The following is a 72089-nucleotide window of genomic DNA, read 5'->3' as shown; positions in this document are numbered from 1 at the left end:
TTAAATTCATTGGCTAAGCATATTGACTTTTAAACCTGTTGGTTAGTGAGCACATGCATCAGGACCCTGTCTGGGACCAGAGTCAGATGGCTATCAGTCAGCACATTCTATGATTCTCCTGAGAATTATTTACTCAAGGAAGTCCCTTAGGCTGAGGCAGGGTGGGCCACTGAGCCATTGGTTCCTCACTGAGAAGGGGAATTTAAGTCCTGTGTAGAGCAGGAAAGCCAAGGGTAGAGAGTTTCCCAGTATGACTTCTTCAACAGATGTGCAAGGCATGCCCAATTTGCTATATAGTTTTGGGACTCAAACTTGGATTCTCATGATTGTACATCAAGGGCCCTTGGCTGATAAACTGTCTCTTCAGCCTCTGGGGCACGCCTTCTAAGGATCCATAGATCTTTTAATAGCATTATCTTGTGACTGAGCTTTCACAGACCATCGGGAAACTGACCTAAACTATCACAGTGCATCGATCTTTTTCCTTCTTTTATTCACAGTGAAAACACAGTGGGGGCTCTACAGGGTCCTCCTCTTAGAATTACAGATGGTTGAAATGAAGGTGTTTCGGGATGGGCTCCATTGTGGAGACTGAATCTGCTCCTGAGCCCATCTGAGTTGCATCTTTGTGGTTTTAGGACTAAGAGCCCCACTTCCTGGCTTCCAGTCATCCAGGGCTCGCTATCATGGCCATGCTTTCCCTGTGCCCCTCTAGCAATGGGAGACAGCCTCTCTCATGCTTACCTGATCACGTCTGCTGAATCTTTCCTCAGCCCAGATAGACAAGGTTCTGTGCTTTCCTGTGCTCATGTGATTGGATCTCATGGACCCATCTGCATGACCCAAGAGCCTCAAGATCTGTCACCTTAACGTTTGCAAAGTCTCTTGGTGACACTGTGTAATCTGCTTCCCCAGATCCAGAGGACTAGAGCCTGAATATCTCTGAGGAGCCTTTGACCTGCCTGCTATGTATGAGGGGATTACATCTGCTGAGTCATGACAAAGGGATCTTTGGGAAAGGAGTGGGAATGACAAATAAAACCATGGAGCACGAAGTCACCTCTGAGTCTTCTAGATACAAACCAGTCAGTCCTTTAAACAATGAGCTGTGTGTATGAGCTCTTGAACAGAGACCTTCCAAAGAAGACATGAGCGGCCACAGGCTAAGTGGACACTGGGGTCAGTTCTGCGTGGGGATTGCTGCCATAGTACCTCACCCTCCCTGTGCATGCTCTTCCCTCACTCTGACACGAGGGTCAAGCTGGGCGCTGTCAGGAGAGAGCTTTCATTTCATCGTGCTCACCCTCACACAAAGCCACAGCCTATCATATGAATGATGATGTCCGGCAATACTGACCTTCAGTGGAAACCTGTTAGCATTGTATGTTTTGCAAGATGACTTTAAAACTTGGCAGTACGCAGTATATCTCCCTGGCTTTCCATGCCTATTTATATGCTTCCTTGATGTTATTTTTAATGAGTATGTAATTTTTCCATTGTATAGATTGAACCATAGTTTATTTAATGAACTCTCCCAGTGTTGACATTTGGCCTGCTCCCAAGTTGTTTTAGTATCATCAACAAGACCGAGGTGAGCATAACAAAGTTGTTTTTTACAGACCTGTGAGGCAGGATGTTATCAGACCCTCAGCAGGAATGTGGGAGAGGTGTTTGGATGTAGTAGTAGCTGGGAAGAATATTGCCTCCTCATGCCTTCACAGGGAAGAGGGCTTTTGGTAGAACCACCATGTTCTGTTCTTAACTCAGTGGTTTCTGAAGGCTTCAGGTGGGACCCTGGGCATACAAAGAAAAGGAGGAGGTGCTGAGGCTGTGGCATTAGTGGAGGGCTCCTCGGAGGAAGTGGCATCATTGTACCAGATGCTGAGCACAGTGGACTCAGGTTGGGGGTGGACGAAGGGGTGAGACTGACAGGCTGCCAGAGAGACATTGCTAGAAAGCCATTTCCTTTGGGATGAAAGGATGTGGCAACAGGCATGTCACAGGGCTGGGAGTGTAGCTCAGTAGTGAAGCACTTGTTTAAGATGTGCCTGGATATGGTTTTGATCTTCAGACTCACAAAATAAATAATAACTTTTTTTGGTTTTCTGTTATTTGCTTCCATGTTGTAGAGGAGGACACAGTATCTCTCCTGCTTTATCCTGGCTCCTGCCTCTGTTCCCTCCATCCAGCTTCATGAACAAACTGAAACACCTGAGAACCGAATCTTTTCCTTGGGGCTCTCCTTTGGCAGATGGGGAGTGAGTGGGAAGGAGACGGGGTGACAGAAACATCTGCATGTTGGTTAGGCTACAGGTTCTGCACCGACCAGAAATCATGGTGCCCTTAAGAGGCAGCCATATGTTTGGCTACATGTGAATAACCTTTTATGTTTAAAAATGTAGAAATTTTCCTGTAGGCTTGCAAGTCAAGATCTTGCAAACTATCAAGATCTTGATGTGTTTGTGTGTGTTTACATGGAGTAAAGCAGAGAAAAACCAAACGCCAGGATGGGATACTCAGAGGCCCAGCACCTGTGTGGATTGGGGTTGTACAGTGAGTTCTGGAAGCAGGCTCAGGTGTGAGGTGGTGGGAATGGATGGACACGACACTGTTCCTCTCTGCAGCATCCTCATCTGAGAAAATCCTGCCAGGCGGGTCTGAGTCATGCCTGGGTTAGGATCCCAGTGTGGTACCTGGTAAGAGACTGGGAATCCACATGTGGCAGCTATTCAAGACCTGAAGAAATGTTCCAGGAGCTTTGCAGCCAGTGGCTGGCTGCCTCTGTGCTCTGTGGTTTCCCCAGTGGGAATCAGTGAGTCAACCGGCCCCTGGCAAGAAGGGAACAGAGACAGGGGCTGGGGATGCTACTGACAGCTTGTTTCTGAGGACCAGGGAAACCTCAACAGTGGGCTGTGTCTGTCCAGTGAGGTGCCTGAGGGTAGAGCTGATAGAACACTCTGAGAGACAGGACAGGGTGGAGGAGTTGGCTGCCCTGAAGGAAGAGGTTTGGCCTAAAGTACTAAGGGAGGTGCTTTTGTTTTTTTCTCCCCAGGACAGTAAAAGAAAGGAGTGACAATGACTATACTCAGAACCAGACTCAGGGCCACTTAAACGTCTTTATCTACTTCCTACATTTATACTTCCCCTTGGAAAATGGGCCGATTCCTTTATTGCGCTCTGGATACTAAGCCCAATTTGGAATGATTGTGTGCATACTCATTTCCTCTAGCTTTGATATTATTTGCATTTGAGATTTCAGTGTGATGGCTAGTTTTATGTCAACTTGATAGAATCCAGTCACTAGAAAAGAGAAATGCCTCCATAAGATCAGGCTGTAGGTGAGCCTGTAGGTCATTTTCTTAATTAGTAATTGATGCAGGAAAGTCCAGTCCTTGGGCTAGTGGTCCTGAGTTCTATAAGAAAGCAGGCCGAGCAGGTCATAAGGAGCAAGCCAGTAAGCAGCACCCCAACCCCAGCCCCAATGGTCTCTGCATTAGCTCCTGGCTTCCAGTAAGCGGAACTTCTTCATGGCTTGTGCATTAGCTCCTGCCTCCATGTTCCTGCCCTGCTTGAGTTCCTAGCCTGACTTCCTTCAGCGATGGACTATGGTATGGAAGTGTATTCCTTTCCTTCTCTAACTTGCTTTTGGTCATGATGTTTCATCGTAGCAATAGAGACCCTAATTAAGACAAGAAGTAAACTGTCTCTCTTCAAGTCTGCCTACCGTATTTGTGTTAGTGTTACGTCTTATCTCTGCACTGTGAATTTGCCGTGGATGATCAGAATCCATCCCGAGAAAGCAGCGATGTGAAGGGATGAGGGTCCAGGACAGTGTAAACAGGGACTTGCAGTGACTCTCGTAGATGCAGGCCTCCATGAACGCTCACAGAATGCTCTCTGCATGGCTGTCCTCTCTTTTACCAGTAAGCTCAAGTCTGCTACAAACCTGGCTGAATTCCCATGTGGATTGTTGTTACTGTCCGTTGTTGGGACAAAACAGCTGAGGTTCTTAAGTAAGGGTGAAGAGTTAATTTTGGCTCTTAATTTCAGTACATAGTAGCTCTGGGCCTGTGGCTCTAAAGTGCCTGTGTATGTATTGGGGGCATCAGGTAGAGGAAGTCTCCTCACCAGGATCTCAATTTCCCCTTCCAGGATAAAGACCAGCTTTCTTCACCTAGGCTCTGGGACTAGCCTACTCACATCAGGAACTCAGGCAGTCAGCTCTGGGACTTCCTTAAAAGATTCAACATCTTCCCATAATGCCACAGCTTCAGGGTCAAACCTTTGGAGGGTGTTTGAGATGCTGCTACACACTGCATGTGAGCTTGTGATTCTCAATAACTGAATAAACTTGGAAATCCACTAGAGAGCTTTTGCAAATGATATTGTAATGAAAATTAAGAAAGGATCAGTAGTTTATTGAAGGAATCTTCACAGTGTTCCATGGGACTACACAGAGTCTGGGAAGCTTCGATAAGAGCACTTGAGTCATTGGAACATATAGTTAAAAGCACAGCTACGGGTTCCTGTGACAGAGATTCTAATCCAATGCGTCTACAGGGGCCAGAGAGTTTGCATTTTGTGGAACACTGGGGGAGCGGGAGATGCTGATGCCGGAGGTTCACAAGTACAAACTGCCTAAGGAGAATGGGGCCAGGGGTGCAGGCATTGGCTATTCCAAGAACAAGCGTATAGCTGAAGTTTGCCTCTGCCTCATCTGAGTGTGGTAACAGGGTAGGCCAGTTCCTAGACAGACAGGGAGAACACAGAATAAGGGTCTAGACAGAGTGAGCGAGCTGTCTGCATTGGGGATATTTTTGGTTTGATCTTTCAGTTCTAGCAACTTAAAAGGAAGTGATGATCTCTTATAGGTGAACAGGTATGAAGAAGATTTAGGAGTCAGGGATAGTGAGGCAGAGAGAATGAAAAGGATTTTGAGGAAGGACAGAATGGTATAGGAAACATAACCAAGGCATGAGATGGGCTGCTGGTGGTGGGTGGGTAATGCACATACCTGTGTCACTGACTCCATGCCCCAGGATAGATGTACACCATCCCATCCATGCCCACACAGCACTCTGGGATAGGCAGGGACACTCTCTCTTCACAGAAGGAGGTGCTGGCTCCTGAAGGCTAACTGGCAAACGTGCAGATCAGAGTTGCATTCCAGGAGCACATGGCCCCCACACTTTTACTGCTTAATCAAGTCACTGGTGTAATCACTCATCCATATGTACAAGTATTCATTATCCCACGTATCTGCCACATTGTCAGCTCTTACTAAATGCACTGAGGCCGGGGCTGGGCCTGATGGGCAGGGAAGGATTATGATCTGGACGTAGACAGAAAATGATCAGAGGCTCAGCCATCACTTGGCAAACAGTTGTAAGATCTCTAGAAGAAAATTGCCGGCTGTGTGAGAAAGAGAGCAGGGAACTTAATTTAGACTGGAGGGTCAGAGAAGGACTCTGTGGAATGTGATGTTTAAGCTGAGACTTGACGGATGGATAAGAAATCAGGGGAAGAATGTTTCAGAACTTTGCCGTCCATAAGAATTTTCTGTGATGATGGAAACAGCCTGTATTTAACCCTATGGTCATGGCACTTCAACTCCGTCTAGTGTGAACACGATGAATCTTCAACCTTACTGGACAGCAGTTTATTTTAATGTATGTATACACCTACATATATTTATATTGTCCTTGGGAATGTTCATGGGGGAGCACCTATGCACAGTGCAAGTGTGACGGTCAGAGGGCAACCTTAAATATTGGTCCACAGGGATTCCTACCCTTTGCTTAACGAAGTATCTCTCATTGGCTTGGAACTTGGCCACAGAGGCTGAGGTTCCTGGCCCACAAACTTCTATGGACCTTCCTGTCTCTTCCAGCTATCACTGTGGTTACAGGTATGCCTGTTTTTGCATGCCTGTGAGCTTCAGTTATGGGACATGGCTTTATATCATATGATTAAATGATGGAAGACTAGGAGATGCATCCTTGGAAGGAGAACAGACAGCAGGAGGAAGCATATGCTTAGGGGCACAGCAGTACCCTGTCTGGCTGAACCTCAGACACAGTGGCGGATGACACTGGGCTTATCTCCACCCCCACCCCCAGGTCAGGTCTGGAAGTGACACCTGAGTGTACCTTTGGGGACCCACGGCCTCTTACAGCACTTTCTATTGCCCTGCACTGCCTTGTGTGTAGACAGATGAGCTGTGACTGTGATATCTCATATATTACAAACACTAGTCAATACTCTCGTTTATTGCTCTTGCATTTAATGTGTTACTACTCTTGAATAGGATGACAAAGACACCTACCCCTAGCTGAAGGCTGTTCAGCTGCTTCTTCACAGTCACACCATCATAGCTTTCTACTAACATTTTTAAACCTCACAAATACTTTTGTTTTTAAAGGAGCACCTGTACCTCCTAGTAAGCTGGTGATCTGAGCATCAGTCCTGCTGCTCTGTTTGGTAAAGTCACGAGCAGTGAGAAGCACATTCCTTTCACGCAGGAATCCAGGCTGCCTAAGTGCGAGGCTCTGTGTGAAAAGCTTCACCTGCATTACCCAAGGAAACTTCAAACTGTCCTATAGAGTTACCATCATTCCTGAATACAGAGGTCAGGAGAGGCATAGTAAATGTACAATAGAATGTGTGCTGTTTGCTGTTTGACCAATCGAGGAGATGTGGGGTCCACAGAGGCCTGCAGTAGGCTATTTAGAGAAGCATCACCACACTTGGCAGCAAATCAAGTTGTCATTCAGTAAGTAAAAGGATAAAGAAACCATGGTACATGTAGACCACTGGTTCTCAACTTTCTTAATGCTACAGTTCCTCATGCTGTGCTGAGCCTCCAGCACTTCTGCTTCACAACTATAATATTGCTACTGCTATAAACTAGTGTAAACATCTGACATTCAGGATATTGCACAAAACGGATCAGGACCCACAGGTTGAGAACCACTGATCTAGGCAATGGAATATTATATAGCACTGTAAAGAAGGGAGCGATGAGTTCATTAAAGACTCAGAGAAACCTTAAATAAATGTCAATAAATGAACAAAACTCACCTGGAAAGGCTACATATGGTGTGAGCCCAGTTGCATGGCGTTCTAGAAAAAGGAAAAGGCAAAGTTGTAAGACAACAAGAAGACTGGCAATTAGCAGAGACCTTGGGACAGCAAAAGACAAACAAGTTAAGAGGGTTGAGGTGCATGGAGTTTAGGATGGAAAAACCCTATGTGATTCTGTAATGTTGTACATGTGTCATTAGACACTTAACTAAACTCATGGACGCCGAGAACTGTAGTGTAAACTTTGGACTTTGGCCAATAATAAAGCGCAGCTTTAAGCACATCAGTTGTGAAAAGAAAGAAAGAAACAAACAAAATGCTGTGCCAGACTGGTCTGAACTATTGACAGAGGGGGAAGCTGAGACAGTGGGGCTGGACGGCTGAATTATCTGCCTGAGTTCAGGGTACCAGGTCTAGGGTTTCCCCTGTGCCACCAGTCGTAGCATGGAGCTTGCTCAGGAAGTGGCTGTGGCTTTAGGGGAGGAGGCAGCTTTCTTCTATCAAAGCTGTTCTGCAGGGGCTCTCAGCAGCCGCACTTGCAGAGGCCTGGGGGAGTTAGTCCTTCAGTACTAGGGGTTAGGGTGGATCTGGGCATCTCGATTTTGTGTCTCTAGTGCCACTCAGAGCCACTGCTTCTTAGAGGTTCTTCGAGAGGCTCTGCTGCATGACTGCTTCATTTGTCACTGTTGGAAACCGACACAAGACTGTGGAGAGACGCACACATGACTTAACCCACATGACTTCCAAATGTACTTTCTCCCCCTTGCCTAGTAGCAGCTCTGCTCACTCCTTCCAGTCCCTACCAATGACCTCGGCGAAGATCCAAGTATCAATCATCAATTCGTTCAACAAATAGATCCCCCAATAGTAGCTTTCTTTTGAGAAACAGGGGTGTATAATTCATAGATCCCAGAGCTCTAGAGATGAGAAAACAGCACTGGGGTAGAACATCTTCCCTTTGCTTCCCCAGGCATCTTACATGAGGGATACAGAGCCTCAAAGGGACACCTAGGAGAAAAGATCAGACACAACTCAAACTGACACAGTGAGGGCTTCAACCAGTGCCAAGTCACATTTACCCAGACATTTTTGGAGAAGGCTACACTGGGAGAGGAAAAGTTTGTTTGAAATAAAACTCTGAAGGCAGCTTAGATTTAAGAGAGGAGCCCAGGGATCCTCTTAGTGGACATTCAGCTGTAAGGTTGTCTGTGGGGAAACCCCATCTCCTTTCACCTTAGGTCTGAAATCCTCCCTCAGCCTCAGCTCTATTCCAGAGGTTTATCCACACTAAACTAGCCCAGGCCATTCCTTGGGATGTTGATAGGTCCGAAAGAACCCAGGGGTTTGGTGGGTACAGTTCTAGGGGAATCTTCAGAGAAGATAGCACAGCTTGGTCCTTCTTGGTGATAGCACTGGGCCTTTCTCTCTGAATGTTTTGATTTCATGTCTCAGCTACAAGGAGAAATAGCAAACAGGCCTTGGTTGGGTTTAATTATAGATAGGCATTGCTAGGCCTTGGTTATAATTTTCTTCCAGAATTTCCAGGTTGTGGAGGCACCTCTGCTTTCAGAATCTTCTACCCAGCCTGATGGCAGGCCCTTTAAGGCTGACTATGACCTCAGTGGGCTTCTCTTACCTGTCTTAGACTAGGCTCCAGTGATTAAGCTGTTCTCAAGGAAGACCCAAAACATAGTGAGAATTGTGGGAGCACAGTGGGAGGTTGGGTTGTGGGGGTCTCTATGGTTATTGTTTCTTTTCCTGACAGCCATCTGGGCAGGAATTCCAAGCTATGTGTATTTACAGAAAGCTGCATGGGGTCTTGTGAAAGGAAAGTGACCCACTGACCTCCATTCTGAAGAGCCAGGGAAAGTAACACACTGACCTCCTTTCTGAGGAGCCAGGGAAACTTCCTCCTGCCTCTTTCCAGTGAATTACCTAAGGCAGATTGCTGAAGAGATGGCCAGTCTGCACCAGGAAGAGGAGACCTCAGCATCAGATCCTCTCAGGAGCTTTGAGCTGTTACCCTCACTCCTACAAGACTTTCAGAATGTCTTTTGAGAGCACCACTGCTATGCTCTCCTCAACCTACGGACTTCTAAAGTTTCAGACGTGTTCAAATCAATGTGCAAAGGCTGTGTACTCCAGGACAGCTATGAATGCAACCCAAAAAGAAGTCATAAACTGACTTAAAACACTGGAGGTGGAGTGGAGGTGACTGGAGAGATGGTCCAGAGGTTAAGAGTACTTGCTGCTCTTGTGGATGACCTAAGTTCAGATCCCAGCACCCACATTAGACCACTCACAATTGCCTATAACTTTAATTTCAGGGAATCTAACTCCCTCTTCTACTCCTTCTTCTGGCCCCCTTGCATCCTGAATATCCATGGTATACACAGAGACAAGCAGGTACATACATATATACATACATACATATTAAAATAAAAAATAAATAAGTAAATAAAAGATAACACTATGAGAGGCTTATTTTTTAAGAATTATTACTTATTTTTGTAATGACTGAAGAGTCCTTGAATGAGAACTTGTTTCTTTCTTTGTGTAGTCTTGGATGTCTTGGGACCCACTCTCTAGACCAGATTGGGCTCAGACTCACAACAGCAAGCCTGCCTCTGCCTCTGCTTAGAAGAAGATTATGTGCCACCATTACACCAGCCAGAATTTTATAGATGACAATGTTGAGTCAGGGTGTCGAAAGGCTGGACATGCTACCCATGTGAAGGCCTGGGACAATGAGTAAAGTCTCTGTCATGGAGGTGTGCCTAACAGACACTGAGTAAATGGTACTCAGAGCTACGTGTCTATTACTTATGGTGTGCATTGCTTTCCTTGCAGTCTAACTGCACCCCAATATCTTCCCGTTCTCAGTGTCCATTCCCTCAGCACATGACAGCCATGAAGAAATATCGGCAAGCTGCTGTGTGGTTCTTAGAAGGAGGCCCACGTGACTGACCACCACCTACCTTCTCACTGGCAGACCTGGATGTTTTTCTAGGATGCTTACCAGTCCTGGCACAGATGGGAGTTCTTCTTCTGCAGTAATTCTGCCCTTGGCTAGCAGGTGTGAAATTCTGCTGACTTAATTACTGCTCCTTGGAGCAGCTGGTTTGGGTCTGGAAAGCTCTTAATGGAGGGTCTGTCTGTGGAACTAGAGCAGGCATCTTGAGCTTTAAATAGGGAGATGTCAGACCACATCCAGTTGTAGCTAGTCAAGGCAGAGAGTGCTCATACTTGGGCTCCATTCTCCTCCAAAACGGAGGAGCTCTGTGGCTGACAAGGAAGAATCTGATGCTAGAGTTGGGTAGGGTATGTCAGGGGTGCCCCTCAGAGGAAATGAAGCCAAGCATGAATTTGTCCATAAGGTATGTGTCTTTTACATCTATTTCACTCACAAATGTTGAGTAAGGATTAACATTGTTCACCAAAAATCTTTCATTCTTGAAGACACAATGGTGAATTAGTCTAATACACCATCTTTTGTGGGTCTTTTCTGTTTCTCTTAGTTGTTTCTTGGGGCTTGCCTTGTATTTATGAAGCTTAAAAAAGCTTCATAGACACAGTGTCTCCATGAGCAGCATACATAATTTGAAGCGAGGTCTAAGACAGTTCTGAGGATGCTTGGAGAATTCAGTGAAGATGTGCATCTCCTGCCATCTGTAGCTCATCTTGACTGCCCAAGATGGCTTTTCTTGGCAGTTTAACCATGGACAGTTACTTTAGATAGTGTCAGGAGTGTGTGGGAGAGGGGGAACTCCAGGCAACTAGTCATTCCCTGCGAATTCGTTCAGAAAGAAGTCTTCTTCAACAGTGCATATCTTTGCTTATTGCCTTATCTGATTAATAGAGGGATTTCTATAGGTGTCTTTGTCCTGGGGAAGGAAATGTTTAAGAACCATCTCAGTTCCTGGTTACAGTCACGGGTGATAACCTCACTGTTGCCTTTTGTCCTGTGTCTTGCTAGACCAAACTGGAACAGAGGAAGCAGAACAGTTGTGCTGCCTCAAGAAATCTGTGTTGTTGGTAGAGATTTAAGAAATACAAACTTCGTAATAGTGGCGCTCCCCAGGGCAGAAGCATTGAAATCCAGGAGACTATGAGTGCCTCAGCTATTCAAAGCACCATAACTATGAAGGCAGGCCCATGAGAATAACGCCTGATTTATCAACAGAGACCCAGAGAGCCACAAGTGCCTGGGCATAAGTTCTATACACTCTTAAGGGATAGATGTTGGCGGTATCTAGTATCTTGTTTGGTTTAAGTTTGTCTTATTTATTGACTTAAATTTCACACATAATTTGAAGTGAAATTCACAGAACATAAAATCAATCCTTTTGACGTGAACAATTCAATGCCGGTTAGTGTTTCCACAGTATTGGGTGACTATCACTGCTATCTAGTTCCCAAACATCTCCATACAGTAAAGATTCTGTCCTTACACACTTTCTCTCTAATTGTACCTCCCTCCAGACTCTGGGGGGTACCGACTTCCATGCTTTGGCCCCATACTAGAGTTTTCCAGAGGATACAAGGCTCCTGAGTCCTTATCTGCTGGCCCCCATTGATTATGGACTCTGCCTGTGTGGTGGGAATCACGAATGGCTTTGTTGTTTTCTGAGTCCCACTGTATGTTCTCTCCCCTTGCTCGTGGGGCACAATAGACACAGTTTGACCATACATGTCTTTATGTACTGTCATGGTGACATCTTAAAAATGAATTTAAATGTTGTCACAAGTCTTTGTATGTTCCCTCCTTGGATGCTATGGCAAGCCAAACTTTCTGAAATATGTGTGAGAGATCGGGATCCCACTTTAAGTTACCAGTGACTCACAGGTCTCCATGAGCAGCACAGGATGATCACTGCAGAGCCTGGAAGCCAGCGGATTCCACTCCAAGTTCTAGTAGCCTGAAAGACAGTGTGGCTGGAGGTGAGCCTTCTGGTTTGGACTCAGTAAGTTCCCTAGAGTTGAGGGGATGTTACAGCTCTCGGGCTGCAGAATTGGTCTCTAGACCTCAGATATTTCTTTCCTCTGATGAGGCTGAATGCTTGCCTTTCTCACGGAGCTGTAAAGGAGGAAAGGTGAAGTCACATGTGTGGGTGTTTCTCGAGTGGCCATAAGATCACACTTTTGGCTGCAGCTATTAATCCCATTAGGAGTGACACAGGTGGCACTTTGACTCTGACTCATGGCAACAGTCTGTTTTGTTAGTGACCTAGTGCTCGTAAATGGGGATCTGTTAGAAGGCCATGGAGCCATAGGAATTAGTGGGGCTATGAGAAATCAATTGCTGGGGTGGATGAGCTGTGGGGTTATTTTGTTTATAATTATAATTTGAGGTGAGGGATGATGGTCAGGCTTATCTAAGGAAAGGTTGAAAAGCCTTGACTGACAGTCTCATCAAGCTATATATGGAGGAAGAGAGGACAGGCTTAACTGAAACCAGGGTACTATGCTTGAGAAGGAACAGATGCTGGAGGCTCCCAAAGCCTCAGTGACCCACTGAAGACTCATTCTTTGAAGCCCCTTACACAAAAACCAACACAGGCTCAGTGTAAGTCATGGGCACTAACTAATCAGAAGAGAAGAGCCCAAGTTGGAGTGACCAGAGCTTGGAAGTCTGAAGCCAGCTATACCTAGCATCTAAAAATATCCAGGCGCCAGGGAACCAGCAGTGGAGTGAGCTTTTCTGAAACCAGCAGAGCTCTCAGTGTAATGCATGTAGGAAATTATTCATCACACCCTGTGCAATGAGCTGTCTTAGCACTTCAAAAATAAACAAATGTGAACCAGGGCCCACCGGGCCTCTGCTGTTGTTAACGCTGCATCTCGGAAATAGTTGGTAACCCCCCTGTCCGTGCTTGCCAACCGAAGTTGCCCTGCTCCCTGGAAAAACAGGAATTTCTTATCTGATCAACAGGAAATTCTATTTTTTGCTTGATGTTCAAATTAAAAATATCACACACGAAGAGACGGTCTCCTCTTATTGAAGACACGCGCTAAATTTGTCCCTCACTAGAGATGTTCTTTATTCGAACTACAGTTACGAGGGTCTCCTCCCTCTGCGCCTGGCCACCGATGGAGCAGGGGACAAAGCATTTTGATACTTCACCTTCGTTCTTTCCTAGCTCCAGGTAGCAGTGCTGCTGAGTTTAGGAAGGTAATCAAAGGTGATGACACCTGGGAGTTAGGCAGATTGGGCTTGGAAAGTGAGTCCAGAATTACCCTCTTGCAGCACTTAGATTCTTACTACTTCCCTGGCCAAAGTTGGCCCTCCTGCCGAACCATCAGAAGAAAGTGAAGGCAGAATTTACTGAGCCATGACAGTGTGTCAAGTACTGGCTAGCTTGGGCTAAGGCACTGTATCTTTATTGCAGACACCCAGGAGAATTTATGACTGATGACTTTGGCATCTTCCTTATTCTGCAGAATTAGATGCAGAGGCTTCTCACCAAGGCTGGAAACCAGGATGACCTTGAACTTCTGATCCTCAGACCTTCTGAGTGTTCAGATTATGCTACTTCCTGCTAGTGCTCAGTATTGAACCCAGGACTTTGTTTATGCTCTGCTTCCCCATTCTTCACCTGCCCCTCCCCTCCCTCTCTTCTCTGTCTTTCTTCTTTCCTTGTTTTTCTAGTTCCCATACCTCTTTTTTCTTTTTTCTTTCTTTCTTTCCTTTTTTACTTTCTCCTTTCTTTCCTTTTTATCTCTCTCTCCCTCTCTCTCCTTTTCTTCTTCTTTCCTTCTCTCCTTCCTTCCTTTCTCCTTCCTTTCTTTTTTTACCCTTTCTCTCATTTCTTTACCCCTTTTCTTCCTCCTCCTTTCATCCCTCCCCTCCCCAACCCTTGCATCTTGCAGGTCAAATAAAGCTAATGGGTCCAGAATCTTTTAGTGTGGACACTACCAATTTAACATCTGGCAGTCTGCTATGAACCATTTTTCTTACAAAGAGCACCCATGTGCTTACAAGTTCAGCTGCTTTTGCAAGACTTTAGGCACAACACAAAGAACTACTGCATTTAGCCAATAGTTAAGAAATTCCCTCACTGCACAGCTGGCTTCAACTTGTAAGTCACTTGACTTCTTGCAAATCTACTAATGTATTCTCAAGCTTTGGTCTTAAGATTTGAATAAATCAATGCCTTACTTGCTGAGTGTTCTGCCTATTTGTGTTTCATGGTGAAACAAACATCAACTGTAGGGGTTGGAGAGATGACGCTTTAGAAGAGTTAGAGGATGTAGGTAAACAAAAACAGGAAAAGTGGGTTCCCTGACATGGGGTCATCTTGTTTTCAGGAGACATTGCAAGGAGAAATGGTGGGAAGGCAGGGGTATAGATTTCTAAATTGGACCGAGAAGGGGAAGGGAGGACCCACAAGCCCCATAAAACACCCAAGCAGCCAGTGTCTGCTTTTAGTAGACTACCAGCCGTAATACCTGCTCTGTCTGCCCAGTGTCTGCTTTTAGTAGACTACCAGCCGTAATACCTGCTCTGTCTGCCCAGTGTCTCCAAACCTGTTTCGCTCTGTTCTGTGTCCTTTTGTTTCTGCTCACTCATGTCCTGGGCACCTGCTTCTCTTTTCACTTTTCAGTTTCTATGACAAAGACAGGCAAAGAACAGAGGGCACCCCGTATTCTCTAAATTACCGACAAGTCACCCACTCTAACGCCATTAAAAAAGAGTCAAAGGAAATGTTTACCCCAGAAGATTATTTTTTCTTTTTGGAATGGTAATAAAATATGACTATCACCACGTATTAAAGAATCACACTGATAAGAATAGGTTACCCCTTCTTTCATGGTCACTAATGAGGAATGAGAGGATACAGGTACCCATACCCACATCAATAAATCTCCAGAGGATGCTCAGGAGAGAGAGAGAGAGAGAAAAAGAAAGAAAGAAAAGTCTGGAAAACACCACAAAATGTGTTACTTTGTCTTACAGATGAGTAGTCATTAGCCAAAGGTCCCCATGGCCAGAGCATCAACTTGGTTCAGAGGATTCTATCATCCTAGTGGCCAAGAGTATCTTTGCTCAGGCCTACTAATTTTGGACCCTTTCTCTTCTGACTGAGACCTTACCCATTGGGACCTCTTTAATCTATGAGCCTTAAGAAGTGCTTGATATTGTTTTTCTGGCCTGGCTTAAAAATGGTCATTAGTGGAAAATATCTTCCAGATTATGTGAAAAACAACAGGGTAGAAAAGTCTCGATGACTATGAGCAGACTAACATGGGCTGAGAGCTGGATGAATAAGCTTCTCACTGGGTGATGATGGGCTGTTCTAGGAGCACCTTCAGAAAACCATCATAGGGAGGGGAACGAGAAGGAGTTGAGCTCAGGGGTTCTCATGAATCTCCTAGACTCTGGTGTTCCACAGCTAAGACAGTCACCTGGGTTTGAGTTCCGAGGCCTGTGTGGTGGAAGGAGAGAGTACTGTCTGCTGCTGTCCTCTATGCTCCACAATGTGCTATGGGGAAAATATATAACACCAATTAACACCAAGCTTTGCATATACTTCTTAATAAAAATACCCCCATTGTCTTTCTCTGGAAAAAAATAATGGGGGTTGTCTAGATTCACTGCTCCTGTTGCTACTTTTTTGTCTTGGCCTGACCCGGAGCATGGTTGCTATGGCCAGGGCATCTTTATAGGTCAGAGGATACTATTATCCTCATGGCCAAGGGTGTCCTTGCTAAGGCCCACTAGTGGTTCCATGGACCCTTTCTATTCTGCTGATCCTTAGGACTGTGGCTATTTAATTTCTCTCAACTAGCCAAACTCTCTGTGATTAACTTATATGATATAGGTTTGTCTAGTTTTGTGTCAACATACAACAAGCTAGAGTCATCTGGAATGAGAAAACCTCTACTGAGAAAATGCTTTCATAACATCCAACTGTAAGGCATTTTTTAAAAATCAGTGATTGGTAGGATAAGGGGCCCTGCCCATTGTGGGTGGTGCCATCCCTGGGATGGTGTTCCTAGTTCTATAAGAAAACAGACTGAGCAAGCCAAGAGGAGAAAGCTAGTAAGCAGTCTCTTCTATGACCTCTGCATCAGCCCCTGCTTCTGCATTCCTGCCCGTAGATTTATGTTAAGCCAAAATATGATTGGACAGGGAGAGGAGGTAGGAAGAAGGAGAGGAAATAGAAGGAGAGGAGTCAGGGAGTAAAACGGAAGAGGAGGAGTCAGAGGAGGAGAAGAAGGAGCAAAAAGAACAGGAACAGGATGGAGGACGGTTAACGGCAAGTGAGACGGGCTCTCCTAGGAGGGGAATAAAGAACGTAGTGGTAAATCTGCCCAAAATGGATGTGCAGCTTGTGTTCCTAATTAAATGAGTTGTGTTTTCATTGAATGGGTTTATTTGGGTTGAAGAGGAAAATGCAACAAATTGGCGATTTGGTTGAAAAGGGTATCCCAGCACTGCCCTGTTTGAATTCCTGCCCTGACTTCCATCAGCAACGAACTGTTGCTACCTGGGAGAATAAGCTGAAATAAACCCTTTATTCCTCAAATTGCTTTGATCACAGTGTTTCCTCATAGCAGTAGCAACTTTAACTAGGACAGGATTCCATTTGTTGCAACCTGGAACCTTAGGTCCCATAGTGGTACACCGAGATGTGATAGGAGAGGTGGGTGTGAATAGCCAGTTCCTATCTGGAAATGGGCAGAGTAGCGGTGACCTTAGTGGAGGCCCAGCATATTTTCTGAAACCTGAAGAACCTGTGAGCTGCATGTAACCTGTTTTAGTTGGGTGACACTAGGCTCAGAGCCAAGTCACAGGTCCCCACAGAGAACATGAAAACAGCCAACGAGTAAAGGCACCATGACTATTAGTTATCATATGATCTAGAGTTCTGTCTATATCTGCTACTTACATTCACTCAAAACCCAAAGTCTGGTTATGGTAGATCACACTATGTACAGACTGAAGACTGTCTTGTACTCTACAAGGCTTCCCAGGCCCCAGAGTTTAGCAGTATCTACACAGGTAACCATAATTTATCTTGTATGCAGTAATGGATTCAACTTTCTTTTATTAAGGTGGTGTTAAGTACAGTTATTTTTCAAGTTATACAATGGCCATGATATCAGCTGTATGGACTTGCACAAGATCACAGTAGTTAAACTTGTTGATTTATTAGTGTTACTATATTCAATCAAACTTTGTTCATTTGGTTTTTATCCAAGCTTTATCTACATAATGCACAGTAGTTATTCAATAACTATTCTTGTAGGTTATATGAATGTGGTCAGACAAACTACCTTATTTTGTCCTTTGCCCTCCAAAGCCTAGCTGCCAGGGGAACTGTAGGAGCCTCTCTCAATGATCTGTAACTGTGGGGAGTCACCTGTTTTCTGGTCAAAGGAGGCTATAAAAACCCCACCTGGTGATCTGTAACCAGAGTCACATCTACAAAGGGAAGGATCAATACAGAAGAAAACTTTCCTCTATGCTTCCAAAGGAAAGCCGTTGACTTACTCTGATACAGAGGGAACACCTGGGGAAAAAGAAGAAAGGAACCAGAGTTTCCTTCCAAGCCAAGTGACCCTCAGAGACCAGATCTTCAAATGGCCTTCATAGTGAGGGAAAAGTGGTTAATTTTGTCCATCTGCATGGCCTTAAATATCTAACAGGGAAGTATAACCATAGAATAAAATGATTGGCATTTCTCTAACAGTTTAAAGTATCACACTCCTTAGATATGAGGCTCAAACGCACACGAGATGTTACTTAGACAACTGTTTCTCATTAATGGTAATTCTTCTTAATAAGTAAAACACTGTTCAGATATTTCACATCATGACCTTGGCTCAATTCAAGGCTTTAGCACCTATACACAGCCAAGAGAGACAAGCCCCCTATTAGTTTAACCTTAAAATCAAATTATGGTTAAACTTCTTTCTCTAAAAGCCATATGGGAGTGGTCTCGCACTGTGAAATCTGACCACTATAAAGTAACTCAAAGCAAAATCCTTGGGTCATTACTCTTTAAGACTAGCCTGTACTGATTGCTACCATGTGGTCCTTTCTTAGGAATGGTGACCCTACTGTGGGTTTTGCTGTGGTGGCTGGGGACATTCTTGTCTGCATTTCTTCAGGCCCTCTGCTTCTGTGGATATTTCTGCAGATGGAGCACTAAATGCAATGCCCACATGAAATCCCACAGAAGATTTCAACACAAATCCCCTGAACTGGTCCCATGAGCCTGCCTCATAAAAATCCTTGTCCCCCTTCTTGGATGTAAGCAGCTAGAATGGCCATGCTTCCCTCCCCTAAGAGTTGGGGTCCATCTCTGACACAGGGTAATGAAGGAGAGTCATAGGGCCATAGGGAAGTCATAGTGAGTCCCCAAGATCACAGATTCTTGTTCTCTGGACATATTGTAAAGAAAAAGAAACAGTGGGGAAGTATGAGGGTTAGTTTCAAAAACAGGAACAGGAGCAAAGGGGGGAGGACCCAGGGCCTATAAAACACCCAAATCAGTATCCATTTGGTAGACTCTAAACCTTAGGTCCCTCCCTTCCCAAAAGGATGAAGCTGTTACTTTTCTTTCTCTCTGGGCTGGTCCTTACACTTTCTTGGACATTCAATTCTTTAATTGTACCAGGAGATAAACTCACATATCCTAGACAACCAACAGCAGACCATTATATTTCATCAAGAAAAGACCTTTCTGTCAAGCCTGATGACCTGGGCTCAATCCTCAGGCTAGGTGGAAGTGGAGAATCGACTCCTGGAAGCTTTCTTCTGACTTTTACATGTATACCATAGTGTAGGTGTGTCACAAAACAAGTGTAATTTTAGTGTTTTTAAAAGAGAAAATAAGCAATGCAGGGAGCCTGAAGCTGGTGTCTTTATAAAATTATATATGTATATGTATATATATATATATATATATATATATATATATATATATATTAATATGGTCAGATGAAGCACATTATTTTGTCCTTTGTCCTCCAAAGCCAACTAGCTTCCAGGGGAAAAGTGGACAGAGGACTAGAGAGCCCTCACGGTCCTTTTAACCAGCCCTGTTCATAAAGACCATCCCCTCGTGATCCAGTTCCTATGGGAGGCTCCATCTTTGGCTTAGGATGTGAATGTATAAATTTTGCAAGCATTTCATAAGAGCCTCATCTCAAAATTTCATAAGCGCCTCTCTTCTCTTCTACAAGTATAAAGGTGGAATCACTCATGCTCTGAGGTTATCTCTGCTGTGGGGTTGACCATCTTTAAAAGAAGTCAGGCTCTTGGCTACCTGTTGACTGTAATTTTCAACTTTGAGTACTTTGCCAAGATTGAGAGATTGTCCGCCACATTTTGCTACCTTAACAAATACATTTCTTAACTTCAGTTCATTTCATTCACACAGAAGCACACTAGGGAAAGAACAAAAGAAAGGAATTAGACATGATTGTCCTAGGTAGAAACTCAGTAACAAGTCAAAAATCTAGCCGATCTTTATATACTCAAGAATTGGGGCATGGCATAAGACACAGCTTTACAGCTGTCATTGTGAGGGAAGGTATGCATCACTGCCAAAGACAAGGTGCTCAAAGAGTCAGCTAAGGGTCCTGTATGCTAATTGAACAGGTGACAGTCAAATCCAGGCCCGAGGGTCAAAAGCTGGCTCAGGAGGTGTCAGTCTGGACTTTGTCTCACTCGGGCAAATTGAGTTTGGTTACTCCCATGAAAACAGGAGACATCTACTTGACTGCTAAAGGGTTTTTGGCTCAGAGTATGTTCCTGCTCTCTGAGAGCATCATGGAATTTACTGTGGGGAGGGTGAGGCACGGAGGGGTATGGAGCAAGATTTTGTCCAAGACTGACTTCATATTCTCATTTTAGAAGTGGGAAACTGAGAGATGAGACAGGAGTGATCTACCCACATAAGCCAAGGAATAGAGGGCAACCTCAGAGCCCTGTCAGACTCTTACCTTCAAGCAACCTACAGGATGGAATCATGGACGATGCCTTAGCCTGGCAATTGGAAAAAGATAGTTGTAATGACTAACTAGGTGAGATTGAAGAGTCACCATACCTCCTCTGTGCCTCATTTTCCCATTGGGAAAACACAAGGTGGGACTGGGTGATCTTTTAGTTCCTGTATTTTTGTAGTCAGGGTCAGCTGGATTTAGTGCTGCTAACAATGTGTAAATCCCAGTGGCTTAAGGCACAGTGTTATTCTCACTCACATAATGAATTCATGGGAGCTTAATAGAGACTCAGGCTGATCATGGCAAAGTGACTTTTAGAGATGTGGCCAAAAATGATGTTCCATTTTTTACTTGTATTTTATTTGCCTCCAAAGAATCACAAATCATTGATCATGTGCTCAGAAGGAGAGGAGAATGGAGATATTAGATGACAGCCCTGTCACATGACTACACGGGGCCTAGTGCAACAGAAACGGTGCCAAGAGCTGAGGAAATCAGTGGGCTGGGACTCCTGCCCTGAATAGACTTCATAAACTGTTAGGCTGCACTCAGAGGCAGGTATCCTCAGGCTGGGGAACACGAGCAAGGCATGAGAAAGGACGAGGTATGATGGTTTAATGGCAGACACCTATATGGATTGGCACATAGAAAACCAGGAAATTAGGCAGAAAGAAATGGGAAAGCAGTCCTTGCAGGGCCTTACAGATGAGTCAGACAAGGGTCCTTGTAGACTTTGAAGAAATAAGGGTCCAGTCCTTCCTTCTTGTTCTCTTGGCCCTGAAATTTCCAGGCAGGTTTGAGGGCTTATTAGCCATTGCTTGAACAGTTTTATCAGCTCTATAGAAGGTCCCCACTCTCATTTTGGCAAATAGAATGAGGTCCTGAGGAGTAGGCACTTTATTCTAGAACACAGCAGAAATAAATTGGACAAATGCAGAGGTTTCCTATGAAAAGGCTTTGGCATCATTCCATGCTTTGGATCAGCTCATAAATGGGCACCATGTGAGGAAGGAGACCTGAGGATAAGAGAATGAGCTGAGTTCTGATGCTTTGTGAAAAGGTGTGCAACCCACAGAACAATGGAGTTCATGTGCCACAGCAGCAAGATGGACCAGATGACTGGTCCAGAGTGAGGTGACAAGGGAGAGCACCTGTCCTCGAATCCAGGAGTTAGTCTCTTCGCTGCCTTCACCAAGCATGGGGCTCTAGGGAGAGCTAAGCCACGGCTAGAGTGTTCCATGGGTCTGAAGTGCCCTTTCTAAGTATGAAATTTCAAGTCAGCAGTTCTCCCAGGAAATCTAGGAGAAAACATCATCCAACATTTCCCAAAAAATATGTGCCTCACACCCAGTGATCTTGTTATCCCAAAAGGGTATGGTCTTAAGTTGCCCTGAGAGATGAATTTTTCAGAGGCATAAAATGTAAAGGGGACAACTCTGTTCACTATATTGGCTCTGGGAGCTCCTTCCTGAATCCTTAGTGCAAACTAGGACGAGAGACATGGAGAACACTCTAGCCAGTATCAATCCATGGCCAAAGGCACAGGCAACATCTAGCATCAAAACGGGAACCAGAGCTGTCAGTCATTCATGTGTTTAAGAACTGTGTGTGGACGGTCTACCTTCCACAGTGAGACACTGAGTGCTCCTCAAAGTCAAAAGAAAAGGAGTCAATGAATTAATCTACTAAGTCTCACCGTGAAAGGCTGTCCAAAGTATCTGTTAGCGTTGGGCAAAATGGGAATACCCACAAATCATGTTCTGAGAGCTTGTAGGTCAGCTGCATCAATACCAGATCATCACCACAGCCAGGGCTTGTGTCCCAGCTGGGACATTTTGTGCATTTTGGTCATTTCTAAAACTACTGCCATCAGTCTGAGTTAATCTAGAAAAGATGCTGACGTGCCCTTAGCCCTTGCTGCTTATGTTTTTCCTTTAGGGCTCAGAATATGATTATTTAAAGTAATAATGAAAAGCAAAACAGGAAATTCTTATCCTTTCTGGCCGGAAATTCTTCAGCTGCATGGAAGGTACTGCCCTGAGGGTTTGCACCCTCCCAGAACTGTTTAGAAATGATTTATGGTTCAAAATGGCGCCAGTTCTTCCTCAAGCCCTTGGCACAGGAGAGGGGGACAGAGAGATCCTGGGAATCAGAGTCTGCATCGTCTTGGAATGTACATTTCTGTTGTTAGCATGCTCACTGGCTCCATGAGTAACATATGAGCTTGTTTTTGTCTTGTTCTGGGGTAGGAAGTGCTAAATACAGAAGCAAAGATGTTCCACTTGAGACTGAAAATTTTCCCTCTCGAATATCTACTTTTGTATGTGAAATCCCATGTAACTTGTGTGAGGGGGATTTATATTTTTTCAAGATATGAATTCCATCTAGTGTGACCCTGCATTTATACTGAGTTCTCTCCTTGCATGTATTATTATTTTTCATCTTACAGTTATGGAAACTCAGGCTCACTGGAGTTAAGCACACTGATCAAAGTCACGGGAGTAGTAATAGAACCAGGAGAAGCATGATTTCAGGGACTCTGCTGATGATGTCTGAGATGTTGGTGGCTGCTTGCTCATCTCTGCACCCTCCAGAGTCAGCCATCTGCTTGGACTGCAGGAGGAATTGTACTGGAATGGTGAGTTGTGGAAGTGGAGGAGGGCAGGCAGATACTCTGCTACTCATTGAGATACCTCTGAGATATATCAGGTTCATGAAGATGTTGAATAATTTCTAGGATTATGAAAGCAAAGATGACTTGTCTACAGAAAGGACTGAGGGAAGATGGCATTTCAAGTGCCAATAGTCCTTGAGCATGGGGTTTGAGCACTGTGCCTACCATGTACTCACCTGGACCAGCGTTCTTATTTCAGGGATTTCTAGCCAACACTGGACTTTCCTCCACAGCAAGGCTTCGTCGAGTGGCTCTTTATACCTGAGGTCCTGGCACCTGCCTGTCTTTGTGCACACACTCTTTACATTTGTACATCTAGGGTTTCCTAAACTAGTATCTGGGGGTCTGGGTTTCAGACCTAAATTAGTTAATATTGATTAGCTTTTAAGTTTATCATAAGGCTGATTAATCTAAGCCACCTCCATTCATCCATTCATCCATTCATTCATTCATTCAACTAATATTTATTGATTACATTCTGTTCATTCCATTACATCTTTCTTTGGTGCACCTGAGAATTAATGGACTTTTTTGTTTTCCCTTCTAGCCTAACTTTTGGGCTAGTGTTTTGTAATAGTCATTATCTTAGTATGTCTGGGTTGCTATAACAAAACATCAAAGACTATCTGGTTTGAATACAATGCAAATGTATTTATTTATTATAGTTCTGGAGGCTGGAAGGCCAAGAATATGATCCTGACATAGCCAGTGCCTGGTAAAGATGTTTCCAGGTTCAGAGTCCTTACATTATGGACCAGGGAAAGCAGGTCTCTGCAGGCCCTTTTGCAGAATTTGTTTGGCACAAACTCTATTCATATAGGCTTTGCCCTAGTGACTTACTTTTCTTAATGATACATCTCCTAACACTATAGTTTGGGGCTTAGATCTTAGCATGTGACTTTTGGAAGGACACCAACACTCTGACCACTGCATGGGAAGAATTCTCAAGGGCTTCAGTTCTCTGCCTGGAGTCATGTGGTAACCAGAAAATACAGCCGGAGGCGACTGACTCCCTGGTCATTTGGTTCTACTTTTCTGGCCTTATGTTTGCTTCTGAGTCTTGATAGAAGGGAACAGTCTTGGTAGCTTTGTGGAATTTCTAAACTCTAAGGAAAGAAACTGTGTACCTCAACTTCCATGAAGCATCATGGATAGTGGGCATGGGATGGAAAAGGATAGTAGAGATGAAATATCAGGGGTTTGAGGGTGTGGCTCTAAGAGGATGTAGCTGGCGTGTGACCCTCAGATCCAAGGGCTTCCTCCTGTGAAGCTTGTGGGCACCTGGTGAAAACTCAAGGTTCACAAAAGGGCTGTGAATATAAGGACCCCTTTGGGAGGGCAAGAAATACATTTAGAAGACAAGGCAAAATCTGAAAGTTTTGGGCCTTAGGCTTTGGGGGCAAGGGATCTGCTTTGATATGAGTTAAGGAGGCAGTCAATGGCTTTGGTTTTAGAAGCATTTATTTTTGTAAGCTTTTGGGACAGCTTACAGTGATAGTTTGACCTTTTTTTCAAATACAAGAGTACTTAAGGTCAGTGACCAGAAGGTTCTGGACAACTAGAATAAGCCAACCATGAATATGAAATATGCACTAGTAGAGCCTGGTCCCTGAGCCAAGCTAATGGAGCAACTGAGAGTGTTTCTATAATTTATCAACCCATCTGTCATTCTCAGACTAATGAAAACTGCTGTAGAACAGTTTGTCTTTCTTGCCTGGGTTAACCTTTCTACCTTCTCCAGGATCCAGTAGTTTATTGTGTTCTATCCCTGCCTTGTTCTCTTTGTATTTGGTAGATGCCTTGTTCATTCCTGTTTGCCTGGGATTGTACTAGTTTTAGCACTGAAAGTCTTACGTCCCAAGACACTCCTAGGTCATGAACAAACAAGGATATTGGGTCATCCCAGAGGTCTTTTCCTTTCTTAGCCCTCAACCGTGTCCTTGTCAGCTAATTGTTTATTAAACAATTCTGTTTCCCCTGAGCTCTTATCCATTTTTTAAAGAAAATGTATGGATCACTAAACTTCTGGAAATAGGCCATGCTGTCACTGTGTCCCCTTGCTTTCCGGATGGCTTCTGACCCTTTCCCTATCACACATCCCCTCTTGGAAATTGCCCAGACACATTTAGCACTGCTGATTTCTGAGATCACATTTTTTCCTTTCAGGTTAGCTCTGGAGAGTGAACTGTCCTGTTGCTTATGTGGCCTATTTGGGAACCCATTAAAGACTCAGATCTTTGTCCCATGTTTTCACTGATGGCCACAAAAGCCTTTAAAAGTTGGTGTAGGAAATGCAGTCTGTTGGGCAGAGACTGTGCTTCATCTAAAGAACTTTTGATATCTACTGGCTTTGAATGTACTTCTGAATTGCAAACTTAAGTAAGCATGCAGCATGTCACATCACATGATCCTTACAGGGAGTGATGTATTTCCATCCAAAGCTGTGATGGCAAATTTGGATCTTAAGAAAAACAAACAAAGAAGGGGATCAAGGGGATACAAATCGGAAAGGAAGAGATAAAAACATCACTCTTTGCCGATGACATGATAGTGTAATTGAGTGACCCCAAAAATTCCACCAGAGAACTCCTACAGCTGATAAACAAGTTCAGCAAAGTGGCTGGATACAAAATTAACTCAAACAAATCAGTAGCCTTCCTATACTCAAAGGACAAACATGTGGAGAAAGAAATTAGGGAAAAGGTACCCTTCACAATCGTCAAAAAACTATGAAATACCTTGGTGTGACTCTAACTAAGCAAGTGAAGGACCTGTAGGACAAGAACTTCAAACCTCTAAAAAAAGAAATTGAGGAGGATCTCAGAAAAATGGAAAGATCTCCCATGCTCATGGATTGGAAAAATCAACATCTTAAAAATGGCCATCCTACCAAAAGCAATCTACAGATTCAATGCAATCCCCATCAAAATTCCAACCCAGTTCTTCATGGAATTGTAAAGATCAATGTGCAATTTCATATGGAATAACAAAAGACCTAGAATAGCGAAATCCATCCTCAACAACAAAAAAAACATCTGCGGGAATCACTATCCCTGACCTCAAGCTATATTACAAGGCAATTGTGCTGAAAACTGCATGGTACTGGTACAGAAATAGGCATGTGGATCAATGGAATAGAATAGAAGATCCAGAAATGAGCCCTCATGTATATGGTCACCTGATTTTTGACAAAGGAGCAGTAAACATTCAATGGAAAAAGGACAGCCTATTCAACAAATGGTGCTGGTCCAACTGGCACTCAGCATGCAAAAGAATGAAAATAGACCCTTTCTTATCTCCTTGTACAAAGCTCAAGTGTAAGTGGATCAAAGATCTCCACATTAAATCAGATACACTGAAACTATCAGATGAGAAAGTAGGGAAAACCTTAGAACACAAAGGCACAGGAGAAAATTTCCTGAACAAAACACCAATGGCTCAAGCTCTAAGGTCAAAGATTAACAAATGGGACTTAATGAGATTGAAAAGTTTCTGTAAGGCTAAGGACATCGTCAAGAAAACAAAACGGCAACCAACAGAATGGGAAAAGATCTTTACCAACACCACATCAGATAGAGGCCTAATATCCAAGGTATACAAGGAACTCAAAAAGCTAGACACCAGAGAATCAAATAACCCTATTAAAAAATGGGGTACAGAGCTAAACAAAACGTTTTCAGTTGAGGAACATCGAATGGCTGAGAAACATCTGAGGAAGTGCTAGACATCCTTAGCCATCAGGGAAATGCAAATCAAAACAACCCTGAGATTCCACTTCACACCAGTCAGATTGGCCAAGATCTAAAACTCAGATGACAGCAGATGCTGGCGAGACTGCGGAGAAAGAGGAACACTTCTCCACTGTTGGTGGGGTTGCAAGCTAATACAACCACTCTGGAAATCTGTCTGGCGATACCTCAGAAAATTGGATATAGTACTACCTGAAGACCCAGCTATTCCACTTCTGGGCATATACCCCAGAGACACTTTAATACACAACAAAGATATATGCACCACAATGTTCATAGCGGCTCTATTTATAATAGCCAGAAGCTGGAAGGAACCCAGATGCCCCTCAGAAGATGAATGGATACAAAAATTGTGGTACATATACACAATGGAATACTACTCAGCCACCAGAAACAATGACTTAACCAAATTCTTAAGAAAATGGCTGCATCTAGAGAATATCATCCTGAGTGAGATAACCCAGTCACAAAAGAACAGACATAATATGCAGTCACTGATAGTGGGATGCTAACCCCAGAGGCTTGCACTCCCCCAGAAACAACTCACAGACTGTATGAAGTACAAGAAATAAAGAAAACAAAACAAAACAAAAAAATATTTACAAAACAAGAAAACTTTAACTATTTCCATGTTACATTTTGTTTTACATGTACTTTAGCTCATTGTAACTATTAAGGTTTCAAGGCATACAATCAAACCTTGAAAAAAATCAAGTACTGACTAAAAAATATATTCATATAGTTTTATGTAAAAATTATGTTAAAATCTGAAGAAAAAGTACTGACAAAAATGTATAATTTTAAGCAAAAAATGTTTAAAATCTGTACATTTATCCTTGTTTTGTAAAATAAAGTTGTTTTATAAAAAAAAAAGAAAAACAAACAAACAAAAAAATCACTTCTCAGAGCTTTGGGGAATATCACATCTATTACTTGGGAGAAGAGTTCTAAGTTTCACATTGGAAGAAGAAAGTTCTTTCCTTCCCCTGACTTTGTTTGCTTCGTTCCACAATTTTTAGCAAATAATTATCAAGTTCCTATTACATAGGTCATCTTTGAGCAATCATGACCTTGATGGAAATATGTAGGTATCAGCAGGTCAGGTTTTGGAAGTATTTTAATCTGGAAAAAAGAAACTCCTCAAAGGCAGTGGAGGTTACATCATTCAGCACAGGTTCATTCATCTTCCATTGTAATTAACGGTCAGAGCATAAGCACTCACTGAGCCATGATCAACAGCTTATGCACAGATAGGTAACAAGTAGTTTTAGACTCCAACAAGGCCAGCAACTCTAATCTCTTAGCTATTCTTAGTATTAACCATCACAAGCTTAAAAGAGAGTTATAAAGAGCAGTTTCTTCTTCTGGTTTTGCATATGTAAACATCATATTCCTCATACTTCAGTTTTTATTATTTCCCTAAAGACTATGCCCTTAGCTCTTTGAAAAAAGTTCTTCATTCTTTCTTTACCACTTACGTGTGTGTGTGTGTGTGTGTGTGTGTGTTCAAGCTTATATAGCTTGGTATAAAGGCAGTAGCAGTGTGTCTTTGATACGTCTTTGTTAGAGCCTGGAAGACAAGATATATCTAAGAACAATAGAAATGTCTTCCTATTGTTAACCCCAAATCTATGCTTAGCAGATAACAACCTCAGGCAAGTAATTTATTTCTCTTATCTCATCTAAGTCCACTTTTTAAGGTTTCAGTTGCACCATGGGAACATAATGACAGTACTTGCCTTAGAGGATTGTTCAAAGGTTTGGATAAGTGTACCTAGGAAGGTGAACTGCTCACATCTGGCAAACTCTTGCCTTCTACTTACTGGCCTCATTGTCAGAGAGCAGATGCTTAGGAATGGGAAGGTTTTGAGTCACTGCTCCTGTTGCAAAGCCAAGTCTTAGGTTCACCAGCACTCCACAGGAACTACCCAGGCATGAGTCCAGAAGTATCTCTGACTGTTGCCTTATGAGCTATTGCTCACTGGATCCACACAGGCTTGGCCATCACCAAGCTGTAGGTCACTGGTGATGAGTCTAAGTGATTGGGAGAAAATACCAGCAACAGGAAACACTAGCCTGACTTCACTAGCAAGTGATTCAGTCATACATCTTGGGTGTTAAATTTGTAGGAGCTACCAAGTTCAGAAAATGGGTTGCTCTCTGAACACTTTTGCATAGGACTGAGAGAGTAAAAAGGTAGTAGTTCATCACCTGTCTGCTATTGGCAGGTGACATTAGAAGGACAGAAGGTAGAGGCAGGCCTTTGCACCTTGAAGAAGGGAGGGGGAGGAGGACAAGAACTCTCCTACTCTGGTTCCATTATAGGCATTGTCTCATTGTGTTCCCATTGGAACCTTGTAATGGTGAGTTTAATTACCTGCATGTCACAGACAGGGCTCCAAGAAGGGCACAGCAGTGTGCTCAGGTGACAGGCTGCAGTTGTACTAGAGATGGGCTCTGTGACCTTGAGAAAGAGCTGTTCAATGACATTGGAACAGCACAGTATTCTGGTTCTGTGAGTTCATTCAAATGCTTTTCTCAATGCCCCCTCCAAAACCTGGATTACACACTAAAGACAGGGTGGGAAGTTTGTGGTGAGATTCTTTTCAAAGTTGTTCACAGAGACTGTCTCAAATTAGTACATCTCTAAAGAAAATCAACAAGCACATAAGCATGCACACAGCCATGGGTATGCTCAAGAGAGAAGAGAGAGAAGTTCTGCAGACACTGCAGTGTTCTCAGTATTATTCTTCTCAACATTGGTGTAAGGCCAAAAACTGTCATAACAGAATAACTCTGTGTGAAGCCATGGCAGGCAGCAGGAAGGCAGAGGAAGGACATGAAGATTTATTTCACTTTTTATTTAATCCATGTTTAATTAATGTTCACAGAGAAGGGAGTGGACTGAAACTGGTTATCTTTCCCCCATTGCAAAGAAGCCTTTTTCTTTTTTCCAAGTTTCTGGCTTGGAAAACACAAACAAGCAGCAGCAGCAGCAGCAGCAGCAGTAACAACACAACAACAATAGCAGCAACAAAACCCCAGTGATGTATAGTTTGGGATTCGTGGTTGGGATACAATGCATTGAATTTCAAGGAAAATTTCATTTTTGCATTGGAAGAGAATTAAACAGTTTGCTATTTAAAAACTTATCTGCAAAAGAAAAAAAAAAAAAAAACCTCTTTCCCCTTTTGTGACTTATCTCCTGCTGCTTCAACAATAAGTTGCCCTGAGTTATGTTTTTTCCACACATGGACTGAATGAGACCAACAACAGAAGGAGATAGATGTTAGGACATCTCAGGACTATGAGAGAAGGCACGGTCTCAACAGGAACTGGGGGGGGGGGGTTGTGCAGAGAAGAGGGACTGGGCATATAGAAATCAAATTAGCTACAGTTGTATAGATGAATCCATTACAGGTAATTAGCTGATCAGGCCTCAGAGCCCAACTCACAGCAGAAACAATGCTCACTGTTCAGCACTGACCCATTTGTTCTTTTTTCTTTTCTGAGATTGAGAAGAGGCACAAAAGGACCCAACATCATTGGCTCCCAGGCTCAAAGGGCCGCCAGTCCCTCTTTGTACACAGAGAAGGCTCTAATTTCTTTGTTTTAATTAGTGAACTTAATAGAGAATTTCCATTTAGCTCCTCCTCCTCCTGTGTACCCACAACCTTTCTCACTGACAGCCTTTTACCTGTGGGGGCTGTTTGGTACAGTCAGGCAGCCACTGAAGTCTGTAGTTTGCACCAGGGCTCATGGGTCCTGGCAGATGTCCGAAGACCTCAGATTCCTTCTCAGATACAGATGTGTATGTTTCAAAGGCAAAGTATTCAGATCATTAGTCAGTCACTGGTCTAGATGGTAGTCAGCAGCTGTCTGAGGAGAAGGGTAGGTGGGAGTGATGATTTCCAAGGTTCCATCCAACCTCAAGTCCCCAGGGATATGTAATCCAACAGGTGTCAGTCATGAGCAGACTCATGAGGCATATTTTAGGAAGGATGGTTCCTGCTCACTTTGCCACTAGGTCCTTGTCACAAACAGCAGTTGGAATTCTATAGCCAGATTGCTGTTTGTTTAAAAGTAGCCAAGGAGAATTCTTTCAAGACTTTGGCCAATGAGGGTATGGGATAATCTCTGCATGTGTCCTTAACATGTTAACTGTGTGCTGCAGCTGCCTGCTGTCCAACAAGCTACACAGAACCTTCTACCCTGCTCTGGCCCTAAACGTGATTCCTCTTCTTTGAACTAATAAAACTCTAGGATGGACATGCTAAAGTTTTAAACCAGGAACGACAGAACTGATCATGGTAGCAACCATGCACCTCAGACTCACACCAGAGTGACATTCTGTGCATTGGTTACTAATCCATGGTCACGTGGACTTTGGAAGCAGCTGTATGTGACAGTTCACATCCAAATGTTCTTGGTGGCCTCATTTATGTGGAAAGACCCACTGATCTTTATATTCCAGAAGTCTACATTAGAAACACAAAAACCTCTCATCCATTGCCAGTCCTGTTCTGATGAATGCCAAAAAATCAGTCTTTACCGAAGTGATTTTAGGCGAGACAGTATTGTTATAGTATCAATTGCACTACTCTTGTGCAACAATGCTTGATTTTTGTAAAGCTTTTGCAAAGAATGTGAGTCTTGTGGCTTTTTCACATCAATCACTAATAGCAACTCAAAGTTGGTTGGGGCTGCCTGAAGTAAAACTCTCAGACTCCCTTTTCCTATGTGTTCTGTGATTCCAGACTCTCCCAATAACGCACAACAACCTGCCAAGTAGAATCTGCTGCTGGGTGGCACTTACCTTCTGTCAGGCCCTTGGATTTATTTGTGTCATCAGCTTACCAATTCCCAAGAGGTCATCTCAGCGTGGCTTCATTGCCAAGCAGTTGGCTTTTCAATTATGCAAACACACAGGTACTGAGCATCTCCTATTCGCCAGACACTTTAGACAGGATGGGCTGCCTGGAAGTAGATTCTGGGCTTGAGCTAGATTCTGAGGAACTTTCCTAGAAAGTGTGCTCTTGGAAAACATAAGGTGAGATAACAAGATGAGGCAGAGGGACAGTTAGGTTGCAATGCAGCCACAAGGGTCAGCTTGGCTCCACAGGGAGTTCTGAAGCTTTGCAGAGCCTCCCATGATGAGGCAAGAGGCCTAGGTCTTCTGTGCTTATATTAACTCATCGCTGACTACAACTACTTGGACAGTGAGCCCAGGAGGCAAATTGCTGTCTCTGCAGGAAATTTCTGGAGACAGTTTGAATTCACAGGGCTAGCAGCTGGTAATACAGGCATCATCCTGGGAATGAAGGTTTTTGAGCCTCAAAGGGGAACCTTGTGGCACAGCAAGATGTCCACTGGCCTAAGCAAAGCACATTCTGTGATCACAGGCATTTTCGATGAGCATGGGTGCAATTACAGTTTAAGTGGCACCTGGACAGTGGAGAGACCTCCTGATGTTTTAGGCATTTGCCAAGGATATTGGCAGTGAAAAAAATCAGGTTTTGGAAGCATTTGTATTGGGTATTAAAAAATTCTGAGCTTCAGAATCTTTATTACTCTTGAGTTAAAGAATGAAGGTTTGAGTCTGTGGTGGGTAAAGAGGGCTTCTTTTGTACAGAACTCTAGATTAGACATTGGACTGGAAGATAAATGAGTCCCTGTGGCTAAGGAATGGTATCTGGCCGAGTGTTGATGCTCAGAATCGTTTGCTCATTTCCATCCTCATCTCTAGAAGTTCCAGGAAACATCACTGAATAGATCCTGGCCATTGGTATCTCTGGCCTCAGTTCCTGTGGCTCTGGACCTACTCAGGTATCAAGAGGACAGGTTGCAGCTGCTCCAGAATGGTCACCATGCTCAAGGTTCTGGGGTGCCCGCTGGTTTCCCTGCAGGGGGCTGTGTCTTTTCATTCCATAACACATTGCTCAAGACTTTTTTTGGAATGAGAGGAATTGCTTTCTTCAGCCAAAAAAAGCCAAAGAGGCATTTAGCAACTAGGTGAAGAGATAAAGAGAATTCTACATGTAAGTGCTGCTCTGGGAGGGAGTTCCTGAATGGCTGTATCTCTCAACTTCTGTGCCAGATCCACAGGGACCTTTTACCCCTGGCTCATAAGGTTCTGGAGTCATGGCAGCAGTGGCTGTCCTCATGGGGTCACCTGTAGTCTCCTGGTTACCCAAGTCAGCCAGCAGACTCATAGCAATACCTTTTCCTTGGAAATGAAGCAGACATGGAGGACAAGAATAGATTACTGACCTAGTAAAGAACAAAAGGTCCAGATGGTAGAGGACTGGTGCATGCTGAGATAACATGCAGTAGAAGGGGGTAAGGCAAATGAATGTCTTTATGACACTTAGACCAAAGTCAGACTTCACTAGCATCCTCATGAGCAACAAGTTTGGTTACTTGTTCAATGGAGCCAAACCCTAGTCCCACCCCGTGATAGGACTGAGAAGCAAGGAAAGTAACTTCCCCTTCACAGTGACCTATTTGTCACTGTTATAGGTTTACAGGATCTCAATAGGCAGTCCTAACTAGCCTGGAATGCATGTAGAGCAGGCTGGCCTTGAACTCACAGAGCTCATCTTGCTTCTGCCTCCTTAGTGCTGGGATTTGAGGTGTGCAGTATTATGACTGCTTTTACTGTTTATTGTCTTAAGGAAGGTTGTAGAAGTGTCTTGAAAACACATAAAAACAGAAACCCAGGTGCTTTTATGAAGGCAGATACTTGCTGCTGGAATCTTGATTCATGTGTGTGTGGGGGGGGGGGCAGAGGTCAACATCAGGTGGTTTCCTTAGTTCCTCTCTGCCTTACTGAAAACATGTTCTCTCACTGAACCTAAAGCTGTCCCATTAGCTACATTGGCTGGGTAGTAAGTTACCTGTCTTCCCTTAGCTTCCATTATTGGGGCATGGGCACACACTACCACACTTAATTTTACATGGGTTCTGGGGATTCAAACTCAGGTTCTCATGCTTTGTAGCAAGCATTTTAGCCACTGAACTTTCTTCCCAATCCTCTGAGAAGGATTTTTGTTTGAAAATTCCTGTGCCATTCTCTCTGGAAAGCTTTGTCATACTGATTTGATTCCTCTTCACTTATCCACTTCAGAGCACCCTCCCTCGGTAATCCCCTCTCTCTCCATCCCTCTCCCTTCCCCTCCATCCCTGCCCCCCCCCCGCACACACATCATCATCATCATCATCATCATCATCATCCTTATCACACCCATGCTACCTACAGGGTCCCCCAAGATAAGGTAGGCAAGCACAAGGTGGCTGGTGGCTTTCACAGCTTGGTTTCTACTAGCATGTTGACCATTGGGCTATTTAACCTTATGCCCTCCCCTCGCCCCAGCTCACTTCTTTGTGGTTATGAAGCCACAAAGCCAGGAAGTCAATGTTATGGTTACAAGGTTCACCTGCAGCAGTCTAGTTAAGCACTTTCCCGTAAGTATCACTGATGTGCAGGACTGAAGACCATCTCTGGAATCTGGCTGCAAGGAAGCCTTGGAATTGTGTATTTCTCTTTTCAACTGATGTGTCTGTTCTGTGTCACTCTTAGCACACAAGTGTCCAGTTCATAACACTTACATTCTGGCACAGGACAGTCCTACCTATTTCATGCTGTAAATGTAGTGTGTGTGTGTGTGTGTGTGTGTGTGTGTGTGTGTGTGTGTGTGTGTGTGTGTGTTAGGAGAAGTTGTAGTTTTACAATGGTCTGTGTTCAATGCTTTCCATACAATTAGTACTACACTTTCTCCCATGGGCTCTAGTGATAAGTCTACAGTGTGATAACACATGCACTTGTTTCTCTCACTCACACAGCCCACCCACCTTTCCAGGGGAAGGTGAGGTTCAGTTAGGAGGTGTACCTTTGTTGCTCAGTATGGCTAACACCATGTTCTTCTTCCATGTGCTGAAGACACTGATAAAAATTTCACTTACAATGTCTTCTGGGGAAAAACCAGGCAGCACAGTTCCCAGAGGCAAAATCCCCATCATGCTTTGCAGTCTTTCTAAGTCTGCTCTGGTTTGCTGGGCTGGAAACTTGCGTTTAGGAGGGAAGGGGAGGCCCAAGAGGCTGGCCCAGAGTTTATTCTGCGTTCTTGATAAGCATTTCCAAAGAAGGACAGGGTTCCTGGATCTCATTAGCATACTGAGTAGGCAGTATTTCTAAATTTAACAGAAATCTAAATCATCTCTCAAACCTGACCACAAGGAAACCCGAGAAATGCAGTTTCTCTTTTCTGTGATAAACCTGCCCCTGTGTAAGTCCAGGGATGGATCCCAATCCCCTATACTTCTCAGGTGTCCACCCTCTCTGGATGTTTTCTGTAACTTCTACCTTTGTTTTGTCTTGAAGGCATTTCTGACTCCTTTGAGTCCTCCTGTTATCCACATCTGCCCCATCACTACTTCTTTGTATGATCAGTGTTTATAAATACCTCAGTCCTCCACTATGATGTGAGCTTTCTGACAGCCTAGGAAGTTGGTTTGATTCATCTAAAACTAGAATAGACTTTATTAAGTATTCCTGAATGGTTCAAAGAATAAATCTCCATGGTTTTCCTAAGAATCTTTCTGTGGGAAGATCTCTTAAGTGAGACGGAAGTCAGACTAATGAATAGTTTGAATGCATGCAGGGGCCAGTTGGCATTTCACAGGGAGAATGAAAAAGCTTATTCTCCCCCAGAGAGATCCTGATGGGCAAATCCTCACATTCTAGTTCTTAGAATTGAGGGAGCCAAATGGGAGCGAGGAAGACTCAGAGAAACGCTAGTCTGCAGTGCCAATGCCCTGCTGTGGTGAGTAGTTCACCTAGGTACACATGTACATCAATATATTTTGGTCAAGATTTAACTCTTCGTTACAGAGGCAAGCTTCCCTGAGTCAGGGTTGTGGGATGTTTCTGCTTCACAGATGATCTTCATGGTCTAGGCTGACCATGTGGGAGAAAGGAGCAGTAGATTTTGTAAATGTAATGCCACTGTGTGTCTTTGCTTTTCATGTGAAATGTGTCCTTGGTTGAGTCATGGGATCACTGCAAGTCATCATGTCCTGTAAGTTGTCAGCAAGCCACACATTAAGAGGAGACACAAGCATGACTTCCTCCTTCCACATGGTAGGAGAAGAAATTCTTATACCTTCTGGATCCTTCTGAGTGGTCTTGAAGATAAGATGGGGAGGCAAGCAGGTAAAAAAGGGCAGGAATGTGGTATGAGCATTAGACACTGTGACACGAGGCACATACACATCCCCTTTCTTATGAACTAAAGCAGACTTCATCTACTATTTTATTTTACCTCTGGCTCAACACAAGGTATAGGGAAGTGGGTCCCCTGCTGGGTTCCTTTGGGACTGTCTTCTGAGTTCAGACCTCTCTATCTTGGTCTTCCTCTACTATTGACTCAAGAGAAATGTAAGTTTGATGAAGTGAACATCTCCACTCCAGAAGAGCAGAAAACAGTTGGCCATTGTAGCTTCAGGTTAAGCAGGCCACTAGATAAGATAACCAGTCCTACAGAAGGTACTGTCTTCATGACATTAAAGTGGATGAGCCACTGTCTTCCAAGTTGGTACTAGGCATCATGTCAGAATTTGGTGCTATGCAACAATACTCAGTCACCGAAAGAGTACCAAAGGGTAAATATATTGTATTAACATATATCCTAATAACAAACACACTGCAGTTATAAGCACATTGTAGATACATAGAACAGTCTCTTCAGTCTGAACATAGATACAAAATAAGTTATACTTGCTTTATTTTCCATCACAGTAGGAATGCAGCAGACAGATACTGCATCAGTGGCCATGGAGCAAGCCAGGGGAGAGAATGGAGGAAGATGGAGGGCACTGAGTACAACGGAGTCCCCAGGACTCTACAGAGAACAAGGTCCCAGTCCTCTCAAGATGTCCTTCTGTGAATTAGCATGGCATCCTGCTTTGTAAAAGCCTGTGGCTAAATATGAGCTGGGATGCTTTAGGTTAATGAATGGGAGGCTGAGCAGGAACAGGCACAGATGACATGTAGCAGGCAGGCCAGCCCACTCTCCTGATGTTGTGAGCAGGAGGCACAGGCCAGAAGGCACAGTTTGCTTCTACAAGGTGACAGATGGCCAGATTGATGGTCCACCAAAGGCTAGTGAGCCTCCCTTCCTTGTCTGGATGCTCTGGAAGGCTGTGTGAGAAGTTATGAGTTCAGACTGTCCTGTGCTTTTTCACCAGGTAGCAATACTGGGATTGTTCATGCATCACAGAACTGGGACAAGTTCTGGATTTGAGCTTTCTCTCTTGGTGACTTTCAGGAGTTTGGGGAGGTACCCCACACTACGCTGAGTCTTTGGCTCCTCACCTGGAAAATGCAGTAATAGGAGGAAAGCGTACTTGCCTAGGGCATTTGTGAAGGTCACAGGGACTAAAACATATAAAGTGCCTAACCCTGCTCCTACCACACAGGAATGGCTTGGTATATATAAAGAAACTGAGTATCCAGAGATACTAGGCTGGGGGTGGGTGAGGGCAATATCCCCATGAACTACAAATGCCCGGTTCAAGAAGACCAGAGGGAGGCTTCTGTGTTCTTTCCTACCAAAGTGTTCTTTTACTCTTTTCACTTGGGAGTCTTTGACACCAAGTGGCAGGCAGAATTCAAGGTCCCCGTTTATTGAGGAAGACAGAGTCTTGGTTTAGAAAAACACAGAGAACACAGGCCAGTGACTTTTCACATGTGGGGTGCAGTGTCCTATGGAGGTCTCTCAGTTTCTTCATTCTCACTCAGCTTCTCCTTTCCCTCCCAGCCCCCAGCCCCTGAGTACATCTCTACTTAGGAAGCCACAGAGGGAAAATAACAGCATAGAAAATAAAGCGAATTGTCTATTCCACAAAAAGACTTTCCCATCTGCTCTGAGCCTAGATGTGCAGGCACTGGGGATAGGGTGGGTAGGCCATCTGTGTTAACTGCCTCATGTCTTTGGGGGAATGGGAAATGGAGCGAAAATCTGGACACAGGGCTATGTCCTAAGACAGAGGAGGCAAAGCTGCCCTTTTGCCAACCCTGGGAACTTGGAGAAGTGCTCAAACAAAGATGAACCCTTCTCATTTATAGTGTGACTGTCACTTTGTGTGTGTGTGGGGGTGTGTGTGTGTTTGTGGGGGGGGTCATTATGTCTATCCTCTCTTTTGACACTGTCTGTCTGAAGTTACCCGACTCTCTCAATCCAATACTTTCCTCTTCGATGGAGGAAGGAGGTGGGCAGGCAGCTCATTGGGCAGTTCATGCCCCTCTAGCTTGACTTTGATAAGGTGGTTGGCCAGGGCAAACTCCTCATCATCCAACATGCCATCCTTGTCAATGTCGGCTAGCTTCCAGATCTTACCCAGCACGCTGTTGGGCAACTTGGAGCGCACCATCTCCTTTTTGGCATTGGCACCCGTGATCTTGCCATCCACTGGGGATAAGGTGTAGAAGATTTCATCATACATAGGCTTGTCCCGGGCCACCACCCACTCGGCATCATCAATGCCCTCTCCTGCTCCTTCCCCATAGCCATGCCCAAAGGGGCCTTGCAGGGTTCCCTCAAATGCTCCACCCTTCACCATCTGGACAGGCCGCTGGGTCTCTTCCTGGCGTACCAGCACCATGAGCTGGGCAATGTCATGGGCCAGCATGTCATCTACCACTTCTAGCAGCTTGCTCTTCAGTGGCTGGAATTTGCTGAAGTCCTGGGCCTGCAACTGGTCCTGGGAAGAGAAAGAAAAAGCTCAGACACTTTTTCCAAAGTTAGTTTGGGCTGTTAAATGGTGATCTTGAAGGTGGTGGCCCTCTGAGATGGAATCTTGTGGGTCTCCAGGAAGGCTTATGCTTGAAAAACACACAGCAAAGTGCCTTTGATACCTCCCTACCTACTGATCTTGGTGCTCCTTGGAGGTAAAGTTATATACTAGTCACAGTTGGTGACAAGGCCAGAGTGACAAGAATGGGAAATCAAGTCAACTAAAAACACAACAGAAGCGAAAGATCATTCCCAGCCTCATAGCTCTCAATTGGGATTCTCACTGGAATTGCCTTGCTATCAAAAGACTGGACCCCTGTCAAGAATTCTGACCTAGTAGGCACAGGCAGGCATGTAGACTTTATGAAAGCTGTACCCTTCACCCTCACATGGCCACCCATCCACATCATAAAAGAGACATGCTCTACTGTGAAAATCTTTGCAGTCATGAAAGGCCCTCAACCAAGAACATTCAATTTCTCCTTGCTTCTAGAACAGTGGTTCTCAACCTTCCTAATTCTTCAACCTCAGTTCCTCCTGTTTTAGTGACTCTGACCATAAAATTACTTTTGTTGCTACTCAAAACTATAATTTTGCTACTGTTATGAGTCATAAGGTAAAGAAATATCTATGTTTTCCAATGGTCCTAGGCACTCCCTGTGAAACCCCAAGGGGCCGCAACCCACAGGTTGAGAACCATCATTCTAGAAGGCCATAGATGCCTACTGCTGCCCTGGTCTGGCCACAGCGATCTCATTATGTGGGGAAGAGGCCACTAAACAAGGATGGGCACTGCTGAAAATGTAAAGGCTATTTACAGCTACAATTCAGAGGCAAGTGCTGGCAGGAAGCCTCTCATATCCTCTCTATGGCTGGGCCACAGAGAACACTATGAGAGCAGAGCAAGACACAGACCAAGGGCCTTGCTGAGACGAGATATTTCACTGGGTTCCCAGCAGTAGTGTACAAGAGCCTTTGCAGTCCCTGTTTATAGATGCCAGGAAGGGTCTGTGTGTATCTAGCTTCTAATAGCATGGTGGCTTCTTGCTTGGATTCCGAGGACAGTTCCTGGCTTTTCTATGTGAATGCTTTGCTGGGAAAATGCTAAGACCTCAGTTGACTCTTGTACAAAAGGCCGATGAAAATGGTCCCTCTGAGAATGACCTTTGGGAAGACCCTCCACTCCCCAAAATACACTAACCCAAGTGGTAGCCCTAGGTTCAAGGGCTTGTAACATACACCAAAGATGCTGTGTGCCAGACTGTTTCCAGGGAGTTCAGAGGTTAACCTAAGCACTTAAAGGTCTATAGCATTATCCTGGAGAAGGTGGAGATGTTGAACATGTGGCCTTCACTAGGTAAGGTCTTCAGTGTCATCAAATACACCTATGTCCTAGGGGACAACTGGGTTGTTTCTGTACAGGCTTGGTTATGGCATTTGCTCTGAGTAATGTGTCTAATGCCACCTCCTTGGCGTATGACTCTGGTTTCTCCCAGGAGCTCTGTCAGCCCCTTCATTCTCTGGCAGCCAACTAACAAGATGTTTTCTCCCAACCGTAGGGTTGCTGACCCTCATTACCTGCATCCTCTTCAGGTTGGGGAAGTCCCCAGGGGAGATCTGGTGTTCTCGCTCAATCCGGCCATAGATCTCAGCCAGGTTGTTCACCAGCTCTTTCTTTTTGGTGTCCTTCCCAAACACTGAGGGCATCTCCTTCTTCAGGGAACTAATGATATAGGCATGGACCTGAAAAGACAGGCAGAGAACAACCTCAGCAGGAGCCTGAACTTGCCAAGTCCCGCCTCCCGACTCCACTTTGAATCCATTTCTTTCACCACACACAGTACCGGGCTAGCCTGGTGAGAATATGGAAAGGGAAGGTCACAGTGAGAACACTGCTGTTGTAGACACTGGCAATGGCACCTTCTGAACATGAAGGTATCTGGTACAGTGACAAGGGCTTTCATCCTCTCTTCCTCTTCATCCTCCACCAGCCCATTCAGTTTACTAACGCAGAAAACGGCACAGAGAAGCTACACAAAGATAGCTCTCCTGAGGATCACTGAGGAGGAAGCCAAGCTTTAACCTGGCTATCAAATCCAGAGCCAGCAACTATAACCGCCCACACTCTCCCATCTAAGGAGCCTCAGTTCTCACAACGATCTCTACGTTGGAACCTGTCTACATTGCATTTATTTGCGGCAGCCTTACCTTGGCCAGCCGGGCTCTCTTGATGAGATCATTGAGCTTTCGAAGAGCAGCATTACGGGGTAGGCTCTGAATGTCTCTGAACAAGTCTTGCTCTTCAGCTTCAAAGAGCTTCCGGTTGTCGGGAATGAGGAGAGGGTGGGACCAGAAGGAGCCGATGTAGACCCGGATCACCTCTGGTGTGTTCACAATCTTCCCCAGGGACCACATGAGGGCCCCGTATACCCGCATCAGCTGCTGGGTCTCAATCTGGTCAGCCTTGTTCAAAACTACTCGCATCTTGTCCTCATGGTTCTTGAGGGCCTTGATGACTTCTGAGAACTCATCAGAGATGTCCAGCTTGTGAGCATCAAAGAGTAGGATAATTCTGTCCACCCGCTCAGCAAACCATTCGAGGACAGCAGCAAAATCATACCCTGTGGCAGAGAAACAGTAAGTGGGAGGAGCTTGGGGGGCTGGACATATAGTGAAGAGTCCAATGTAAGATAACACAGTCTTGGAAATTGTCTCTAGGTTCAGATCCTGGCTCCATCCATTGGACTATTTGACCGTGAGCAAATTACTGTGTGTGTGTGTGTGTGTGTGTGTGTCTGTGTGTGTCTGTGTGTCTGTATGTGTCTGTGTGTGTCTGTGTGTGTCTGCAGTAGTAGGAATCAAACCCATGGCCTCATGCATGCCATCCAGTTGTTCTTCCACTGAGCTATATCCCCAGACCTACTTGGCATTTTCCATCTATAAAATAATCATTAGGAAGTACCTGGCTGGTAGGATGATGGAGATGCTCAGGAAATGCTGAACTCTATTATAAGCATCACTACTCCCATAAAGGGTGGCCACTATCCATTTATCTTGTTAAAGTTAGGGGTCAGGGACCTGCTGGGAAAAGAACTCTAGACATTATTTTCATGCTGATATTTTGAGATTGGGTCTTCCTGTCTTGCAGTATATCACATTGCCCTTGAACTTTCTCTATAGGCAAGTTTAGCCTTGAACATGAGATGCTTCTGCCTTAGCCTCCAAAGTACTGTGGTTCCAGGTGTGTATTATCATGACCTGTTTGGATACTTGTTTTGAATTTGAATAAGGACTCAGAAATTCTTCACAAGACACAAGCAACAAAGCAGAAGATGCAGGTTACTGATGCATGTTCAGACCATGCCCATCACTGGTGGGGAACAAGTTCTTGGTACAGACTCCAGTGACTTATTCTCCTATAGCTCACAAGATCACTTCCTTCCTCAACTGCTGCAGCCCCACCCAAATTCCCAACTTCTATTTTGTATGGGAGTCCTTCCTGAGGATGTGACTAGACCTCTGGCACCTGGCTATCCAGCACTGAGCTACTTGTAATCCAGCTGGTTCCAGGAACTCTAGAACTCCTGTTCCAATCAGTACCAAGCAATTGCAGGTCTGGAAGAGGGAGAAATTATCTGGGTTTGGTTAGGCAGTGATCTCCAAAAGACTCATATTGGGGGCTTCATTGTCAGCTGGTGGGCTTTGGGGAAGTGAATGGATCATGAGAGCTCTGAGATAACTACTGGATTGACTCCTTGGTGGTTCATAATACCAAGGGAATTAATGGGAGGTGAGTGGAAACCAGAAGACAGGGGCTATGTGGAGGAATGGGTCACTAAGGTGGGTGAGTGGTGGACAATCTTTGAGAAACAGACTTTTATTCCAAGCTCTTCCTTTTCTACTTTCTGGCCCCTAAAAGGCTAGCAACCCTGCTCTTCTGTGATCCAATACTTTGTCTGCTGTGCTCCAATACCTTGTCTGCTGTGCTCCAATACCTTGTCTGCTGTGCTCCAGTACCTTGTCTGCTGTGCTCCAATACCTTGTCTGCTGTGCTCCAATACCTTGTCTGCTGTGCTCCAATACCTTGCTTTATGTTCCATTCTTACCAAAGCCAGAAACAGTGAAGACAGGACACCATGGACCACGAGACAGATCTGACTTAAGTTATGAGCCTTAGGTGCATGTTACAGTGATGAAAAGCCAACCACAGAGGGGGAGGCTATCCCTGGAACTCACCAGATACTATGCTGGCTGCCCAGAAAGCCCAGGAGTCCATCTGTCTCAGCTTCCTCAGAGCCAGATTTATAAGTATATGAGATGCAGTTGCTTCTAAGTCCAGCTTTTTGTTATACTGGGTGTGGGGCTCAAACTCGGGTCCTCATGTTTGCATGACAAACACTTTACAAACTGAGCTTTACCTCCCTAACAGTGGGTACCCATCACCCTCATATAAGGAACTTTCCATACAGCCTCAACCTAAATAAGCCTGCTGTATGCGTCTCCATCTCTCCTGTACTTAGGGCACACATGGCAGATACTCCATCAGCATATGCTGCACACAGTTGACACATCTTTTTAAGAAACACTGAACAGGTCACCTCTGGGCCTTAAGTTTTCCAGTCTCTAAATTTGGATCTACCCATGTTTTAACCACAGGGTTGTGATGATCAAAGATGAGTGGCTGACACCACTTTCTTATAACGTTGGCCAAATGGCCAGCCCCTTCATAAAGAACTCCTCAGTGTGTTTTCACAGGATAGAGCTTGCTGGGCATGTCAGTTTCTATGTAGGATCACTGGTTTGAGTAGGTTCCCTGTAGTTTCTGCTTAGTTCATTAACTTGATATGCTGGGCAACAGAATCCCCTTGCTTATCCTTGGTCTCTGCTTCTGGGATGGATGACCTTTGAACTTCCTCTCTTGGTTTCCAGTTCTCTGCTTCCAGGCCCAGAGGTGTGAGGACAGGGAGTGCAGTAACATGGAGGTGAGGCACAGGAGATAGGAATGCTGGAGGCTGCGAGGCAGGCCTGCAGGAAGCCTGCTAAGCTCTGCGGGCAAACAAACTGGTGGCTTCCAGGAACCTTTCCTATGATGCAGTAAGAAAGCACGAGGCCTCTTATTAACCCTCCCACTTTTGCAAACTCTGCAAACTCTGGCAAGCTGCTATCAGATGACAAGCAGTGAGGAGCCTCCTCTGAGGTGTGTGGTTGGGAAGCCGGTAAGACTGAAGCCCTGGCTCTGCAAGCTCCGAGGCCCATCCTCCGAGCTACCGGCAACTCCAGGGCCTATGTGACCTAGAGGATGCATGTTAAGTTGCTTCCATAGTTTGGACTTACCACATATGTATACCCAGAAATAAAGGCATGGAAAAGGCTATCGCTGGGTACAGTCAGGACAGGAACAGGGGACTACTTTTCCCATTTGTTTTCTGAATGGCCTTCTGCACATCTGAACGCCTTTTACTAGGCTGTAAAAACGTGAGTAGTCACAGCTGTCTGAATGCAGAGCCCATTATATAGCTATGGAAAGCATGCCTGGCCTTAGGAGGACAGAGCTCAGTCTGAATGGAGACTGCAAAATATATACAGCATGCCCAAGGTGTATCAGATGGCTATATCCCTTTATCTCAGGAATGGCTGATACTCCTGGGAACTATGCACATGGTCTCTGAATCGTAGATCAGTGGGTGGGGAGACAGAGGTGGTCCTTCCTGGGTTCTTCCTGAAATGTCGTCTGGCACCCAGGGATCCAGTGGATAGGCTCCAGGCCAGTGTCTGGGAAGCCTTCGGGGATCTGTACCACCACCCCCAGGCTCCAGGAGCCGGGAAGAAAGCATTTCTAATTAATGCCAGGCAAGAGGAAATCAATGAGACAAACTCAATAAAGCAGGGCCACTCCTTAATCACCCAGCGCTCCCCTCATTGTCTGACATACAGTGTGTCATTCTTTGCATTTTCAGTTTCAAAACCCGACCTCAGTGGATCCTTACAGTTCCCATCACCCAGAGTGAACAGGATGCTTGTGGTGGCCATGTAGCATACCCCATAAAAACCTGTTACCATCTAGAGATGTTTTGAAAAAGAGGCATGCAGTACCAAAAGTGGGGGAAGGGATCTGCTGACAATGGGAAGCGATACATCAGACTTAACACAGGCCTCCAGAAGGCCCCAGTAAGGAAACAAGACCTTTGGAGGGTGTCGGGGCTCAGCTGCTCCTCCCCAGCACACGAATGCCCACACATAGACGGGTTTACCAGCGGGTCATCTGAGGAACCCCAGGAGCCTTTATGTGCTCAGCGGTAGGCTATATGGAATGACACACACCCTCAAAGTCTCAAGGGGGAACTTGGAGTTGAGAAGCTTGTCCCCTATTCCTCCCTGGCCTTCCCAACAGGTGATGATAACGTGCAGAAAGCCAAGGACCAGGGCTCCCATTCTTTGTCACCTGCCCTGAACCTGCTGAGCACTTGGACCAAGAGCTTTCATCTGTGTACAGTCTGGGATGAGAGCATGTAGCTCTGCGGTGACTTTCCCGGAGTGGAACTTTGCAGGGTTTCGGTCTGAGACATAGGAAATGTGGCTTCCAGGTAAAAAGGTATGAGGCCTTCCGGATCCCTCTGAGCTCCCCCATTACTGCATCCTTACTCCTTCCCAGTAATGAGCCAGGGCCAGCCACATCCTGCCCCTTCCAGTAACAGCTTTCTGCCTGCCTTTCCTGCTTACTCCAGAGCCTTTTCTTCCAGACCTGAGTGTTAGCCCAAAAATGTCATACACTTGGTTTCTCTATAGACATACACCTGACCCTCACCACTCCCCAAGCCTGGAAGCAAGGACCACACTTTGTTTGGCATTAGTCTGGAACAGAAGGCCCACACCTATGATGTCTGAGGTCCTTCCTGGGAGCCCTGAAGAGCAGCTTCCTTTTCAGTACTGCCAGGGGTTAGTCAGATCAGAGCACGGTCTTTGTGCTGACTTGACTCTGATCCTTGTGTTGAGCCACAAACACTGAGCTGGCAGTGGTGTGGTAAGGGGACTTAATTCCAGGCTCTGCTAACCCTTCAGCGAGAGCCCTCATGCAATGCTCGGTCAGCAAGAATATGAGGAGGCCTGGCCCACCCGGGCTTGAGGAAGGTGGGAAGTAGCAAATCTACTGTGGCCAACCCCAGGGCTGAAGGAAGTCTAGGCAGTCAACTTCGCATCTGTGTATTGTACACCTGTGTTGTGTGTGAGTGTCAGGAGGTGTACAAGCATGTGGAGGATTATGAGTAATGGGCATATGTGTGAAGAATGTGTGAGTGACAGGGTTTGGAGTGGTATGAACTGAGATTCTATCTTTATGGTAATGATGAAGGATGGGAGAGGCTGTGCACCCAGGCAATATTCCCGATTCAAGTCCCACCATCACCACCACCTGGATCACTGGGATAGCTGATGTCCTCCCTGACTCTGATCTTCTCAGGGTGCTAAAGTCAGAACTGCTGCAGGTTGGTGGCTGCCCTACCCAGTTCCTGTTTGCCTCAAAGGCTGCTTTTGCCAGCAGCTTCATCAGTCGGGGACCCAGGCCCACAGAGAACACCCTGGCATAGTCATTGTTTTGCTCAGAGATGAGAAGAACCTTATGTTTTATCAGTTTTCAGAGAGAGGGTATGGAAATATAGCCAGGAACACCAGTGCCCAGTAAGTGCAAAGCAGCCACTGAGGTTTGACAGGGGAAGACAGGTGTCTCTGGGGACAAAGCTGTTTTATGTATCTGCACAGGCACACACATAGCCAACCCTGGACTCCTGTAACATGTAGCTTTGGATAGCATCTAAGGAGGGAAGAAAGGAACCCATTGTGATCCAGTCCCAGAACTAAATAGGAAGGCCCTAAGATGTATTTCCTGTGACCTCTGGGGCTTTGTCTGTCTATAACTGAACTACCCTTACAGGCTGTCCTCTCCAGACCTTCTTTCAAGCCAGGCTGTACTGATCTAGCAGGTGCATGGGATGCACTCCCCCCTCCCGAAGCCTAGGGTCTGACCTCTCAGTGTTCCCAAGCAAGCTGCAGACTACTCTGAGCCTGCACTCCCCTTTAGGCTTAGACTCAGACTCAGGGTGAGTGCAGACTGACTGCTCCTCATTCTATCAGGGCCCAGGCTTCCTGGATCCTGTCCCAAGTTACCAATTACAGGAACTGAGAATCCGTGAGGAGGACCCTGGGAGCCTGGGAGGTGCCCTCCTGATTCAAACGCTTCCTGCCTCTCTGATTCCCAGCTTTTACCTCCCAGGACAGAGGGAAATTTTGCTCACTCACTTCATGGTACTCTACCCCTAACACTGTTTTTAGAATGGGGGCTGTAGGAAGGCCTGCCTAAGGATCACCTGGAGAAGGGTATTTCCCAGCAATCTCTCTGATTGTTTGTGATCACACACAGCCACTGTGTGACCCCAAAGATATGAGTAGCAGAAACAGGGCAGCTCAAAAGGGGATGAGAGAGAAGCCCAGAGCCTTCCCTGGGCCAAAGGCCTGCACTGCTAATCCACAAGGATAGATCCATGGGTCATATAGACAGTTATTCTATGTCTGAAGACACTGAGGTGTGGGGGTGAGTGGGTGGTGACCTGCACAGGCCACGCCCTTGAAGAAAGGCTTCTTGGGCCCTGCTGTGATGATAATATAAATGTCCTTTGTGTGTTAGGAGTCATGGGGCAAACAGGGCTAGGCACATGCTACAGGGAGCCATGTGTAACCTGAGGTCAACTCAGGAGAGAGCCCTGGCCACTTCCCAGAGAAAATACCAGTCTAAGGCTGACCCTTCCCAGAAGCTGGCTTCTAAGTGCTAATTTGGCCCCCGTCCAGGCTGCCAGCATCAGGTTTGAGGAAAGTGCATCTTGTCTAATGTTGCTAAAGATAAAACACAGCATAGAAAGGATGGGGCAGCTGGACGCTGGAGCATGGACCTGTAAACTCGGTACCTAAGAAGAAGATCAGGAGTTCAAGGCCAGTCTCGGCTACGGAAGTGTCTGTTGAAAAAATCCAAAATCCAAAGCTGAAAGGACAGCGGGCTACTGAGAGGCCAGGGGCAGCTATGTAGGAGAAACCAGGAGTGGGAAACTAGAGCTACCACTTGCCAGGAATGTCACTTACCTCGGCTGATCCTCTGCTTCTCACCAGAGAGGATGCCCGGTGTGTCGATGACACTGATACTTTCTAGCACAGCGTTGGGCAGCTGGGCACACACAAACCTGCACAGATGGTGAGAAGAAAGCTGTGGTAAGCCACTGAGGCACCTCACTGGCTCAGCCTCAAGGGTTCCATCACCTGACTTTCTCATGGGCTGCAGGGCCCCAAGGCCTCATGATGTGGGCCTGTTAGGTATAGCAGCTGACCCTGGGAGTGAGTTACGGTTTTCTTGCCACCTGCCACATTCTGTTTTGGAGTGCTTTATATCCAGAGTGCTTGGTAAAATGTTGGCTGGCCAATAGGGTTACTCCAGAGTGATATTCCATCCCACATGTCCATCAAAGCCTTGGCTTAATGCTTGTGGCCCCGAGTTATTAACGATCCCTGGCCACATACTTAGCTCGGCTGGCTCCTGATTGTCAATGAGAACTCTATCTCCGCTACACAGTGTTCTCAGATCTTGAGATCTGCGTAGTTAGGGTATGGGAAGCCCCCTCTGACTTGATACTCAGTCAACACCCCTATGCATCTTGCATGTGTTCTTATCTGTAAGCCCACATGGGGCCAGTCTGAAAGTGACTGCAGTAAACTTGGAGATCTGTTCTTTGAGGAATTCCCAAAGTGATCCTGAGGCAGCCTGGGCTCATACTCTGAGCCCCTGGTGTCAAGATCCCCATGAAATACCAAATTTTATCCTTGCCCCTGGTAGAGGCAAAGATGCTATCAATGTACAGCAATAAAAAACCAGGGTGAAAGGGGCAGCACCTCGAAGTCAGAAAAGGTTTGTTAGAACCCAAGCAGAAAGATGGCCTTGAGAGAGGGCTGCCTGGGGAGGTAGCATTCAGGCTGGCCTTGAGAGATGGGCCCTGCCTCCTAGGAGTAGGTTATCTGGGCATCTAAAGGGCCAGCGCAGCCAGACAGTGCTCTAGGATGGCTGTCTAGCCTTCCTCAGGAGGAAGAGGGACGCACATTGATGTGTAAAATGGATTCTCCTTGGTACAGGGAAGGTGACTGACCAGGAATCTGTGGCTAGCCCAAGACAGATGAGTGGTCACCACTGGCAGGCCCCAGGTGGCCCTATCAGCTACTCTCTTAGTGGCGAGTGCACAGTGCCCCACCCCACGGCTCTAGAGCCCTACACTGAGCCGCTGTCATCCTGTCTGCTTGCAGTCTCCTTTCTCTTCGATTTCCTCTTCCTGGAATGCTCTCTGTTCACCCACCCACTCACTCATTCCACCCGTTACTTTGTGCGCATGTCAAATGCCAGCTTTTCCACAGAGCCCCTTGGGACCACTTTCTCCTACGAGAACTTCCAGCAGGTGCCAGTGGACTAGACTCAGCCCTCCTCTTGTTGGGCTCATCCAAGCTGCTGCCTCAAGGCCTAGAGTCTCCTGCAATAAAGCATGCACTCAGCCCTCTGGCACTGGCACTGTGCCTGGGGGGCAGGGCAGCCCTTAACACAGCCACCCTGCTTTCTTCTCTCCAACCCTGACTCACCAGAGCAGCCCTGTACCGGTCCTGTAGCCACAAACCCCGGTGGCTGGAGCAGCAGGACCTTACCTGGGTCTGCTTCTCCAGGCTAAACACTTTAATCAGCAAAAGCACAGACGGAAAGAGAGAAGGCAGGTGCTGTAGAGGCACTGCTCCTGTGTCCACCCTCCCCCTTCCAACAACAGCTTCCTGTGTACGCTCGCTGTAAACTGCTTTCAGAACCCTTTAATCTATATTCTACGGTTTACAAAAGCAAGCAGTACAGCAAGACAGACAGCGAAGCAGTGTCTTCCCCCATCCTGCTCCCCCTCAATTCCAAGTGTGAAATCAACAGGACAGCTACTCGCTCTCCCTGTGAGTTTCCTCTCTCAGGGCCCTTCATACATTTGCTGTAAGAGAACAGAGCCCTGAGGTTCTGCAATTTGCATTTCGTCATCTTAAGGATGAAGACAGCAATACTAAAGGAGTTTGTGCAGTGTTACACAGACTCTACACACACACACACACACACACACTTCCTTGGCTTCAAAAAGTTAGTGGAACCTGCTGGGTTTGGTTAATGACATGTCATAAAGGCACTTCTCTGTCAGGAATGTGCTAGCTACTACAGTAATTACAAAAATCTGTTATCAGAACTGACCATATGCCATTACATGTAGATACTATTATCACTGTAAGCAGTTATCCTGAAGGGAGGCTAACCACTAGCCTTGCCCTCCATCTCTTTTGATGAGTGACTCTGCACCCCCAGTTCTTCTCCCCCCTCACCTGGAAGCCAGCTCCTCTTTGGCTCAGAAGAATGAGGCTGCTTCGCTGACTCACAGTCACTCGCTGCAAACTGAGGCATCAGAAATGGAGTGGATCGTGTCTCCCGCCCCAGATGCCTCGGTCACACCTCCTGACTCATTCGTTTACATCATCTTCCCTCAACACGTAACTATTTTGTGTTAGTTTCCCATGTCTCTGCGCCTTCCTCACTCAGCTCCAGGTAGTGAGAAAACTCCGGGTCTCAAGGACGTTGACCTGACCCAACTCACCTCAGCACTGACCACTCCGATTTACTTCTGCAGATTCAACCTTTTTCTCTAAGAAGCCATGCCCACCTCCTGATGTTCCCTCCCCAGTGATTTTTCGCGTCCCCCTGATCCTGTTTGGAAACACCTCTTGCCAGTTGGCATTCCATATTGTTTACCAGGCCACCTGTCCCTTCTTGTTTCAGAGTATTATGGGTTGCACATCACTATAGGAAAGTTTACAGGACAAAAGACACTGAAAATGTCTCTGGATAATAAGCCTCAGTTTCTAAAGATGATCATGGCACCAACAGGTACCCATTTCTCTCATTGAATCATTAGGAAATCAGCTTAAATTAAAAATACTGTAAATATGTATTGATATGTGTATCTACGTTGGGGTATGTATACATGAACATATACAATGCCTATGAAGGGCAGAAGGCAGGGCTGGATTCCCTACAGTCAGCACCCAGAGCTTGGTGCTATAAAGAGAACTCAGGTTCTCTGCTATTAACTCCTGAGCCATCTCTTCAGTCCATGAATCAAACTTTAAAAACCGAAAGATCCACACAGTGACTGCCCTACAACAATCTAACATTTCTGTTACTTTACTATGCACTAGAAATGGAGTGCCTTCTGTTCAGTTTCTTGCTCACCTCTGCACCCACTCCTCAGAGATATTATTACTATCCCATTTTAGACCCAAGGAAACCGAGACCCAGAGAAGGGTGGTAACTTGTCCAAAGTCACAGTTCAAGGTGGGATCTGGTTCCAGGATCATCTGAAGCCAAACCCCATAGTCTACTTTCATTTGAAATATCTCCAATGAGAAAAACATAGGCTTGAAATTGAGTGCAGTATATGTGTAAATTGGATGAATAATATTAACAAGTATATCCAGGCACCTGTCCACATTCCAGTTGAGTACAGTTCTAATCTGAAGGCCAGATTAGCTTGTCCAGCACTCACTAGAGCAGCGGCTCTCAATTGTGGGGCACAACCCCTTTGGGGGTCCAGCCACCATTTCACAGGGGTAGCCTAACAACATCAGACAACATACAGATATTTGCATTACAATAGCAAAACTATAGTCATGAAGTAGTAACAGAAACAATTTTATGGTTGCTGTCACCACAGCATGAGGAACTGTATTAAAGGGTCACAGCAACGGGAAGGTTGAGAATCACCGCTCTGGGCTTTCTCCACCCAAAGCCTCATGATGACCTTGGTGTTTTCAGACCTGAACTTGTCCTAGGGGAAGGGAGGTGACCTTCCAAGGTCACACAGGAGCTTAGGAGAGCTATTGCTCAAACTCAAGGCCTCTCCCTAAGGCCAGTATTCTTTCCAAGTAGAACCTTCAGGAACAAGAAGGAACCTTCTAATGCTTCCTTCTGCTTCTATAAATAATCCCAGGCATGGTGTAAGCAAATGCTGGGAAACATGTCACTTCCTTTAATGCTTTCACTGGGGTAGGGCATTTGATCCAGGACTGTCAAATCTTTCCGTGGCTCTTAATCAGGTGGTACCAGCCCAGCATTTACTGCTGTCAGGTCCCATACCATGATGAGTTACACTCAGGTAGCAGTCAAAAGGCTGGTATAGAAAAGACAGTGTCCCAGACCACACTCCTCTCCTTTGCCCACAAAGTAAGCAAAGAGACCACCCAGCAGTGTACTCCCACCCCCACCCCGACTCACCTGTTCAGGAAGGCATTGCCAAAGGCATTGAGCTTTCTGAAGGGTTTCTTCGGATCCACCACCAGGGCGTTCCCAGGGATGATGCCCTCCACATCCCCCTGCATCACTGCAATAAACGAATCGGTGGTTGGCTCAGGCCCAATCCTCATGCCTGGAAAATCCTGCTCCAGCAGGTACCTGAAGGAAGGAATGGAGTTATGTAGGCATGGTGCTTTTAGAGGCCCATTTGTCTGCTACAAAGCTGGTCATACACAGGTCATGGGATAAGCACAGCCCCAGAGCAACCACTGAGAAAAGGAAGTAGGAGTTTAGCTGAACTTCACATACTCTGCTCTCTAGGTCCTCTCCCTGCCCTGACTCAGGAGGGGTGAAGAAAAGCAAGGGTTGGGCCATGAAGTAACCCATGGACTGATGTTGGTTTCTAACTCCAGTATTGCAGACATCACAAATCAAAGCAAGCCACTGAAATTTCTATATACGGGCACATAATTAGACAATCCCAGGTTCGAGATCGTTCGTTAGATATGTGGCTAGTTCTTTAATGTGAAAACTGTAAGTGTGATATAACAAAACAGCAGTATAAAGGATAAACTATGAAGAATGAATCCCAACTCACCCCAGAGCTCAGTCCCTCTGTCTAGTCTTTATTCTTTGCATTCTGTCGCCTTCTAGGAATTTTCTTGTATACATATGCTATAGACTTTGTGCTTTGGCACACTTACACACAGGTGACTGGAGGTTTCTCTTATTATATTTGTGTTTATTTATTGTGTGCTATAGTTTTATTCAGTGTGTGTATGTGTGCATGTTGACATGTGTCCTTATGCCTGTGTGAAAATTAGAGGACATCGTAATGAGTTGGCTCTCTCTTTCCACTCTGAGTCCTGGGGATTGAACTCAGCCATCCGGCTTGGTGGGCGGAGTCCTTATCTACTGAGCCATCCCACTGGCCCTAACTGAAGGTTTTAGGCAGTTTAAACCTTCCCTTCTTGTCATTACCCAGTTGATACAAGCTTCTCCCATATGACTGTACTCCAGTCACCTTATGCTGCACTTGCACCAGACAGTCTCTCCAGACAGTCTCTCCAGACAGTCTCTCCCTTGCAGCCTTAGGCACTGACAGTTTTGCCACATTTCAGTTCATGGTGAAGTTGTTGGGTTGAGATTTTAACTGTGCTTTTCTTTCCATGTGTTTGTTTTTTATCTCTGTATCTGACAAATTTTACCTTTTATCTACTGATGTTTTTTTATTGCACCTGACACACACACACACACACACACACACACACACACATCCTGTCCCCATCTTGAGACTTAGTAACCACAAAGGATGTTGTGCAGTTCATGGGTAGAAATTTACATACTGTGCAGTGGTTATGCAGATGATAGGGGTGCATGAGTTTATTTTATGCCCAACCCATTTGAGAGACAGCAATCCAGATTTACTTTACCCTTGTTAATAACCCTTGTCATACAGAATTCCATTATATGAATTATTACATTTTTAAGTGAAATTCCGATTGATATCTGGTAGCAGTTTCTCTTGTTTAGAGAAAAATGGTGGTATAGGAATTGACACATTATTTCAGTGAAAGAAGGAAAGGAGGAGATGCATGGTTGCTTATTTGTAGAGGGTGGTTTATAACCTGCTTTTTCTATATCCGGCACCTGATTCTGCCATGCATGACCCCGGACAGGCCTCTTCCCTGCGTTAAACCTTATGGTCCAGGCTACTAGGAGACTGTCCAGTGTGATCTTCAGTGTTTCCTCTGCTTCCCAAGATACTGTGCCAGGGTTGGACTTCTGAATGGTATCACCTGCAACCATTTATTTTCATCCTTGGTGCTGGCACTCCTGAGACTCTAATGGTGTCAGAGCATGACAGGCACGTCTCTGCTCTTAAGCAGTGAGAGCTCAAGGCCACCTGCCTCCCCAACTCTGTTGCCCCTTATAGAGGCAAACACAAAGGGAGCAAGCATGCTTAGCCAGGGCGAAGTCACTAAGGCCAATGGGCAGCAGAGCTCTTTAGGACCTTGGGACAAGTTTGCACACAGACATTGGGGGCTGGACTGGCCAGACATCAGACAGTTCTAGAGCATCTTTGCTGGGCAATAAAGGTCGCTGATGCAGAAAGAAACTTACAAAATGAGTGCTCAGGAACAAGGAGAACCACAGAGGCCTAGCTTCCTGGTCTTTAGTACTGGCTACACACTCAAGGCCCTTGGGGAGCATCAGCTAATGGATTAAGGGCTCTACTCTGATGATTCTAACCTGCTTGCTCAAGACCTTAGCAATGCTACTCTTTCTAAGGTTCCTACCTGATCCAAACACACAGCCAGGCCAGTATAGTGGGGTCCATATTAAACTTGCCATTTTCTTTAAAAAATAACCACTGACATATAATAGTAATTCTGAGTGTTACATTTTATTCTGAAAGTCTAGAAATGCTGTTTTTTGTTCACCCATAGTGGCACTTGAGGTAGGAAGAAAGAAAGCTGAAAAAGGTTACATGGCTTTCTCAAGTAATAGGGCTTTCTCAAGTAATGACCCATGCCCCAGTAGGGAGACGCTGATGCTGCTCTTCTCCCATCTTTGACTCCTCTGAGAAGTCTCCTCCCAGAAAGCTGACCAAGGCCCAGGCAAAGACAGGGCAGCTCTGGGCCTCAAGGTCCAGTCTCCCGGGCTCACTTTTGAGCTCCTTGCCATCCTTTGCCTCTAGGGCGGCAGGACCACGGAGGCCTGCTGGGTTTCCTCTGGGTCGCAGCAGCTATCTGTGCCTCCAGGAAGCATTTGGAGCTGAATTCTGTTCCATGTTTCCTGGGCTGGGTTACTATGGACTCTGTCCCCAAGGAGCCTGTGGAGCAGCTGCAGATCCAATCCCAGAGGACGCTGACGATCTGCTCAGACTAACTACAGCAGCAGTGTGGGGGAGCCTTTTAAGTTTTGGGTTGCCTTAGGGATCTCCTTAAACCTCTACCATCCCAGTCTAGCAACTAGGAGGAGTATGAAGAAAAAATTTCTTCCAGTCAGAAGATTATTTTGAGAGCTTGTATTGGAGCTGTGGTCAGAAAAACAAAGCCAGACATAGGACTGTGCTTTCTGCCCTCTTGGCAAACTTTTCCCTTGGGGACTTCCTGAGTGATACAGGACCACTGCTTCTCTGCCTATGAGGACTATGCCCTTTAGAAAGTGCTTATTGCAAACACCATGCCCTTAGCTCCTCCTTCCACCACATAAGGCGCATGGTTCAGACTTCTTTCCTGTAATATACCAGACATTGCTCTAAATGCTCCATGGCCATCTCATTTCCTATCCATATCCACTGGGCTGTTGGTGTGGTGATCTTCCTTGCCAAATCTACCTAAGACAGTGGTTTTCAACCTTCCTAATGCTGTGACCTTTAATACATATTGTGTATTATGTATATGACACCCTTCATGTTGAGGTGACCTCTCAACCATAAATTTATTTTTGTTGCTACCTCATACCTGTAATTTTGATACTGCTATGAATTGTAATGTAAACATCTGTGTTTTCTGGTGGTCTTAGGTGACCCCTGGGAAAGGGTTGTTTAACCCCCAAAGAGGTCATGACCCACGGGTTGAGAACTGCTGACCTAGGGAGTAAATCCACCTTGTAGATTCTTCTGGGAGTTAAATTAGTTACACGTTACCCATTATAGCACATCTTTTCTCATTTTAAAAGGGGAAAGAAGAAAATTAACTTGCCCAAATGTGTGCATGCCTTTCATCACCTTAGCGACCACCTAACCTCCTCCAGGAAATGCAGCTGCCTCTGAGGACAGGTCAGAAATGATCCCCTCACCCCCATGTGGAACTAGAAGCAAAATGTGATATAAATCCCAAAGGTATATAATTTGGCAAGAAGGTGGTTAGAGCCAGGTCCTGGGATCCACACATGTCTCCGGAAACTCGGTCCCTGGTTGCACACTTAGTCTCAGTGACCAGGTGTGTGCATATGCATACCTATGTTTATGTGTATGTATGATGTATATGCAATATGCTCTTGCTATCAGAAGACAAAAGACAAAAGGTCTTGACCCAGCGGCTTTCAAAAGGACGCGGAGAAACAGTAAGGCCAGATTCCCTGTGAGAACCTGTGGGCTGATTTGGGACAGTCAATGTTGGCTGCTCAGTCCTATGCAGACCCAGAGAGGAGGTGTGGTGGTGTGTGGGTGGGGACAGCTGAACTAGAGGGATGGAAAGAACCATTTTTAAGGCAGCCTCAAAAATGCCCAGAATGAACGAGGCCACAGCAGCAATGAGCTCATGTTCTTTAGAAGGCGTCTCAGATTCCAGCTCTGTAAGACATGCTGTACTCAGCAGATGAACAAAGAGTGACACAGCCCAGCCTAACAGGTCAGCCTCCTAGGGAGCTGTGGAGCCACTGCCCGAGGTGACTGGGCAAAGGGCTCTGGGCTAGGTCTGCTGCCTTCTTACACTCACAGAACCCAAAACTTGCTGACCTTGTATGAGTCTGGGGAAACCCAGAGACTAAGCAGGCCAACAGCATGCCCAGAGGCCACAGTCCAAGCTGGGAATTGGATGGGATAAATTCTCAGAGACATTTGGGTATGGCTTGTGGCACTGGGTGCCCCTCAAACAAAGCCACCACTGTGTCCAGAAAGTTAAATCTATTGAGGAATCTCATGCGCTACTTTTTACAGGGTGTGGGACAGATCGCCTCTGTTGCTGGGTGAAAACATTCCCACAGCTGTGTAAAAAAAAAAAGAGAGAAGTTAATTCAAGCCTGGGTGGGACCAGCTGAGACGGGACACAAGAAAAGGGACAGAGCAACCCTTATATTGAGTTCATGCTCATTCTGTGTTCTGAACTTCCTCCCACTTAACCAACCTTACCTGCACCAAACATGACGACATTAATTCAATTTTGCCATGGAGTCAGATAAAAAATAGCATGCTCAAGTTCAGGGTCAAATTTGAGGTCCCAAACACTGAGAGGATTTTGGTGTCTCCCCTCCCTTGCCATCCAATACAAGATAAATAAAGGCTAATCCATAAAATATGTGTGAGGAAATTCAACACAATTCTGATTTTCCCCCACGAGGGTGATTTTTCTTCATATGCTTCTTAACTAAAAAGTATTTCATAACATTTTCCTCATTTTTTTAATGCCCTGCTTAGTTGGCAATCTAAGCATGTGGTCTGTTTTCCTGATGACCTAAGAACGCAGGGTATGGCATAGAGCCCGGGAGTCTCAACCAGGCCTATCTTCCATGCACCCATCTCCCAATCGAAGAGGCCCAGGCTTTAAGCAGCTGCTGGGTTTAACCCCAGAAAGGGATGGAACTGCAAAAGCTGAGGACCTGCAAATACTGTTGCTGGAGGCTCCAGGTTAGGCGGCCTAAGTCATCTGAAGAATGTTGTTTTCTTCAGTGGCTTAGGGACCCACACAACTCTAACACTGACATGGTCCTGAACAAGTTGCTCAAAAGAACAGGGGGGGGCAGCAGGATGCTCAGTGGGGGCCAAAGGCACCTGCTGACAACCCTGACAGCCTGAGTTTGATCTCTAGCAAGGTGGAAGGAGAGAACCAACTCTGGCAAATTGACCTCCACATATAGAACCCACACACGCACGCGCGCGCGCGCGCACACACACACACACACACACACACACACACACACACAGAGAGGCAAGCATAGACATACAAAGTAAATACCTAAGTAACTGAACATCTTAAAAGAATGGCCTCCACCTCCCTGGCTGACAAACAGGGAAACGTCTGGTTTCTAACTATGATAGCTAAAAAGTTAAACTGTTTGAGGTAATACATGAGAGTTTTGAGAAAGCAAGACCTGTAGCAGACTTTCCCACATTGACACGATAATTAGAGAAATGAACCCTCAGGGCTGCCTTTATGCCCCACCTGGCCCACACGACACAGACTCCTCACTCCTGTAACAGCAGAACTCACAGCTCTCTCTCCCTCTGCATGGAGTTTAAGCATATTCGAAAACACAACTGTCCTCTGTTATGGGTCTTTGTGTTAGACATCTATATTGTTGGGTACCTCAGCCATGGGTCCTTCTACTTTAAGAGTCAGGATAATTCTTGCCCCATTAGCCTGACTTAGTTTTAGGGGGAGAGTAACATATACACAGAGACACAAAATAGATGTAAACATAGCCAGGTTAAGAAGTCAGCTCTGTGCCCCAGGAAAATTGGCCATGGTGCTTGTTTGAGGGCCCTCTGCTATGGGAAGAAGTACTTGTAGCAGAAGAGTTTAGAACTGGGATTGGCTGGTCTTAGTATTCCCTTGCTGGCTCCACCCCACGACAGGCCTGCCCACCTGGGACACTACTTACTCCAGCATCACGTTCCCCTCTGCCCTTTTGCAGTACAGAGAAGCAGCAAGCCTTCACCTTCACCAAGCTGTGGTGGCACAGGAAGAAGGCTGCCCTTGCCTCCCAAGGGCCATCCCTATCTAGAAAGAGGAAAGAGATTGGTACCTGGAACTAAATAGTACAAATTGGTTCTGAACTCTCCTGTTTCCATTAAGTGGTTACTAGGATTCATATAGTATGGATAAGGAAACAAGACCAGAGAGAAATAGAGGTGTAACCTCCTTTATCCTTCCTTGTCAGCCTCTTATCTAAAAAGTAGGTGAGCCAGGTTCTACTGACCTAGCCTGGGTTAAGCCAATGGGAGTGGTACTCAAACCTATCTCCACTGTTGTCTCTACTGAATCCCAGATGCCTGGCTTCAAGGTGATTGATTCCTCTAGTCTGAAGTGTTGTGCTCCCTTCAGTAACCAATGAACCTTGGATAAAAGCAACTGTATTTATCCAGCTTCACTTTGAACCCAACAGACTAGAACCCTAGACAATAAAAGAGCATCTTCTAAGTACAGACAGCAGAGCCCTAAAGTGGTGTAGGTACAGCTGCAGGCAGAGGAGTGGGTTTCCCCAGAATAATGAACTCTCTGCTGTTTGTCTCCATAAAAATCATCTCCACGAGGTAATCACATACTGAAACCCAGGTAAGGTCTGATTTCCCATTCCTGGAACCTTATCCTTTTCCATCCTGGGAATGTTAACGGATGGAGAAAACACAGGAAACACTACATCAGTCACCCTTGGTGGAGGCTGCAGAGTCCTAGAAGAAATGTGAACAGTTCAAAGAGCCAGCTAAGCTGGGCTCACTTTGGAACACCCAGCATCCCAGTGGTCCAAGACTTACTACAGAAGAGGTTCAAGATCAACCCAGACATTCCAGTGGGGGCTCTGAACCTCAGACCTCTCCTCTTCAGCCCAGGCAAAGACCAAGAACACCATAGTGAGAGCTGCTACCTGGATTAGCCTCTGACAACCTCTACTTCCTCTCTCCTGTCTGCCAGAAGACAGAGGAGGCCCAGAAAATAAATAGCAAGAAAGGGTGGCAAGGAGTCCAACAGTCTAGAGAGGGAGGGGCTTAAAGATTCAGGCCACCAAAAGAAACAGCAGAGGTGGAAGGAGGCTGCAAGGGACACAGAGCTACTGTGCTCCAAAAAGACAGACTGTGTTGGAGGGAGCAGCCCACGGACCAATTTATTGTTTATTTTATTACTCTGGGTTGCTGGGCCTTAGGCCAGGGAAGTTATTTCAGGCAGAGATCATAGCATGTCAATTAGTTATTAGAAGAATGTCCTTTCTGTGTGTTTTACCCGAGACAAGAAATAGATTTCATGGTGAAGACACAGAGCTGGAAGTGGACGGGCACTCAGGAGACAAACAGCCAATAATGAGGGACTCGACGGGTGAGTCCTGGAGGGGAAAGGTTCTTCCCACTCTCAGGCCTCACACAGAGATGGGAAGGCTCCTAAGACAAGTGTGCACACACTCAGAGGAATGTGACAGTTGTGCATACTACCATCTTGGGAGCAATTCCAGAATGTGACTCAATAGAGAACCCTTTTTAAAAGGTTAAAAATTTATAAAAATGTTGCATAACCTTTGTATATTTTTTCCTGGTTTCTTGTAAACTCTGAAAAAACAAGAACAATTTGTGGAGAAGACACTATTAGGATAATTTTGCAGCAGCCAACAAACCAGGAACAATCAGGAACATTCGAAAGCAGCAGCTAATTAAGAAACAGACAGCATCTATCTCAAGTGAAATATTACGTAGCTGATAAAATGATCGGTATGTGAGGCACAGTCACACTCTAACTAAAAAACTCTAGAATATAAAATTACATTCATGGCATGACCTCAACAGAATCTATGGCTGCTATAAGTACAGAAAAGTTAAATGTATTATTTTAAATGTTTTTTTTTTCTGAGTTATAGGTTATGGACAGTTTTGTTTCTTTCCCAAGTTCATTCTATTCTTCACTTTCTAATAATAAATGAAACCCTTGGATTTAAGGAGAAGAGAGAAAAATGTACAGCTTGGTTTGGGAGACCTCTTTGTTAGAGTCCCCCTTGTCTGGAGAGTGGACTCTTTGAACTCTTGCCCTCTTTCTAGAGGGGAAACAGCTTTGGGTCCATGAGCTAAATTCAGTTATTGTTATGAGCAGGAAGGGGGCCTCTTTGGACTAGGAGGATAAGAAAGAAGAGGGATCTGCCTCCCTCAGATAAGGGATAACATGGGGTTACCACACTCTATTATTTTCTTAGGTCTAGTAACAGCCTGTGGTGACTCAGGCAAAATCCAGAGGGCATCCCACACAGAGACACTTAAACCTTTCTGCTACTTGGGGACCATGCTCTTAAAACACACTTGCCTTTCTTCCCTCCCATTTTGCAAGATGGCTGCTGGGAACTCCCCAGAGCTTAGTCCCTGGAGATGCTCAGGCACAGAAGCTACCAAAGTGCCTTTGCTGCAGGAAGGAGATGTTCCAATAGCTTAATATCCTCAGGGCCTTGACCAGGGATGATCAGAGGGCCAGGGCAGGCTGTGTGAAGCCAAAAACAGTTTACAGATTGCCCATACTTCCCATGAGGCACAAACCCAATAGGGTGGAGAATGACAATACAAAGAACCTTGTGTGCACAACCCAGGTATCTCTGTAGCATTTGGCACCAATTGGTGTTTAATAAAATTAAGGGCTGACCTTGAATCCAAGATTTCCTGCTGTATTCCCAGTTAAATCCACTCAACACTACAGGTAAACTTAGGATATACACGTGGTTTTCTAAAGCGAGCTCTACAGCTTTCATTATTTTTCTTTAAAGTAATTTAGATTTAAAAAAAGAAAGCGAAAAAAAACAACAGATTTATCTCTCATGTTTAAAATATATTAAAGTCAATAACCCTGACCCCCAAATCCCACTTGAAAAAAATCATTTGCCTTTGTAAAGCTGCAGGTCAAGTTGATAGCCACTCCACTCCACAAAGACAAACATCTTGGTGCTCTGTTCGGACAGCACGGGTTAGCACAGCACACATACATGCGCAATCACACGGCTCCCAGAAGCTTAGCTCTGGAGACATGAAACTGGAAAATGAGTCACCGGGCTGTCAGCTCCACAGCTCTCCTTACCAAGCAAAGCACATGGCTCTGTATGTCACTGATGCCAACCCAGAAATATGAGGACTGCTGCTTTCAAACCCCCTGCAAAAGGATGCCCTTGACTCTGGGAGGATGTCACACCTGTAAGAGAGTGACTCTCAACTCACAGGGCCATAAGCTGTCTCCGACCTTTGAAATATGTGTACCCCTCAACCTTTGAGAAAGGCAGCCTGGCCTTACAGATTGTCTACACTGAAGATGGAGAGAGGCCTGTGCTTCAGAGATAGGGATGTTTTTGACTCTCTCTGAATGCTTGCAAATCCAATTTCTATCATTCAATGGAGTGGAAGGGTCACTGTTGAAGTTACAGGCACTTAGCTAACATTTTTCACGTGCACCTCGGGCTGCATCCATCTCGTGCTGCTCTAAATTATCACTTACCCTTCGCTCACCTCTGCTATCTTACCTGCAAAGTCAAGGGCTGGATGAGGCATCTCAGCATCTCCTCTACTTCTGTGAGCTTTAATATTATTATTGAACCATTAAGATCAAAGAAGGAAGTCTATTAAGTCCTGCTTCTCTTCTCTAAGAGACAGGCCTAAAAGCGCTGTCAGAGAAGGAAAAATGATAAAGACCAAGTGGACCTTTTTATCATTTTATCAAGGGTCTCCGGTCCACCCCCATTCCCAGGCCGGCAACCATGAGAACTCCACTGCCAAGCTAAGGCTCCCCTGGGTAATCCCGAGCCCTTCACAAGACAAGAAGAGCAGTCCTGGTCAAAGGGAACATTATGATACCCCCATCTTCATGAGGTGTCTGGTTCCTTCTGTATCTCAGTTTCACAGTGTACAAACCAGACCAAAAAAAAAAACTTAATTTGAAAGCTTCAAAATGACCCGGGTTAAGGACAGAGGAGGGATGTCATGTAAGGCTCCATGCTGAGCTTGGCAGCAGGGTCAACTTTTGAGGCCTCCCACAGGGATTTCTTCAGAGCCCTTAATGGAAGACTTTCACCGGGAAGGCTCACCACCCAGATGCGGCTCACCTGATGAAGGTGGTCTTGCCGGTAGAGTACTGGCCCACCAACAGGACCATGGGCTTGTTGTCGAAATCAGCATCCTCCAGGGCAGGCGAGTGGAACTCGTGGAAGCGGTAATACTCTTCCAGAGGCAGCAGCTTGGTCTTGTAGAGTTTCTTGAGCCCTTCGCTCACCGTCTGGAAGACCTCAGGGTCCTTCTTGCGGCGATCATCGTTACCCAGCCAGCTGAACATTGTGGCAGCTGGGGGAAGGCTCCCGGGAGTGGCACCCGCCTGGCTAGAACCACACTGCTATTGCTGCCTTACTAGAGCTCGGGGCTCAGACGCACCATGGCCCAGGCTGCCCCAGCTGCTGGATCCAGTCCAGCCCCAGCTTCATCCACAGCCGGGCTGGGGAAGAGGATGCTGCGGATTGTGTCAGGAGAACGGCAACCTTGGAAATTAAAGATGAACCTGCCGGGACGCCGAAGTGTGAGTTCTGGGTCTCCCCAGATAGGTGGCTAAAGGATGCTTGAGCTCCGCTGCTGCGGTGCCCAGGCTGCTTGGAGTAGGCAGCGGCGTACACAGCTCCGCATCCGCAGCAGCATCCCGCCGCCCCCGGCGCGCATTTAAATGCCAGACGTGCAGGAAGTCCCCGAGAACTGGCAAAGCCCGACCGGCCCCACGGTCAGGGCGACGCGAAGCCAAGTAGGGCGCCGCCATGTCTGTGGGCAGGCGCTCTGAGGCCGCGCGGACTCTGCAAAATGCTGCTGCCAGAGTCCTGTGGGAAAGCGCAGGCATTTCTTTCCCAGCCCTGGGGATTTGTCTTGGGAGCAGCGCCCTCTCAAGGAGGGCGACTAAGATAGCCTTGACCTACTCTAAGGTTTTGAGATTTAGTTCCTTTGGTTACTGAGGTCAGTTCTCTGGGGACACTAGTATTGGGGACCATTTGAGGAAAACTCTACTGTATTTTCCTTGGGGCATGGAGAGAAGATGCCCGTGACAAATGACATAAAATAAACAAAAATAGCAGTAACTAAACTTTTCACTAGTGAAAAACAAACAGAAAAAAAAAAGTGTTCTCTCTTCCCCCCCCCCCCCCCGCTTCCCCCCTCTCTCAATAAAATAAGTAGAGCCAGCAAAAGACACCCAGGCAGGGAGTGCTTTAGGGCAGCAACCTAATTTGTATACAACTGCATACAAAGCCCAGTCTTTTCGGAGCCTTTTAGGAGATGCAGCAGGTAGAATTACAGCACACATGAGAAGAGGAACATGGAAAAGGAATCAACATCTTTTGCTTTTTCATGGTCAGTTTGAAGGTGGCACAGGAAACACACGCTGTCTTCAAGGATGAGCTTAGAGAAGGCCCGAAGGGATTTGAGGCCAAGTAAAAAGCCTCCATAAAGAGAATCCAGAGCCACGTAAAGAGCTTGGCAGAGCTGCGTTCAGAAGGTAGATCGTGGACTGAATGATTGGGGACAGGCATAGAAGGATGTGCACACAGAGATAGGAGCCAAACAAGAAATGGGAAAAACTATAACCCATAAAACTATAACTACCGATAACTGCTATATTAACATAATGCTCGCCAAGCATGGGGGCTGCTGAGATCCCATGAAGCACCATTTCATGGAAACATTGTAGCGGCCCTCTGGGGAAGACCCTTGTGATGTCATCTCCAACAAGAACAGTGATGGGACATCTGCCAGGTGTGGCAAAGGGTGGGACAGCAAAAATGAACAAAGACAATGACAGGTCTAGCACCATTCTAACCAGTGAGTTAGCAAACCATTCCTCTCTCCTAAGGCAGAGGGCTCCCACTGCCCTCCTTCTGCAAACAGGAAAGGAGCTAAAGGATTAGGTTGAGCGGGGAGTCTGGGAGCATCGTCTGGAGGAGTGGAGGCTGGGAAACTGTATAGAACGTCAGGAAACAGCAGCAGTGGAGAACACAGAAGGTTACAGTCAGGAGACCCTGGCATAGGACTGATAGTCTGATAAACCAGGAAAGAGGAAAGGACTGTGACCCAAAGCCTAGGGTGGTTTCAGATTTTCTTCTGTTGGGAACAAGACAGTTCTAAAAGCTCAGGCAGTGAATGAAGAAGTTGGCAAGGGGCAGAATGAGCAGGTAGAGGGTCTGTGTGAGCTCCGTCAGGCTGCCCTTGGAACAAGCCTGCAGGCATGGTCGGTGGAGGAGGGGTTTGCTGGCACTGTGGGATATCTGTGGGGACCATTAGAGAAGGTGCTGAACCCCTTACCTCAGGTCTCCTGACATTCCTGTTGAACCCAACACTGAACTGTCTTCTTCTGAGCACTGAAGCCAGCACTGAGAAACCATTCAGACTCATGGTTTACATTATCACCAAATGTGAAGCCAGGAGGCAATGTCACAGACCTCCAGTGACTCCATGGCACAGGAATGGAAGTCCAAACTGAGCTGCCCACGAAAATTAACTAGGTGGAGCTAAACTGTATATCAAACCATGGCGTACAAACAGTTTGGATATCCCATCCACAAGGGTGATAATAACATAAAGGGAGTGTGGGGAAGGAAACAAGTAGCTGAACATACATCATGGGACCTGCCCTGCATCTTCAAAGTTGTAGTGGGTAACATGATGTGGTTTTAGCTGGAGATAGACCAATATAATCATGACACAGCCAAAATGCTAGCAAACTCAGAAACCTCGTGTACACAGAAGTTGCAGAGAATGCATGAATGTCACCCCGTCAGGAAAAACCCCTTAAGCGAGACATCAAAACACAAACACAAAGACTAGTAAGTTTGGATTTAGTAAAAATTAAGAAAGCTGACACAGGAGAATCACAAGTTCGAGGCCTAGGGCTGGAGAGATGGATCAGTTGGTAAAGCTGTTACCATGAAGCTGGAAGATGGGAATTTTGATCCCCAGATCTCACACAAAAACAGGGTAGGTGTGGAGGACAGTCTGTAACCCCAGAACTCAGGCAGAGACAGGGGATCCTTGGGTAAGATGTCTAGTCCAACTTAGCCTAAACTGCAAATTCTGGCTTCATCAAGAAACCCTGCCTGAAAGTACAAGGCTGAGAGGTGACGGAGGAAGGCAGTCAGTGTAGACCAGCCCTCACATAGATGCAAACATGCAGTCACATTCAAGTCTCCCGTGTGTGCCTGCAAACACACACATACACATTTGTGCATTTACCTGGTATACACACGTCCAGGAAAGAAAGCCCAAGGCCTGTGACACAGAATGAGTTCCAGGTAAACCCTGCCTCATAAACTTCAATGAAGCGGGTTATAGCTCAGTGGGCAAGCACTTACCCAGAATGTACCAGGCCCTAGGTTCACTATTCAGTAACACACACACACACACACACACACACACACACACACACACACACACCATTCCGTTAGAGAAAAAACTCAAACATTTATTTGACAAAAAGAGCTACATGAGATCCCTATAGATATTAGGAAAGATGGTGCATCTCATTCATGGTTGGGGAAATGCCAAGACCCAAAACCAAAATGGCAGAAAGCTGTAGAGTCCTAAACACTTGGGAGGAGGCAGGAAGGCAGCTCTTGTACATACGGCGCCAGTGCATAGCAGATTGAACCAACTGCTCTGGGAAGAATGTGGCACGGCCAGGTGAAGCTGAATACGGGCATGTCTGCTACCTGCCTGTGTCCTGATGCTCCATTGCAGTCACTATGCAGAGAGACTCTGTCATGTACACATGGAGTTTCAGGGTAAGAGTGTTCATGGTCACATCATTCTTAACAACCAAAAAGTATAGCAAGTAAATGTGCCTCAATAAACATGCAGATACAATGAGCCACACTTGGGCAATAAGGTGAGTATTATACTGGTGGGAAAGGAGGAGCTGGAGCTACCAATGCTAAACAAAAGGGAGTGAACAAAGCCAGCGGTATTCTGCTATACAGAGGGTGATTCCTTTCACTAAAACGTTTAAAAAGAATTGGTGTGTGTGTGTGTGTGTGTGTGTGTGTGTGTGTGTGTGTGTGTGTTTAAAACATGTTTTGACACTGACAAATCCCTGGCAAATGCATCATTTAGTCCAGAAATTTAGAAAGAAAACAATTATTAAAATGATGTATCTGCCCATTCTCCCCCACACACCTGAAGGGCATCTTAGTTCAATTTTTATTTAGAGACTTTATAAAAAGCATCCTACTCCCAGAGTTACCCTAGAACTCAACTGGTTTCTTACCCAACATTTTGCAGAAGTGTTTCTTTCAAATCCTTTTCCATACAACCCAGCAAGCAATGCCTATGCTGATCATGTGCCTGTGTGTGCATTTGTGTGTACACACAAGGGGGGCTCCTCACCTGTAACAAAGCCTGGATTCCATGCCCTCTTGGTCTTTGATAGGCAACTCTGAAGGCAAGCAACTTTGTATTCTGAGATTGCAGTGGAGACAGGGCAACCCTGTTTGTCTGAATTAAAGGAGGGAACACTGAACGTATGCTAAGCTCAGTGCCTGATCTACTTTGAGTGTCTCCGTATCATTAGCTCTTTAGTGTAATCACTATAACTTTTATTCACTTCATGGTACTGCCCTGTATCGTGTTTAATAAGCTACTTAATAAGCTGCTGATAAGGTTAATATGCAAAAACTTTAATATTTAATAAGTTACTTAATAAGCTAGCACCTAATCAGCTATGAGCAGCTCCCTCTGGTTCGTTTGTGTTCTAACTGAGGGTGGCTCGTTGGCTCCAAGGGATATAATTGCTAGTAGTAGAAGCTGTGGCGTTTGTGCAATCCTTTCGGAGTGTCACTATGACATGGAACTTTCCTTACTCCTCACCCTTCTCTTTGGTGCCAAGACCACCAACTCTGCACGAAATGAAATAGGGAGATGGAAATTGCAGTGGCAATCTCAAGTGGAAACTTGAGCCTGCCAGGGAAGTGAGAGGAATGAAGAAGTACCGCTCAGGCGTGGCCAATCACCAATCAGGGCAATTACAGGTCCCGCTCACTTTGTTGCCACCCCACCCCTGCAGCCCAGTGAGCCTTCTAGAGCCCCATCCCTGCAGCTCAGCGAGCCTTCCTGAGCCCCATTCCTGCAGCCCAGCGAGCCTTCCAGTACCTCACGTGTATAAACAAGGGTCTCGATCCTAAGGCTCCCGCTTCTACTGTGCATAGTTCCTTAGAAGCTCTGCCCTCATACCTCGGTCCTCCGTTCCCCATCTCTCTGGTGGGCTGCCTACATCAGGATCCACTCCACGGTGTCAGTTCTGAAGAATCAAGCCGAAGGAAGGCTTTCCCAGAGGAGTAAAGGGTCCTCCTCCTCCCCTCCATTCCACCTCACATGATCCCATGACTTCCTCATCCCACTTCACTGTACGCACATGCGTGTTGCAGCCACTTCTCTTCCAAGCAGACAGTGTTTGTCTCCCACCTAGTGCCGTACCCCCCCCCCCAAAAACCCAAAAAACCTGCAGTTACTAGAGATAATGACCCTGGCTAGCCAGTTGCTCCTACTTGAGAATTGTGTAAATTGTATTATTCTGAGTTGTGCTGCTGTAATACCCCAGGCAAGGCGATTTGTAGTGAATGTAAATGTAGATGCTTATAGTTCTGGAAAGTCTAAAATCCAGAGGCAGTCATTTGGCAAGGTCCTTTCTGCTCCATCTCCCCATGGAGGAATGTCGACGAGAAGATGAAAGAGTAAGAGATTAAACTGGAGCCCCAAGCATATTTCTCATCAACACCAATTCATTCACGAGTTGAGAAGCACCGGGGACCCAGCCACTAGCCCGTTACGCTCCCAGTGCCCACTGTGCCCCGGCCCCTGACAGTTCTCCATTGGCCATTAGGTTTTCAATTTGTTGGGAGACAGGCAGAGCACGTCCAAACCAGGGCAGCTGTGTTACCTCTGTTATGAAAGTGTCCTCACATGTTTAACCAGGCCTAATATTGATAATTCATAGTGTTGCTATGAGAATAAATTCAATCGATACAATTTCCTACGCCCACAGCAGCTCCTCAACAAACAGTAATTCATGTCACTTCCAGTGAGGGAGTACTGAACACTACACAGGGAGGGAAGCCTGGGATAAAAACAGAGAAATGGAAAACTGTACCCTTGAGCCGGCTAGTTGTATGTCAGCTTGACACGTTACAATCATCTGAAAAGAAACATCAGTTGAGAACTACTCCTCTGCAAGATCCAACTGTAGGGCATTTTCTTAATTAGGAATTGATGTGAAAGAGCCCAGCCTCCAGATTCCTGCCCTGTTTGGATTCCTGTCATGACTTGCTTCAGTGATGGACTAAAAATAGGAGGGTATGAGCCAAGCCAACCCTTTCCTCCTTGATTTACTTTGGGGCATTTTGTTTCATTAGAGCACTAGAAACTCTGCCTGAGACAACCTTATAAACCAGAAGCTCACAAATCCGAGAGCCACTCAAGGAAGTGAAGACTGAGTCCAACTGCCCAGTTGACCAGGAAGAATATTTTCCACAATAGTCATTGTCTCCCCAACATCGCGCTTATCAGTTGTTCTGGGCAGCAAGATGATGTCATGCTGGTATCCTGGGCACAACGGAGCAACACTCAGCGAGAAGCCCACCCGCTCAAGGAGGAAACCACCCTTGGGAGCCTGTGGAGCAGATCTAGTTTTATCAAAGTGCTTGCTGAGTGAGTTTCATTTTCTTCCTGAGAAGCTCAGCTTCCAAAGGTGGGACATTTGTAACCAGTAAGACTCATGAGCCTTAATTAGAGAACTGCTTCCTCACCTCCACCAGCACCCCCTGCTTTTGTGACATACGTATTTACAGAAAAGTGGAGTCTTTTAAGTACCATGTTCCTGCAGCAACATCACAGTGGAAGGGAGGGATGCTAGGAGGGAGATTCAAGCCTGGGGACGCTGGGAGCTTTGGCTACCCAAGTGCCTTTTGTTGAGCAGTCTTTCATCTTGGTTACTTTCCTCTTTGTTTTAACAAAGGGTCCAGCATTCCAAGAAGTAAATTAACCCTTTAGGCAGCAGCTATGAGAGAACTGGCAAGTAGGTGGCACAGGACACTGTCAGCAGAGAGATGCTTATGTATCCAAAAGCTGAGCAGAGTTCTTTCTCTTTTTCCCTGTCCTCCTCTTCCTTCTCTCCCCTCTTCCTCTTTCTTAAGAAAGGTCTCTATGTAGCCATGGCTGATTTGGAGCTTGCTATGTAGACCAGGCTGGCCTCGAACCCAACTCCCAAGTACTGAGATTAAAGGCATCTACCATGATGCCAAGCCTCAGAATTCTTGATCAAAGCAAAGGAAGAGGCCAGTGATTCCAATCTCAGAAATGCAAGTCTGTCCCTGCAAAGATGTTAACTGTAAGAGAAACATGCAGTGCACAAAAATTTGGGCCAACAGACAGTGAACCAGAGCAGATTTCAGAGCCCCTCTCTTGGGTTGTCAGTAAGGTTTCAGTGTCTCCCCCTGGAGGGACCCAGAGAAAGCTCCAGGGGAGCTGCACTAGCTTGTAACTTCTGGTGTCCTTCTCCCCCCCCCCCCTTGCACACTTCATTCATTGCTGATGGGGCTCTTGTTAAACAAACAGGAAGCCTGGAAATGTGAATTGCTTGTAGTTGGCCAATGATCATAAAACAGCAAGGTTATGGCTATCATAAAAATGTCTACACGCACACAAAGCCTGATAAAGGCCAGAGATAAAAGCACAGGTTACTTAGGAATATGAAAGGAGAGAGGAGACTCGGTCTGTTCTTGAGAACCTGTACCTGTCTGTACTGACTTGGCACCTCTTACCTCTCTGTTTTAATCTTGTCTATTCTGTACATTTTTAATGCTGGAAATTGTGTGCCTAACTTTTAAAATGTTCTGTTGCAAAGGCTATCAATTTTATTCCTTGTGGTTTCTTATTACATTTGACTTAGAAAGTGTTCTTCTGTCCAAAATACAAGAAAACTTGGTCTTTTTAGCGTTCCATCTTTGCATGTTCTTTACAGTCCTGATCTTCCTTCTCGGTGGTGATCTACTTGAAAAGATTTCCAGCTTCCAAGTTTCGTTCAGCTGAGTCATGTACTATTCTCCATCGATTTGTCAAGGCTTCTTGAAGATAAGTTGCTCAGTGCGGTAAGTCTTTTCTCCGGCTGCTTACTTTGTCCCACTTCCGAGTCATGACACGTGACCCGTGGAAACCTTATGACTCTGTGACGTCACAGCAGCTGTCACCCTCTCTAAACATGGCTTCCACAGCCCCTTTCTCCCTGTCTTCTTGACCCTCCTCTCCTTCTTACCTTACATTATGAAAATTTGTGGTAATTTTATTTCAGTTTGTTTTTTTTATGCACATGTATTCCGTTATTCCTTTGGTCTGATGTTTTAGTTGCTGGTGAGTAGCTGTGACCAAACTTCCTGACATAAACCATTTAAGGGAGGAGGTATTTATTCTGGCTCACAGTTTCATGGGGTTTGATCTGAAGTCAAATGGCCTCATGAGTTTGTGGCTGAGGTATTTCTCTCTGACCCGCCTAGGGGAAGAAAGAAGGCACTCAGATGAAGCACTTGCTCACAGTGTTAGCTCCAAGGGTCATTGTTCTCTAATATTAAAAAAATCAAAATAAAAAGCCTAATCATAGGACCCAGACCTCAGCAGAGCAGGCAGGAACCTATTTTCTTGACTATTCCCTATGGTCAAATATGCTATTAACTGTTGAACACACTCCAGGCAGGGTCTGCAGTACCACATTTGACCACTAGGGAACAGGTCACTGAACTGCATGGTGAATAAATGAACGTGCTTCCTTTTAAGAAGTGCCACTTGAAATGAATGAATTCAAAGTAGTCCATGCTACTGGTGTGACATCAGAGCTTTCTGGGTCTCAATGGTCACCTGAATGCTGGTACTCTTGAACATTTCTGCATTTGTCCCCATCATTTTGGGCTGCTATGATCAAGCACCCTAGCCTGGGTGCCTAATAAATAGATTCCCACAGTCTGGCAGCATGAAGTCTGAGATCAGAATACGAGAGCAGCTGGGATCTTTGCAGATTCTCTTTCTGACTGCAGACTGATGGCCTCTGTTCCCACATGGCAGAAAGATGGCAGGGAATTTTCTGAGTCCATCTTGTAAGGGCACCAACTCTTCAAAAGGGCTTCACCTTCTTGACCAACCCCCACCCAAAGCTTCCACATCTGTATCCCCATCACCGTGCAGGCTGGGGTTCCATCTATAAATGGAGGTGTTGTGCCAAGACTCAGTCCATAGGACTTTGAGCTCTATTTCTTACCCATTCTCTTGTGTGTACCACAGGCGAGTGCCTGGATTACAGTCAACACAAACCTCCCAATAAGGGCCACACCCCTGAAGGAACATTTACACCTCCGGAATAAGTGTTTTACGTTCATTCGAAGAGATTATTTAAATTTTTCCTTTTTAAAAATGCATTTATTTTATTTATATGAGTACACTGTAGCTGTCTTCAGACACACCAGAAGAGAGCATCGGATCCCATTACAGATGGTTGTGAGCCACCATGTGGTTGCTGGAAATTGAACTCAGGACCTCTGAAAGAGCAATTGGTGCTCTTAACTACTGAGCCATCTTTCCAGCCCCAAATTTTCAACTAAAGCACAGAAATTACTTTTTATTCCTGTTTTTAAGATGGTGGCATGGAGGCCGTCTGTGGTGAGTTAGAGGACTGTGGCTACCACTGTTCTTCCATTTTTGACGGGTACAGAACAACCTTTTTCTAGAACTTTGAGAAGAAAGCATCTCAGTATAAATCCATGCTATGCTCCTTTGGGTAGCACATACCTTTAATGCCAACACTCAGGAGCAGCAGCAGGTGGATCTCTGAGTTTATAACCAGCCTGGTCGATGGAGTAGGTTCCAGGACAGACAAATCTATGTTTGTAGAGAAAGTATATCTCAACAAATGAACAAACAAACCAGAACAGCCAAACTAACCTTTGGATGGCTCAGTGACTTATCAGTGAGGAATTTCTTTGACAGACCTAGA

The 72089-nt window shown here is 45.6% G+C and overlaps 1 protein-coding gene across 2 annotated transcripts; it reads right to left on the bottom strand.

Annotated features, from left to right (window-relative positions):
• Positions 1-36299: 36299 nt before the first annotated feature.
• On the bottom strand, positions 36300-62701 carry EHD3 (EH domain containing 3). 2 transcript variants are annotated; one of them, XM_080931903.1, is made up of 7 exons: positions 62143-62701; positions 51622-51798; positions 47382-47479; positions 40464-40876; positions 39834-39998; positions 38116-38223; positions 37692-37931 (listed from the first exon to the last, which is right to left on the bottom strand). In XM_080931903.1, exons 1-7 carry the CDS (start codon positions 62367-62369, stop codon positions 37842-37844), a joined length of 1278 nt encoding a protein of 425 aa, XP_080788029.1. In that variant the 5' UTR covers positions 62370-62701; the 3' UTR covers positions 37692-37841. The 2 variants fall into 2 exon arrangements, with proteins under 2 accessions (XP_080788028.1, XP_080788029.1); XM_080931902.1 differs by having other exon boundaries at positions 36300-38223.
• Positions 62702-72089: the final 9388 nt, after the last annotated feature.

The sequence above is a fragment of the Micromys minutus genome (genome assembly GCF_963924665.1).
Source record: "Micromys minutus genome assembly, chromosome: 1".
NCBI classification, from domain to species: domain Eukaryota; kingdom Metazoa; phylum Chordata; class Mammalia; order Rodentia; family Muridae; genus Micromys; species Micromys minutus.
The sequence above is the reverse complement of the archived record's forward strand: the minus strand, read 5'-3'. Positions and strand labels throughout refer to the sequence as shown.

Coding starts and splice junctions, on each gene's coding strand:
- EHD3 (XM_080931902.1), bottom strand. CDS start 62,369: ATGTTCAGCTGGCTGGGTAACGATGATCGCCGCAAGAAGGACCCTGAG. Junction 51,799..62,142: donor GGCAAGACCACCTTCATCAG/GTGAGCCGCATC, acceptor TCCTTCCTTCAG/GTACCTGCTGGAGCAGGATT. Junction 39,999..40,463: donor AGAGAGCCCGGCTGGCCAAG/GTAAGGCTGCCG, acceptor CTGTCTTTTCAG/GTCCATGCCTATATCATTAG.